The sequence below is a fragment of the Brassica napus genome, chromosome C5 (genome assembly GCF_020379485.1).
Source record: "Brassica napus cultivar Da-Ae chromosome C5, Da-Ae, whole genome shotgun sequence".
NCBI lineage: Eukaryota > Viridiplantae > Streptophyta > Magnoliopsida > Brassicales > Brassicaceae > Brassica > Brassica napus.
This window is the reverse complement of record NC_063448.1, coordinates 30,358,275-30,428,861: the sequence shown is the minus strand read 5'-3', so window position 1 is coordinate 30,428,861 and position 70,587 is coordinate 30,358,275. Positions and strand designations below refer to the sequence as shown.

General features: G+C 36.4%; 9 protein-coding genes and 1 non-coding gene across 11 annotated transcripts; 4 read left to right on the top strand and 6 right to left on the bottom strand.

Annotated features, from left to right (window-relative positions):
• Positions 1-1,299: 1,299 nt before the first annotated feature.
• Positions 1,300-6,100, top strand: LOC111198555 (gibberellin 2-beta-dioxygenase 4). Its single transcript, XM_022702773.2, has 3 exons — positions 1,300-3,457; positions 4,617-4,983; positions 5,089-6,100. The coding sequence occupies exons 1-3, from the start codon at positions 3,111-3,113 to the stop codon at positions 5,350-5,352; spliced, it is 978 nt and encodes a 325-aa protein (XP_022558494.1). The 5' UTR covers positions 1,300-3,110; the 3' UTR covers positions 5,353-6,100.
• A 7,176-nt stretch (positions 6,101-13,276) lies between these two features.
• Positions 13,277-14,969, bottom strand: LOC111206139. Its single transcript, XM_022702509.1, has 4 exons — positions 14,467-14,969; positions 14,291-14,387; positions 13,814-14,008; positions 13,277-13,372 (listed from the first exon to the last, which is right to left on the bottom strand). Exons 1-4 carry the CDS (start codon positions 14,967-14,969, stop codon positions 13,277-13,279), a joined length of 891 nt encoding a protein of 296 aa, XP_022558230.1.
• A 1,061-nt stretch (positions 14,970-16,030) lies between these two features.
• LOC111206140 lies at positions 16,031-18,795 on the top strand. Its single transcript, XM_048757398.1, has 3 exons — positions 16,031-17,125; positions 17,210-17,500; positions 17,641-18,795. The coding sequence occupies exons 1-3, from the start codon at positions 16,031-16,033 to the stop codon at positions 18,793-18,795; spliced, it is 2,541 nt and encodes an 846-aa protein (XP_048613355.1).
• Positions 18,796-22,278: 3,483 nt separating this feature from the next.
• LOC125588159 lies at positions 22,279-22,384 on the bottom strand. The gene has a single exon (XR_007324553.1). It is a non-coding gene; the product is annotated as a small nucleolar RNA R71 (small nucleolar RNA).
• Positions 22,385-33,082: 10,698 nt separating this feature from the next.
• On the bottom strand, positions 33,083-33,784 carry LOC106345170 (pectinesterase inhibitor 1). Its single transcript, XM_013784414.3, has one exon. It carries the CDS (start codon positions 33,729-33,731, stop codon positions 33,198-33,200), a length of 534 nt encoding a protein of 177 aa, XP_013639868.2. The 5' UTR covers positions 33,732-33,784; the 3' UTR covers positions 33,083-33,197.
• A 4,364-nt stretch (positions 33,785-38,148) lies between these two features.
• Positions 38,149-42,326, top strand: LOC125587201. Its single transcript, XM_048757396.1, has 8 exons — positions 38,149-38,178; positions 38,556-39,012; positions 39,198-40,051; positions 40,130-40,831; positions 41,112-41,386; positions 41,482-41,563; positions 41,641-41,822; positions 41,930-42,326. Exons 1-8 carry the CDS (start codon positions 38,149-38,151, stop codon positions 42,324-42,326), a joined length of 2,979 nt encoding a protein of 992 aa, XP_048613353.1.
• Positions 42,327-43,826: 1,500 nt separating this feature from the next.
• LOC106400091 lies at positions 43,827-45,221 on the bottom strand. The gene is made up of 3 exons (XM_022704330.1): positions 44,844-45,221; positions 44,140-44,766; positions 43,827-43,862 (listed from the first exon to the last, which is right to left on the bottom strand). The coding sequence occupies exons 1-3, from the start codon at positions 45,219-45,221 to the stop codon at positions 43,827-43,829; spliced, it is 1,041 nt and encodes a 346-aa protein (XP_022560051.1).
• Positions 45,222-47,735: 2,514 nt separating this feature from the next.
• LOC111207277 (nifU-like protein 4, mitochondrial) lies at positions 47,736-48,699 on the bottom strand. Its single transcript, XM_048757395.1, has 3 exons — positions 48,576-48,699; positions 47,865-48,023; positions 47,736-47,785 (listed from the first exon to the last, which is right to left on the bottom strand). The coding sequence occupies exons 1-3, from the start codon at positions 48,697-48,699 to the stop codon at positions 47,736-47,738; spliced, it is 333 nt and encodes a 110-aa protein (XP_048613352.1).
• Positions 48,700-56,641: 7,942 nt separating this feature from the next.
• On the top strand, positions 56,642-57,904 carry LOC125575621 (1-Cys peroxiredoxin PER1-like). The gene is made up of 4 exons (XM_048759121.1): positions 56,642-56,865; positions 56,990-57,138; positions 57,283-57,411; positions 57,489-57,904. Exons 1-4 carry the CDS (start codon positions 56,748-56,750, stop codon positions 57,741-57,743), a joined length of 651 nt encoding a protein of 216 aa, XP_048615078.1. The 5' UTR covers positions 56,642-56,747; the 3' UTR covers positions 57,744-57,904.
• Positions 57,905-57,952: 48 nt separating this feature from the next.
• LOC125575105 (signal recognition particle 19 kDa protein-like) lies at positions 57,953-59,905 on the bottom strand. 2 transcript variants are annotated; one of them, XM_048759122.1, is made up of 4 exons: positions 59,759-59,905; positions 59,375-59,551; positions 59,193-59,292; positions 57,953-58,307 (listed from the first exon to the last, which is right to left on the bottom strand). In XM_048759122.1, the coding sequence occupies exons 1-4, from the start codon at positions 59,888-59,890 to the stop codon at positions 58,147-58,149; spliced, it is 570 nt and encodes a 189-aa protein (XP_048615079.1). In that variant the 5' UTR covers positions 59,891-59,905; the 3' UTR covers positions 57,953-58,146. The 2 variants fall into 2 exon arrangements, with proteins under 2 accessions (XP_048615079.1, XP_048615080.1); XM_048759123.1 differs by having other exon boundaries at positions 59,656-59,791.
• Between the last annotated feature and the right edge of the window lie 10,682 nt (positions 59,906-70,587).

The window sequence follows — 70,587 nt, the reverse complement described above, 5'->3', positions numbered from 1 at the left end:
TATTTTAGAAGACTTTGGAAGACTTATGAGAAGTCTTCTCGGAAGTCTTCTAAAATATAATGTGTAAGAAGACTTCCAGGAAGTCTTTCAGAAGACTTCCGAGAACACTTCCAGAAGACTTCTGAGAAGACTTCCTATATAAATCTTCCAAAGTCTGCTCCAAATTTGAAAAACATGTATATCAACCTCAGATCTGAAAAACCTGTATATCAAACCCCAGATATGAAAAACCTGCATATCAAAAAACGTTCAAATGGTATAAAAACAAAGAAAATGTATGGAAGATTATATAGATATACTTTTATAGAACACACTGCCTACATATCCAAGTGGAAGATGAGAACTATCTGGTTAAAAACATGCAACAAAAAGATAGATTAGTGAGAAAGACATGAGACAAAAATGAAAAATTCATATAAAGTTTGGTGTTTTCAAGTCAAAGAGATTAGAGTGGGTTTGCAGAGTTTTTGTTTGGGGAAAATGTATGAACTTTATGCAACAGGAGGTTACCAAATGAAGAAAAATCAGATATAAGAACTTACCAAAACGCTCAGATATGTTATGAAAGGGGGACATGTGAGAAGACTCCGTTAGAAGACTTCCAAGAAGTCTTCTGGAAGTCTTCTAGCGCATTATATTTTAGAAGACTTCCAAGAAGACTTCCCCATAAGTCTACCAAAGTCTACTCCAGATCTGAAAAACATGTATATCAAACCCAGATCTGAAAAACATGCATATAAAAAAACGTTCAAATGGCTTAAAAACAGAGAAAATAAATGGAAGATTAGATAGATCTACTTTTATAGAACACACAAAAATACATATCTAAAATTAATAGATCTACCTTTAAATGAGTGGAAGATGAGAACCATGTGATGAAAAGCCTGCAAAACAAGATAAACTAGTGAGAAAGACATGAAATAAAAATAATAAATTGATATAAAATTTGGTGTTTATAAGTTTAAAGAGATTAGAGAGAGGTTGGAGAGGTTTAGAACGAGGAAGATATCATTTTTGTTGCAGCCATTTGAGAGGAGAAGAGAGAATGTGTAAATATTTCTTTATATATCGAGACAAAAATTCCAATAAGATTAAATATTTTCGATTGAGAGGACTTTTTAGTAAGTCTTCTAATCGCATCTAATCGCCAGAAGACTTACATGTTAGTCCTCTAGACCCTAAACATAACCCCTAAACTAAATTAACTAACTAAACACTTCATAAAATCAAAATAAACTTAAAAAGTGTTTACTATACACAGAAATAAACACATAGGTAAAATTTTATTTTTTCAAAAAAACATTTAAGCTTTCCAAAATCTAACCCTAAGAATACATACAATACTACAACATATGTTGTTAAACCCTAAGCCAAAGAATATCATGATTAACTACTTTCACTCATCTATGTTGAAAACTATTCAATTTTATTATATCTTAATATCCAGGACACGAACCTGGATAGAAAATCTACGCTTCTCTAACCGATGATAAGAATGATATACCTGGATTTTTTGTGATTTTAACCATGGTATAGTCCAGTTTTAGAGTTTTGATTACTTGTTCCGAGTTCGTTTTATAGTCTTTACAGGTTCATCTGCGTTTGAAACACTTTAGAGATTATGGAACCACTAAGAGCATCAAGAGGAGTTATGTTCAAAAGTTGAAGCCGGAGCCGATATTTGAAGACAGTGTTGATCGACACTCCTCTAGTGTCGGTCGACACCAATGCTGATTCAACAAAGCCGACCAATATTTCAAGAATTTCACTTTGGTCCAAAAGTTTCCATATTTGTAAGAAGACCCATGGCGAGTTTTAGACCTATTTTATGTTTTTAAGTTGTTAGCACACTTTTAGTGCCGGTCGACACCCATGCTGATTTGAAAAAGCTGACCCATATTTCAAGAAATGCACTTTGGCCCATAAGTTTCCATATTTTTAAGAAGACCCTTGGCGAGTTTTAGACATATTTTATGTTTTTGGGGCGTTGTTTAGGCTACGCTTTTATATTTTGATTGAGAGAAGGTCAGAGAACTCCTTCAAAGAGATCGATTATAACTCCAATACTTCTTACTCTATCTATTTTTTTTTCTTTATTTAGATTATTGTTATGTCTTGCATGATCATGTCTAAGTAAACCACTTAATTCATGTTCTCCGGTTGACCCGGCCTCCTTCTTTGCTGACCTTAATTCATGTCGTCCCCTTGAACTGGAAGACACAAATTTGTTCACTGACGTTTGAGTTATCTCTTCAGTATATGTCTCACCATTGCATGGAAAAGGATGCATCAGACAGAGTCACACGCCTTCACTGGCAAGGCTTCGTTGGAGATCTTAGAAGGAGAAAACTAGATCTGACTCATCCTTAGACCTAAAGGTCGATTCTTGCCTCTTCTGCCGTTTTGTGAGCCTCACCGTTACTCCAGTGAAAGCAAGAACATGATACCGTCACGACGCAAAAGGAATCTCCGGTAGAGTCCCATAGACCCAGAGTAACTTGCTTACTGGCATATATAAGGCATTGAAAAAGAGAGCAAAAAGAAAAAGAGGAGTAGAGAAAGGAGGAAGAGTTTCCGGCGTCCGAGTTAGGACTGATTGGAAATTCTAAAGAGAAGTTAGAGCTTTTTTATTTTAGAGAGAGAAGGAGTTAGTTGTACATGTATATAAATTCAGCTTGTTTAACGAGTGTTTTTGCATCAGGTACTAAATCATGTCGGGCAATTTTTTTCTGTAAATTGGTGAAAATCATCAAAACTTATTTGTGTACGAAAGTAAAAGCAAAAAATAATTAAAGTTACGGATAAGTTGCAAAATAACAACCAAAAAGCTACATGAAGTCTTACTTCTAATGTGTTAGCAAGTATAAAGGATGCGATAAAACTTCAACAAAGCATTAGTATTTCTCTTTTATCTTTAATTACCAACCTTAAATATTTATAAGATTCCACCAATAATAGTATTAACCCGTTGGTGCCTAATACATGCACGTGATAACCATTTTTGGTCGCGAAAATTCTCTCTCTCTCTTGTGTATATAAATATATCCACACATACAGACCTACACTAATTCTTCGTTATCATCTTCTCAATAAAATCTCTCTCTCTAAAGATGGTGAAAGGGTCCCAGAAAATCGTGGCCGCAGATAAAGGCATACCAATAATAGACATGTCGCAGGAGAGATCACGAGTGTCGATGCAGATAGTCAAAGCCTGCGAGACTCTCGGCTTTTTCAAGGTGGTCAACCACGGCTTTGACCGAACCATCATCTCAAGGATGGAGAAAGAGTCCATTAACTTCTTCGCTAAATCGGTTCACGAAAAGAAATCGGTTGAATCGGTTAACCAGCCATTTCGTTATGGCTTTAGGGACATCGGTCTCAACGGTGACTCTGGTGAGGTCGAGTACTTGCTGTTTCATACCAACGACCCCGCTTTTCGCTCTAAGGCATCCTTCCGGTACGTATATTGTGTAACCTTATTTATAAAGTTATACGATTCGAGAGTTTTGAGTCTCAAATAAACCTAAAATCATATGTACGACCATTAATATACGGTATCATATCGTATAGTTGAATCTTCACTTAAATATATAAATAATAAATGCATGTTTATCTATCAAGAACCTTTGAAAATATAAATGTGACAAATGCACTTATTTATTATGTTTTTTAAATATAACAAGTGTAGACAAGAAACATGTATATGTTAATTATGTTTAAATGCATATTGTATATACATAAATCTATGCATAAATTTGATTTAATACATTTATGTACATGCAGACAGTTACCTTATACTAACTTTATTGATACTATAAACTATAAACAAAAATCACATCTTTTTAGTTGAGTTAGGTATAGGTTTGTTTTTCATTTATTTTTGGGATTTAATCAATACTGGAGTTAGCTAGAGTAACAGAGTCTCAGTCTGTCTCAGTATTCAGTAACAGTGTATGGACAATAATTGGGTATCTACTAATATACATTGTACATGAAGCATATATGTATATATACCAAACTATTAGAGAATACATCTAATATTACCTCTTATTTTTGGTAATATGTAACATACATATAATTTTACCATGTTTGAAAAAGACTGTTGAATTTTCAAATAATGAAATATGTTCATGCACATTTTTCATCAGTTTTGTTCAAACATAACTCAACAGATTTTTATTACCATTCAATTTTTTTTTGGTAATCATATTAAATTCTTCATCACCATTCTTATTTATTTAATTTTTCTAATGTTTCTTTATAAATATTTTGTTCATCAATACCCAACAAAAAACATAACCTTTTTTCTGAAAGTAGAAACATTAAAACCGGGCCTCGTGGTCTGGTGGTATAGGAACCTCGGCTGAGGTGGCCCGCCATCACGAGTTCGAGACCCGGCCACGGAATGACTTAGGTCCCCTGGTGGGTACAGACGCAGACTGGTTCCGGGTTCAGGGGAGGATTAAGACCGAAGGTCCGAACCCATCCTGATTAACAAAAAAAAAAAAAAAAAAAGTAGAAACATTAAGGTTTCTGGTTATTTTTCTTATATTTCTATTATTAACAAAAAAATGATATCAACTAATGATATGTGACGTATAAATATGTTTGGACAGCTCGGCAGTGAATTGTTACATAGAAGCAGTTAGGCAGTTGGCTCATGAGATATTAGAACTGACGGCTGAGGGACTTGGGGTCCCACCTCACACCTTCAGTAGGTTGATCAGCTCCGTCGATAGTGACTCCATTTTGAGGGTGAATCACTATCCACCGTCCGATCAGTTTTTCGGTGGAGCCACACTCTCTGATAAATCTGTGTCACTGACCAGGGTTGGCTTCGGAGAACACACCGACCCGCAGATCTTAACAGTTCTTCGATCTAACGGTGTAGGAGGCCTCCAAGTGTCCAACCCAGACGGCATGTGGGTCCCTGTCTTCCCTGACCCCTCAGCTTTCTGCGTCAATGTAGGAGACTTGTTGCAGGTCGGTGTCTTTTAATTTTTCTCTAATTCCTTGTTTTTTTTTGGTCACAACATTTAATGTAAGATTGTAAAAGAAAATCTATACGGTCGTTGGTTCTTTTTATAGGTGATGACGAACGGGAGATTTATAAGTGTAAGGCACAGAGCATTGACTTACGGAAAGGAAAGCAGGCTCTCGACATCATTCTTTGCTGGACCGCCGCTCCAAGCAATGATTGGGCCACTACAGGCGATGGTTACGACAGCGAATCAACCACGATTATACCAAACGTTTACTTGGAGCGAATACAAAAAACTGGCATACTCTCTACGTCTTGAAGATAGTCGCTTAGACATGTTTCGTACAGGTAAGGGTCTGGAGGATCCTTAGAATTTTTAGTAATAACAATGTCTGTGTTGTGGGTTTTTTTTCTAAGTACCTTCCAAGTCTTAAGTAAAATGAGGCATGTTGGATTTGTGTAACTAGAACTAGGAGGTGATAAGTCTAATATGGTTTGTAATAACTGTGTTACGTTAACTCTAAGGAAGTACTAGACTATGTATTTTTATTATATTAACTGGATTACGTTGGAGATAGATTGCGTCTAGAGATAAGCAAAACGGAGGCTTACCCGCGGGCCTGGCTCATAAAGATCCAATGCGGGGCGGGATTGGGCACAGATTTTACTGTCCGTTTGTTAGCGGGCCTCGCGGGTTATACATACAATGGTATTGGGCCAAAGCGGGGTGCGGGACAATTGGGTGGCCCGCATGAATTTTCTCATTCCGTCTCTTTGGTAACATCGACAAGAGCTCAGAGCAAACAGGAGATGATGATGGAGATTCTCAATTCCTCCAACCGGTGACCTAAACTCATTTACTTCAGTTGTGACTCTTCCAGTTCGCTTTCAATCAAAGAATCATCTTTTCTCTTCAAGCTTTGCAATGTTGATCGGAACTCGTTCACTTTCTTTGTAACTCATTGTAGGAAAAAAGGTTTTTTTTTTGAAGCGAGTGTGAGTGGAGACAAGAAATTGTACACAAAACTTGTTTTTTATTGTTATTTTTCTGGAAACTTAATCATCGTTCTCGAATGTGAGTTGTCTAAACATTCCTGTTATATACACAAAACTTGAATTTACTTAGTGATGCGAAGACTAATCTTTTTTTTTTTTAACTTGTATATATATATATATATATATCAACAAGATTGTAGTAGGAGAAGTTGCTGTTTCTGGAAGACACCAATGGGTACAGTGTTTTATGCTACAAACGAGAGTCGAGACAATATTTGTAACTTAATGGATTTGATCAACCTGATAACTTATTGATGTCTCTTCTTCTTGCTGGTTCACAGGATTGGTCAAGCTTTGAAGTTATGGGCCCGCGGGCCGACCCGCATACCCGTTGCTATAGTGTGGGACGGGATTGGTCATAGGGTTTAGAGCTCGTGTCCCGCAGCGGTACGACCCGCAAAGATCCAACTGAAAATGGTACCACAGCGGGGCAGGACAAATGGGTTGCGGGTGAGCCCAATTGCCATCTCTAATTGCGTCTTTTGACAAGATTAACGGATCTCGGTCAAATTAAAAAGAGAAACGGTCGAGAAGAACCAAGTCAACTTGACATAAGAGAAAAAGGAAGAAGTCCGCGTGTTCATCTTCAAATAGAAGGGAACTCGAAAAGAAAAAGGACATTCACTATAACAAATCAGTCGGCATAAGAATTAGAGTAATTATAATTTTACTTTGTTCCTACCAAATTAATTACTCGTAACGATTTCATAGTTTTTTTATTTGTAATCGACCTTTGATATCTCAATAAACATTTTTCAAATAATTCACCATCAAATTCATATTTTCATCTTGAACACACTAAATTAAGATTAGACAATCGACACCATCTATGGAGAGACTTAGGTTGCACACCAAAAGAATCAACGATGACCAGAGAAAGAAATACTCAAACAGGGAGACAACACCTCTCAACTGGTGGCAGACCTAGCTGCCATGATGAGTATGATGCAACACCTAATGGAACGCTCTAAGATGATGCTTCGAACAAAGCAACCAATGAATGACTGGATACTCTAGCCGCATTCTATGGGTAACCACTTGCCAATGATCAAGATCCCAAAACCGCAAGAAGAGCTTTGTTCTGAAAGAACGCCAACCCGGTTGTTCATAGAGCTGCGATAAACCAAGTCGATCAAGCATCAACTAAAGAAATCGATATCCTTCGGAAATCGATACAATACATCTGGTCCAAAGTTCATCGACCAGCAAGTTCGACACATGAGATATAACATGTTCTCGCCGCAAAGCCGAAGATGGCCTTCATGACATAAATTATAAAGATACGGGTTTGACACTTACAAAAAAAATCAAGGTCCCTTCTTTCTCCAACGAGACGAATCCTAGTGATCATTTGACCGCGTTCAACATATGATATACCATGGATTTTACCCACTTTTAGCCATGGTATATAGGTGTTTTAGGAACTATCCATTATGTTTTGGAGTCTTTTTAGTACTTTTACAAGTTCGTGGATGATTTGGGGAAAAGTGATGATTTAGGTGCATTTTGGAGATAAAATGAGAGGAAGCTCGAAGCTAACCATCGAACAAGTTCGAGGTCGATATTCAGAATCCACTATTGATCGATGCACACTATGTGCCATCGATCGACAGCGAAGTGCGCAATGCCCAACCGGGTTAAAACCCAAGTCAAGACATATTTACAGAAATACCCTTGCCGACTTTTAACCTAATATTTATGTGCTATCCCATTGTTGTAGGCAACACGCGCTTTTTACTCTTTTCTAGTTTTACATAGCAAAGCTTTTTAGTAGTTTGAAGAGAAGATTCAAGACTCCTTCAGAGATTTGTATTGGAACTCCAATATTTCTAACCTTAGATTTATGAATTCCTTTATGTTATTTGCTATGAATTGATTTTCTATGTCTGAGTAGTTCATCTTATTAGGTTTAAGGTTCAAATAGGATTATGAAGGATTAGCCCCAAATATAGATTGTTGAGTTGTTTGTGATATCCATCAGTTGAATTGTACTTATTGCTTATGTTTTAGAGTAGCTAACTATAACCCTGATATTAGAATAATTAGGCACAAGCGGAAGCCTAGTTTGTAACCTGAATTGTGCTAGGATTGCTAGAAAGAAACGAAAGTCGATCTAGGAAACCTAGTGAACATAGTCAAACCCGCTCAGTAAAGCTTGCTAGAAGGAACATCGATCGACAAACCTATAGGTGTATCGATCGATGTTCTGAAAGGTGTATTGATCAACTATCCATTGATAGCATCGATCGACACTTTCTCCAAATCAACAAACGACAGTTGAGATCTAAGATCCAGACAATAGATATTCTAAACAAATGAAAGTTGATAGTTTATTACTTTGTTTGAGTTCTAGAATATCCACTATCCAACCTAACTTCTATACTATTATAATCCTGATTACCTGAATAGAAACCCTAAGTAATGCTTTCTAATAATTGTTTACAAAACCTTAAAACAAATCAACCGAACAACTGCCTTGTTCACCACTGAAATTTACTATTTCCATAACTAACCTAACTTAGTTATAAACTGTTTACGATCTTTTGTGTGCCCCAGCTCCTTGTGGATTCGATCCCTAAGCACTACAACTCCACCTCTTATTTGAGAGAGTATGAATTGATATACCATGGATTTTATCCACTTTTAGCCGTGCTCTATAAGTGTTTTAATATATATTTACTACTATATATAGTTTATTTATAGTATTTACAGGTTCAGGTACATTATGGAGAAATATTGTGATTTTGGAGCCTTTTGAGTGTAGAGCTGCACAGACGCGTCAGATGTCTAGCTATGGATATAGACCTTCCCACCGTTAGATTGAGCTCATCGTTTGACACTAGATACAGCTTTGAGTTAGCTTTCTAATGCCACCGGTTTGAGGTCACCCAGCATCCTATAGCAGACGTTATGCCCGTTTTACCGAAGAGTGGTCTGTCTACCTCGCGAGAGGAAGCTGTCGAGGAGATGAAGGACTGTCGATCGATGAAACAGCATTAGTGTTGATCAACAGTGATGCCAGAATATGGTCTGAGCATATTTTATGACCGACTGAAGCCCAGAATCAACCCCAAATTACCAGAATACCCTGGACGACTATAAACCCTATTTATGTTATTTATAAGCCATAGTTGACGGCTATGCTATCTAAGCTTTCTTTAATTCTTGTTCTTAGTTAGGAGAGAAAGCAAGAACTCGTTCAGAGTCCTCCTGGAACTTCTTTTTTTTCTTAATTGCTTTTATCAGTTTTATATTTATTCTTTCTATGATTTTTTGTGACAACTTCATGCTTGAATAGATCCATCTGCTAGGTTTAGGGTTCAGATAGGATGAGGGATTAGCCCCAAATATAGATTGCTTAGTTGTTAGGATGTCCATCAATTGAATTGCACTTATTGCTTGTGTTCTATAGTGGCGAACTAGAAACATGATGTTAGGATGATAGGCGCACGCGAGAGCATGGTTTATCTCCTGAATAATTCATATTGTGCTAGGATTCCTAGAGAAAGACGAGAGTTGATCTAGGAACCTAGTGGACATAGTTCATACCTGCTCGGTAAAGCTCGCTGGAAGGATTGGCGATCGACAACTTGGTAGTTGTATCGATTGACATTCCAATCGAATCGTCGATCGACACTTTCTACAGATCAACATGCGAGAGTTGAAATCTTAGATTTAGTGATAGATAGTCTAGACGTGCGAGAGCTGGTAGATTATTGTTATTGTTTGAGTTTTTTCGCATCCAACAAACATCTTATGCATCTATATCATTATAATCATGATTTCCTGAATATAAACCTTAGATCTAGCGAAACCTCTTTCCATCAAACCTCAGTCAATCAGCCGAGCAACTGTCTTGCTCAATTACTTGTTATATTTACTGCTTTATAAACTAGTAACCTAGCTTAATCAAACTTAATTAGATTTATTTGGTTCCCTATCTCTCCGTGAATTCAATCCCTAAGAACTACAACTCGACCTCTTATTTGAGAGAGTATAAATCACTTCTTAGAGTAATTTGACTAGTATCATAAATAACTTATGGTAATTTGATTGATAACAAATTTGGCGCCGTTGCCTGTGAGCTTTGATCGCCATTGGATCTTGTCTTGGCAGTTTTAAGTCTAGGTTTTTCTCTTACTCAAAAAACTGATAATTGTTTTTCTTAACTTCTTTCAAGTGCATGCCCAGAAGTACCAGAATCAACAAGGAAAAATCGTTGCTTTTCTTAGACCCTGTACTCTTGGAATGCACGATCCGCAAATAAAAGAGATCCGCATCGATCGGCAACAACATCCATTCGTCAACCAACATTTCTCGCAAACGTCGACCGATACTCCTAATCCGTCGACCGACAGTTGTGATCTACCGCCTTTCAACACTTCAGTCTGAACATCGATCGACATCCGTCCGCGAGACATGGTTGCGAAAATAATCCAAGATAGTGATGAGAATGGAGACTTGCATGACCAGGAAGGTCACATGCGTAATGCAGCAGGTCAGAGGTTAGATTATCAGAGGGCTGTAATTATTGATCAGGATGATGATATCGCTGCAGTTGCTCAAGCTGTAGACGATGCTGCTCGACCTAAAACGTTGGCTGACTACAATTGTCCAGGTCAATACAACGCCAACAAATCTGCTATTCGTCCTCCTACAATTTAGTGGACAAATTTTGGAGCTGAAACCCCAATAGTTTACACTCGTGGTGCAGACACCCTAATGTGGTTTGTCACACGAGCATCCTGTGGACCATCTGGAGCGGTTCGAGGATTTGGTTTTTGCCATTAAAGCTAATGGAGTCCCTGAGGACTATCCTTTCTGCAAGCTCTTCAAGTACTCACTAGCTGGAGAAGCTTCACGCTGGCTTAAGCAGTTACCATCAGGATCTCTCACATCCTGGGCAGACATCAAGAATGCGTTCCTGGGTAACTTCTTTGATGAGTCACGAGCAGAGGATTTAAGGAGCAAGATTGCTACATCACTCAGGAGCCTACATAGTCATTCAGAAGCTCCTTGATCAGATTCAAGTGCTATCAGAGAGACTGTCCACACCATGGATTCAATGAAGTGCAGCTGCTCAACACTTTCTTCAAAGGCATTGCGCTGGCATATCAAATGGCTCTGGACACAACTAGTGAAGAGAACTTCAACACTAGGAATCCATAAGAGGCTGTGAGACTGATTGATAACTTGGCGTCTAGCAATAGCACCAATAACACTGATTTTGAGAGGAGAAAATCGGCCACTCTGGGAAAGAAGGAGTTGGACGATGTTAAAGCTAAGCTGGACAGTGTTCACAAGCTTCTCAAGAAGTATGTTAGCTTTGTAGAGGATATGGAAGCTGTAGAAATCAACAGTGATGGAGAGTTAGAAGAGGATGTGAATTTCATTAGTGGTATTTGTTTTCAGAATAAGAAGCCTGAGAATCATAGTGGATACAAAAATTCCTATGGGAATGGACAGAGGAATAATTTCAACCAGAATTCGCAGTTCCAGAAACCCTACAACAACAACTTCAACAACAACAACAACATGAACTATGAAAATTCTTCCTACCATAACGTGCCACCACAAACTCGAGAAAGCAAGATGGAAGCAATGATTGATCAAGTTCTTGAGGGTCAGCAGAAGCTTATGGTGAATGTCAATGGGAAAATATATGCTGTCTACACTGAGCTAAATGCAAAGTTAAAGACTCTGAACACACATGTGAAGAAGCTGGAGACATAACTGTTTCAGACAGGAGAAGCTGTTAAGAAGCAAAAAACTTTTATCAAGGGCAATGAAGCACGGAAGTACCACGTGAATGCTATCATAGAGGATGATTTCTGGCAAGTGGTTAAGGAGGAGAAGCTTCAGGAGGGAGATTTCGATGTCGAAAGCTCCTTGAGTTTCACCGGTTCACATTGGTGTCAACCGACACCAAGAGATGAACATCGAACGATGGAATGGGATGAACACCGATCGACATCGGATGTTCGACTTCGATCGACGGAGTCAGTTGCATCATGCGAGGGGGTCATGATCATGACCCATGAAGAGTTCACAGCTACACACCCTCATCCACCCAAACCCTTTATTGCCAAGATCGATCGGCATAATAAGTATACCGACGATCGACATAGAGATTCAACCAGCGATCGACAGTCAACCTCATTCATCGATTGACGAGCACCTCTATGCTACCGAGTGAAACTACCCAAGATAGATGTAGCATGACTGAATGCACTCAGAAACCGCATCTCAACCTTTAGAGACACCAACATACAACATCAGTGAGCAATCTGAAGAAGAACTAGAGCCTATGCAAGTTGATCAGGCTACTGCAGAAAGAACCTTGAGGAAGAGGAAGGAAAAGGTTCCCAAGCATCTGAAGAGAGGTGCTAATGATAAGAAGATGGAGAGTTCAGAAAGATGATTCTAAGGATCCCATTAGATAAGCCATTTGAGGATGCTTACATTACTCACAGGCTGTGGATGTTCTTTAGAGATACCTAGGAAACTAAAGAGGACATTAGGAGAATGTTCCACCAGATCAGAGAGAAGATCAGACAGAGCATTACACTGAAAAAGAAGAGTGGTCCTGGAAAGTTTGTAGTACCCTGGTTGATAGGAAGCATTGACTACCTTAATGCGCTATCCGACACAAAATCTTCAGTAAGAATTTTACGTAAGGTGATGGCAGACCATCAAGGTCTGAAGATAGAACCTTCAAAGGATTCATTCACTGTTGTGGACTGTTCTTAGAGGAACTCATGATGATTCATCAGAAACCTTGAGGTGCAGATTGGTAATGCCCAAGTTCTTGTAGACTTCCTTGTCCTGGACATCAAGCTCAACGGAATTCTTCTCAATTACTTGGGAGAGCCGTCATGGCTACTGCAAGAGAAGTATGGGAAATGCAGACCATTAAGTTGTTCCTGACACTCATAGACCCTACCGTCTACTATGATTTGGTGAGAGTTGTCAAGCAACAGACGGGCTACATGGAGATTGGAGACAATCTTGGATTCAGTGCAGTTTGCCGCTGCGATCATGAAACTGATGAGGAATCAGAGATAGGAGCATTGATCGAACTCAACTGGAGATATCGTTGACGAAAAGTTTGTAGCAACGATCGACAATGAGTTGGAAACACCGATCGACAGTGACCATGCGAATGAGATAGACGATTTTACAGAAGGATCTATCAACAGTTGGGAGAATGATTACTATCAACAGTTGGGAGAATGATTACTACCAACCTAGCTTCGCTGTTAACACTGCTACACCTTCAAAGAAGAAGCAAGAGTTCTCCGGTGTTCCCATGAAAGGGTCCACACTTCTTGTTTCCTAAAGATGGTGTAGCATGCAAATCACATAGATCACTATGTATAAGTCCTAGCACTACAGAATTTCTTTCAAAGCTTTTAAATGGTCGCCTAATTATTTTTTGTTAACATACAAGTACTACATTTTTCTAAATTTATATCAAAAGTAGGAATTAACCCTTCTTTAGACATATTAATCATACGATTATAATGTACATGACCTAATGTAGCATGCCACAGAGATAAATCATTTGTACTAGAACTTGCCATATAAACAAAATTGACAATTTTATTAATATTAACTTATTAAGCATAAACATTCCATTACAGAAAATCCAAATCCAACAAATACACCACAGTTCGATAATATATACTTATCGGATTCATACACTTGTTTAAATCCACATTTATTTAAAACACTACCAGAAACTAAGTTTTTCCTAATTCCGGGTACATGAAGTACATCCTTGAGATCAAGGGTTTTTCCATAACTCAACTCTAACACCACTTTTCCACGACCTAGGATAGGGGCGGTTGACTCGTTTCCCATATGAAGTACCGATCCATCTTGAAGTTGCTCATATGTAGTGAACCATTCACTATCCTTGCAAACATGTGTTGTTGCACCTGAGTCAATCCACCGTGCCACTTCATCATCCTGCACATAAAATGTCTCATAAATCTTTGATACATAATTCACATTAGAATATATGTTAAAATCAGAGATTTGACCATGATGAGTGGATGGACCTTGGTCCTTAGACACTTTTCCCAAACGGTTTTGTCTCGTTTTATTTTTATCCTTCCCTGCTCGGCTATCACGACTTAAGTGACCCGGTTTGTTACAATTCCAACAAATGCTCTTAAACTTTTTGTTAGATCCACTGTAAGTGTTTTTATTAAAGGATCATTTCCTCTTATTCTTATTCTTAGAACTCACTTCTTCCTCCATCATATTGATGGAAGAAGTACTAGCCTCATTATTTTTGGGTTTTTCTCCTTCTTGCGCCTTTATAGTTTCCTCTATGCGCAAATGGCTGCCAAGTTATACAAGAGACAACTCTTCCTTTTTGTCTGTTTATTATGTGTTTAAAATCTTTCCATGAAGGTGGTAACTTATCGATGATACTCGATACTGAGATGGATTCGTCCATCTTCATGTTGTGTTGTGCAAATTGACCTAGTATACGAAGCAATTCATTGTATTGCTCCATAGCTGGCCTAGAATCAGCCATCTTGTAATTATGAAAATTACTAACAAGGAACTTCTTACTAGAAGCATCCTCGGCCATGTACTTTGATTCTAACGCATCCCACAACTCTTTTGCAAATTCGACATTCTGATAAACATCAAAGAGAGGATCTGACATACCGTTGAGAATATGGCCACAGCATATATAATTGTCGTTTTCCCATTTAAGTTGCTTCCTTGTCTCATCTAGAGACTCGTTCTCAGCATCATCCGGTACAGTAGGCATAGGCATGCTTAGAACATACACTACATTCAGATTTGTGAGGAGAATATGCATTTTCTTTTGCCATCTCCGAAAATCTACTCCTTCAAACTTATCTAACTTTCCAGATTTTGATGTCATCTCTCGCACCGATACACCAGCCATAATTCACAAGAAATTACTCTTTAAGATTGTTGGTTATTTTGGGTTGTAACCTGAAATTTATGAATTATATACTTGGATAATGATTGAATCGTTGTGCTTTCCTTGAAGAGTATTTTGACCCTATTCCAAGCCTTGGGTTACACGAAATCCCTTTGTAGGATAAGACAATCAAAGTCTCACTCTTGTTCTAAGCTAAGATACAAGAGAAACAAATAAAGCTTTAGTGCTTATATGTGTTTCTTCAAAGATCTTTTATGATCTTTGAAGTTGAACAATGAATCTATCTTTCTTTCTTTCTCTCTCTTTAACTACTGTTACTTTCTACTATTAGTTTCTGATTTTTCTATATCCATTTACCAATGCCTACACCTCCTTAGAGAGTGAAGAGTTGTAACCAATAGTTGCAATGGTTAAACCAAAGTTGCAAAGGTTAATGAAGAGATGAAATGGTTAGTGTAGTTACAATGGTTAATCACCAAAGGTTGCAATTAATTAATATGGTTATTACCAAAGGTTGCAATCATCAATAGTTGCAATGTTTTATTTATATAGTTGCAACTGTTCATACAAACAATTGAAATAGTTCACATGAAACATTACACCTATTCACTTAAATATATAACATATACCAAGATGTCATAAAAAATATTACGAAAATATAAATAAATACGGCTTGATGATATCACTCTTCACTGATGGGAATGTCTCTGGAGCGTTAGTGAGACCAAAATGCATCGCTAAGAACTTGTAGTGTGTCTTCTCAATAATGGATTCCTTAACTTCTATTTACTGATAATCAGACTTCAAGTTTAGAGAAGATTTCATCCGCCACAAGTTCATACAGTAATCAGACTTCAAGGGGTATCTGCATGGCACCATGTATTTGAAGAGAGCTTTATAGTCTACACAAAACCATTACATTCTATCTTTTTATTCTTGACTAGCAGCACCGAGCTGGAGAAAAGACTTATGGTTTGCCTAATGATACATGATTCCAATAGGAAAAACAACACCGTTTTGAGAGGCGACAAAAAGTGTGATTTTGACGACAAATCTCGCGAATGGATTCGGCGGAATCGCCGGGATCGCCGAAGGGTTTGACGGAGGTTACGGATGATTGGAAGAACCGGAGTGAGATCAACGATTCAGGAAACCTTCAAAGGGGGTCTGGATTGAAGATCAACGATGAGGTACAAGGAAAGGAACTTGGGTCTGGAAATGAGAATGAGAATCAAACTAGAAAGGGGGAGTCAGTGAGATTTACGAGAGGCTCAAAGTCGGCAGGGTCGTCATGGGTTGATGTTGCTCAGGAGAAGAAGGTTATGAAGAAGTATGATGTGGAAATCACAGAGAAGGAAGGACAAAAAAGTGTAGAGATTCCAGATGAAGTTATTGAGAAGGTGAATCATCTCTGGGAAGATTATCTGATTGGTAAATTTCTGGATAATGCTCCACACATTGCCAAAGTTCATGCTACAGTGAACAGGATATGGAATCAAGGAGACAAAAAGATGTTGATTGATGTTCATGTGGTAGACGAAACTACAATGAAGTTTAAAGTCACAGATCCAACAATGCGAGCAAGGGTTCTAAAAAGAGGAATGTGGAGTATTGGTAACATACCAATGGTGATCACAAAATGGGTTCCAGATGAAATGAAGGAGAAGCCTGAGATAACAGCTATACTGCTATGGGTTCATCTCAAGAATGTGCCAATGAATATGTATTCTTGGCAAGGATTGAGTTTCATCACAAGTGCAGCAGGATTCCCGGTTCGTCTACATCCAGAAACTGCTGCGTGTACAAACTTCAAGTTGGCAAAGGTTTTCGTCAATGCTGATCTTACAAAGGAGCTGCCAACCAAGATAAATTTTACAAAGAGTGGAGTTTCATCTTTGGTAGAATTAATCTACCCATGGTTGCCATTGCGATGTAATACATGTGGAAAATGGGGGCATACTGATAAAGTATGTATCATAAACAAGAAGGATGGGTCAGAAAAGTCAGTAAAACAAATAATAAAAGAGGGAGTTGTAGGGAAAGATGGAGAAAAGGTTAAAGATATGGAAGAAGAAGCAATGAACAAGTTAGAAGCAGAGGCTAAACAAGATATTGAATCATCACAAGAGGAGATTTCGGCTGATACTGATAAGGAGGTTGAATAAGGAGAATTAGTTGAGAGTGGGGAGGATATAACACCAGGTAGAGGTAGTAGAAGTCCTAATCTGAAATATGGTCAGGTGAAGATATTGACACCATCTAGATTCTCAGTTCTTCTTGAAGTAGATGAGAAAGGAGATGGGGTAAACCAAGTTGAGTACGAGGAGATTATAAGTGTAGAAGAAGAGATTGTGATAGAAGAAACAGAGGAGGAACTGAGTAAAGAAGAAAATAAAGAGGAGGAAGTGGAGGCAAAGAATGACATTATGGAAGATATTAAGGGAAGAGAAACATCAGTAGAGGGAAACAAGAGTGGTATAGGGCAGAGTGTAGCTGGTATAGAGCATTGGCCTGATCTAACAGCTAACTCTGTTCGACCATCCTTGCCAAGAAGATCAAAAATGATGCATAAAATTGTTCCGGATAAAAATCTGCAAGGAGGTATGCCGGGGAAAAAGGGGAGAGGAACAAAAAATTCATTCAAATGACAGGTTTTTTCTGGAATATGAAGGGGTTTAATCGGTATACAAAACAACAAGTGGTGAAGAATTGGATTCAGTCTAAGGGATTACTTTTTGGAGGGTTGTTGGAAACTAGAGTGAGGGAAAACAAGGCTCAAAGGATCATGTCAACAATGTTTCCTGAATGGTCTTTTATCAGTAACTACGAGTTCAGCAGGAAAGGGAGGATTTGGGTTATGTGGAATTCACAAGTTCGTATCACGCCGATTTTCAAGTCAGGTCAAATAATTACGGTTTCAGTTTTGGTGGAAGGAGAAGAAGAGGAGTTTCTGTGTTCGTTCGTCTATGCTGAGAATACAATGGAAGGAAGAAGAGATTTATGGGGAGATATTAAATCACATCAAGATTCACCACTTTTTAGAAATAAGCAGTGGATAATCATGGGAGATTTTAATGAAATACTAGAAGGGGGTGAGCATTCGATCTATCAGAATTCGGGGATAATAAATGCTGGTATGGGAGATTTTGATGATATTGTTCAGTACTGCAATCTAACTGACTTGGGGAGTCAAGGTCCTAAATTTACCTGGTGTAATCGAAGGGAGGAAGGATTGATCTGCAAGAAGCTAGACAGAGTTTTGGTAAATGACAAGTGGCTGAATCATCGCATGCAAGCTTATGGAGTTTTCGAAGTAGGAGGATGTTCTGATCATCTTCGTGGTCGGTTTCATCTAAAAACAGAGGCAGAGGGTAAGCGGCGTCCTTTTAAATTCACAAATGTGGTAGCAGAAATGCCGGAGTGTCTAAAAATGATGGAAGATTACTGGAGAGAAAATCAACCATTGTTCCAATCTACATCTGCCCTATTTAGATTTTCTAAATATCTTAAAGCTCTGAAGCCGCTGATAAGGAACCTGAGTAAAGAGAAGCTGGGACAATTATCTTTGAGAGTTAAGGAAGCATATAAGGATTTGTGTGAGAAGCAGGAGAGGTTGTTTAGTAATCCAACTCAGAATAATATACAGGAGGAGCTAAGAGCGGCGGAAAGATGGAACAGAATTTCTAGCATTGAAGAGAATGTTTTAAAACAAAGATCCGAGATGCACTGGTTGCAGTTGGGGGATAGGAATAGTAAAGTCTTCCACAATGCGGCAAAGATGAGAGTGATGAAGAATATGATCAGAGAGATCAAATGGAAGACATGAGTTATTGTTACTTCACAAGAGGAAATAAAGAACGAAGAAGAGAGATTTTTCGTGAGTTTCTCTCTTTCGTTCCTGAAGACGTTAGGAATGTTTCAGTTGAAGAGATACAAGAAATTCTAAGTTTCAGATGTAGTGAAATGGAGCGAGCTCAGTTGATTAAGACAGAAACTGAAGAGGAGATTAAAGATGTACTGTTCAAGATGCCTAGTAACAAAGCACCTTGGCCAGATGAGTACACTACGGAGTTCTTCAAAGCGTCTTGGGGAGTTATTGGGAAAGATCTTACTACAGCAGTGCAGTCATTTTTTAGCAGAGGCTTCTTACCAATAGGATTGAATTCTACAATTCTGGCTCTTATCCCAAAACGAGATGCAGCTGTAGAGATGAAGGATTACAGGCAAATCTCTTGCTGTAATGTTCTATACAAGGTGATCTCTAAAGTCATTGCCAACCGGCTTAAAGGTACTCTACCATAATGCATCTCCCGTAATCAGTCTGCTTTTGTAAAGGATAGATTGCTAGTGGAAAATCTATTGCTGGCAACTGAGATAGTAAAAGATTACCATAAGGAAGAAGTCTCTCCTAGATGTGCCATGATGATTGATATTGCAAAGGCGTTTGAGTCGGTGAATTGGGGCTTTCTTCTTAACACCTTGAGAGCCTTAAATATGCCGGATCAATTTATTCACTCGATTGAGCTCTGTGTATGTACTCCTTCTTTTTCTGTTCAAGTCAACGGGGAGCTAGCGGGGTTTTTTCAAAGCAAGAGGGGTTTGAGACAGGGTTGTGCGCTCTCGCCTTACTTATTTGTCATCTGTATGAACGTATTGTCACATATGATTGATAAGGCAGCCGCTGGAAACCGTATTGGTTATCACCCTAGATGCAAAAATATTTTGTTAACCCATCTGTGTTTTGCGGATGATCTACTGATATTTACAGATGGGTCGAAAATTTCTATTGAAGGAGTCTTACAAATCTTTCAAGAATTCAAAAATTTCTATTGAAGGAGTCTTACAAACCATGGTCCGAAAGTGCTACTTGACGGGCTAGGGACGATCCGCTCAGAGTCACAAACTTTACTCTTCGACCTATACCAGTTCATCCGCTAACTCATCCCGCTGCGTCAAGGCAACCCGTACCAAGACTTAGCGTTTTCCGTTAGATCGAGGCCAAAGGCTTTTCAACCCGTACTACGACCTAACGTTGTGTTAGACCGGACTAGTCAAATATCAGAGTACTCATGAAGCGCATATAAAACAATTACTTTATTAATTCAAAAAATATCCATACATTGATATATTTCGAGACCGGTCCTGGCCTAATGCCAAATCGAGTCAACTAAACACAAATCCACAATACCGTTTACAAAAGGCATGAAAATCTACACCAGCGGTCCTAACGTCCAACACCCAGCTATCCGATCATCCTTACCTAAGCTACCTGCAAAAAGGACAACATAGTCGGATGAGTAACCTAATGTTACTCAGTGAATTATGATCCCCAATTAACAAATACAACCCCTCGCTATCCCACCCCAAACAATCTAAAGCGAGAGGTTCACCTAACAACACAATTCAATAAATAAGCAATAAGCAATATCCGAAATACCCAGGAAATAATAATAGCTAGATAATTAACGGTATGAAATCATAACCGCTAATGACTAGCTGATATAACTTGGATTTGACCCATTTTTATCCATGGTATATTATTATTTTACTAGACCTAGTTTTGTTACAAGTTTCATTTGGAGAGAAGATCACTTGTGATTGGAACTCCTTGTTTCATTTTCTTATCATCTATTCTATGAGTTTCTATTTATCTATTGATATGAATTGCTTTGCTATGTCTGAGTAGTTCAACTGTTAGATCCAGGGTTCAAATAGGTTTGTGGGATTAGCCCCAAACTATAGATCTGCCTTGTTGTGATATTCATGATAGATTTGTATTCATTGCTTGTTTTAGCCTAGCTAACTAGAACTTGATCATAGGATTGCATATTCAAGCACCCTTGTTATCCCATCCTAAAATATATCTATCATATTAGGATTGCTAGAGAGGGCTAACCGCCAATTTAGAATCTTAGTAGAGCATTTTCATACTCGCGCATAGGCCTGGCTAGAACCCGTCGATCGATGTCCTCAACTGACAATCGATCGATGTTGGCAAAAGTGTATCGGTCGACGTCTTAATAGACTATCGATCGACACAAACACTCTCTTGTGTCTGCATCTAACCGGTGAGACACAAGATCTAGTCTGTTAACCAGTGGTACATGCGACAGCTGATCACTGAGTTAAGCGAATGAGCTCTAATATATCATGCATGCAACAGTTAGGCATCTATAGGAATTATAATCTCCAACACCTGAATAGTGGCCCTGCATCTAATATCATTTCCAACCTAAGTTACATTTATAATTTACTCGCTAGTTACTATTGCTATTTTATTTAAAACATTACAACCTTTAGAATTAATAAACACTAGATTTAATTGTTCCCTAGCTCCTTGTGGATTCGATCCCTAAGTACTACATCTGAACCTCTTTTGATGAGAGTAACACTCCTTAAGGTAATTTGAGTGGTATCAAATTTGGCGCCGTTGCCGGGGAGCTTTGATCGACATTAGATTTAGTTTTATTAATTCTTATTCTTTTCTTTACCCCCTTTTCTAATAATCTTTCTTTTTCTTGTCTTTTCAGGTGCATGTCCAGCGGTACCAGAAGCAACAAGGAGAAAGACTTGCTGTTCTCAGACGATCCTGCTCATTTGGAACGCACCATCCGTAGAGGTCAACGTTCCACATCGCTCCACGCAACCACTTCGTCGTCGATCGATACGCACAACCAACAGTCGATCGACACCAGACCGTCATCGTCGATCGATCCCAATCGTTCGACAACGATCGATACTACACCGCGTACGTCGATCGATACCGTGTCGTCAAAAATGGTAAACATAATTGTTCTAACTCAGGATGAGAACGGAAACCTGTATGACCAGGCCGGTCATTTGCGTAATGCAACAGGTCAGAAAATAGATGCTCAGGGAACTGTAATCCCTGATGCTGATGCTACAGGAGCTGCTCAACCTGTAGATGAGGACGCTCGATCGAAACCACTGGCCGACTACAATCGCCCAGATGAGTACTATTCCAACAGATCAGCGATTCGACTTCCGGAGATCCAGAAGCAGAATTTCGAGCTGAAGCCTCAATACTACACTCTCGTGTCGCAGATACCCTACTCTGGGTTACCGCACGAGCATCCTATGGACCATTTGGAATGGTTCGAGGATCTAATCGCTGCCATTCGGATGGAAGGAGTCCCCGAAGATTACCTGCTGTGCAAGCTCTTCAGATACACGCTGAATGGAGAAGCGATGCACTGGCTTAGGCAGCAACCCACAGGATCTTTAACATCCTGGAGCGACATCAAGAATGCTTTCTTACGAAACTTCTTCGATGAGGCGCGCGCTGAAGAACTTCGGAACAAAATTTCCACATTCTCGCAGAAGGCTGGAGAGTCTTTCAAAGATGCGTGGATTAGATTTAGGTTTTTCCAGCGAGACTGTCCACACCACGGATTTAATGAAGTGCAGCTGCTAAGCACTTTCTTCCGAGGTCTCGCCTTACAGTATCAAATGGCTCTTGGTACGGCGAGTGAAGGAAACTTCACTACTCGGAATCCGTTGGAAGCTATGAGACTTATCGAAAACCTTGCTAACAGCAGCAGCACCAAAAACATTGACTCTGAACGGAAGAAGTCTGTAGCCTCTATCGGGAAGGAACAGATGGACGAAGTAAGAGCTAAGTTAGATGTGGTGCACGAACTTCTTAGGAAGCAAGTCTGTTCAGCTGAAGGAGAAGTAGCAGATATAGAAGGAGAAGAAGATGTGAACTACATCGGAGGTACCGGATTCCAAAAATTTGGAAACCAGGGCGGGAACAGAAACTTCTTTGGAAATGGCCAAAGAAGTAACCAAAGTTCACAATTTCAAAAACCCCTCAACAACAGCAATAGCTACTCGAACTCTAACTATCAAAATCCACCACCCCAGACTCAGGAAAGCAAGATCGAAGAAATGCTTGATCGAGTAATGTTGGGACAACAACAAATCACCGGGGATTTTAACGATAAGATAGACTCTGCCTACAACAATCTGAACACCAAAATCGAGACCTTAGGGACTCAGGTAGAAAACTTGAAACCCAAGTAATTCAGACGGGCGAGACTATTAAGAGGCAAGAAGCTTTCGCTAGAGAGGCAGGAGCCGACAAAGGGAAACACCACGTAAATGCCATCATAGATGATGAATTCTGGCAAGTGGTGAGAAATGAAAACCTTGAGGAAGGAGATTTCGAAATCGAAAGCTCCATGAGTCTCGGCGGATCCCAATGGTGTCGACCATGTCGATGAACTCGCATCGATCGACAGACCATGATGAAGATTGATGGACGGATTACTCCAGTCATCGATCGACGTCGTCTAACAATTCGACTGAATGCAATGCGGTTCGAATTCTAACTCATGAAGAATTCGCAGCTAAGCATCCTCACCCACCCTCCCCTTTCTATGAAAAAATCGATCGATCGGTTAACTCAACCATCGATCGACAGAGTGAGTACGACGTCGATCGTCACAACACACCCCCCATCGATCGACAGGCACCTCTGACATACCGAGTGCGGTTACCCTCAATCGATAATGATTACATCAATGCACTCAGACCACCACCTAAGCCATTAGCAAACCCACCCGAACCAAAACCCAACCCTTTAAATAGTTAAACAGAATTTGAAGGGAGAAGGTTAAGGAAAAGGAAGGAGAAGATTCCTAAAAACCTTAAGAGGGAAGCTAACAATAAGGAGATTGATGGTTTCACTAAACGAGTCCTCAGAATCCCAATCGAAAAACCTTTTGATGTAGCCTACTTCATACACCGGTTGTGGATGTTCTTCAGAGAAACAAAGGTAACTGAGGAGGACATTAGGAGAATGTTTCATCAAGTCAGAGGAAAGATGAAACACAGGATCACATTGACGAAGAAGAGTGATCGTGGAAAGTTTGCAATACCATGCATAGTTAAGGGTGTTGAATTTCCCCATTCAATGTGTGACACAGGAGCATCGGTTCGTATCCTCCCTAGGATCATGGCAGACCAGCTTGGTTTGACCATCGAACCCTCAACAAAATCCTTCACCTTCATAGATCTTTCAGAGAAACGATCCGGAGGCATCATAAGAGATCTGGAGGTACTGATTGGTAATGCCCTTGTCCCTGTAGATTTTCATGTCTTAGACATCGAGCTTAACTGGAACTATTCACTTATGCTTGGAAGATCCTTCCTAGCTACAGTAGGAGCTGTATGTGACATGAACAAAAACAAATTGTGTCTAACGCTCATAGACCCAAACATCCACTACGATCCCTTCCGACCTAAGAGAAAGGTAATTAATTCTGTGGGTTATGGGAAAGAACTTGGCTTCATTGGCGCATGCCATTGTGGAGCAGAGTATGAATCGGAGTACGAAACAGAGTACTCGGAATCGATCGACACCCCAACCTTTCCATCGATCGATTCCAATGTGTCAATGGTGACCGATGACCACAACAACACGTCACTCGACGTAAGGCACCCACTTGACCATTTCGCTTCACCTAATCATTGCTACCAACATTTTGCCTTCCAACCTCCAACCAGGAGAGGACATGATGATTATTCCATAGGCAGTTGGGCAGACAGTGGTTTCCATGAAAGTTTTGCAGTTGACACTGTAATTACTTCACCTCATGAGGAACATACCGAGGAATACGATGAGGATTACTGGAAAGAACGTGCAATAGAAATGTCTTTGCAGGATGAAAGACTTGAAACACATAAGTTCACCAACACGTTTCCAACATCGTTCGATGTTGTGCACTCCACATCGGTCGATACCCACCCTCGTCCAGCAAAACAACCGCTCACATCGATCGACACACCGAAAGGAACATCGATCGATATTCAGCGAAAATTCAGGAGCAGGAGAATATTCTCTCCCTAACTAGGTTTACAGATACCTATATAAATCGTTTTGCACCTCCGAAACCACCTACACACATCAGAGCAAACACACAAGCAAATAAGATGAACAATCTTCCTTCTACATCAACAGAAAAATCCATGAAGAGCAATCATCTCAAGAACACAAGTTCTGCAGAAATTACTCTGCCATCGATCAATGTAACTGTATCTACATCGATCGATACTACTCTAAACCCTAATCTCTCTAAAAAGAATAATTATGCAAACATTGATTACGGTTTTCTAACACCTGATGAATTTGGTATTTTCAGGGATCCAGATGGCAACGCACGTGCAATGGATGGAAGGATTTTACAAGTGTCCAGAGAGGACATAGCAGACATCCTTCAAGTAGCCAATGGACCTGACAACCTGTTCTCACAGCAACGTGGCACTCCAGACGTCATTCTAACAAATCCTAACAACCACGCAGGAGTCACCACAACAGAGATCAACACAGATCTATCACGCCAACCAAAAGGGCAAGCATCGATCGACGATACAACGGGGACATCGATCGCCAGGGTAACACCAACGTCGATCGATATGTATGATCCGACGTTGATCGACAGACGCTATGAATGTGGGAGCCGCGCTTTTGACATGTATGGAGCCAGAAAGTTCACTTGGGAACAAAGGGACGAATATGGAGTCTACAGGGATGAGCGTGGACACGCACGAAGCGCAGCTGGTGAGATGATACCTGTCACAAAGGACAACATCAGGAAAATACTGGAAAGAGCATCTCTTTTTGAAGAGAGCCACATCTGTCTTCCAGAACATGCCACTTCCTTCACACTCACAAGACTGGCACCAGAACTCTACACCAAAGAAGAAATCGATGAAATGGTGTTTGGTATTTGTGGAGCTCAGGAGAAACTGGGAGAGGAGCTCAAAACACTGGTAGATGAAACACATCAGCCTTTGGATAGAGGCTACAATGAGCTTTTCAGATGTATGGCAGAAATGAGGACAGAAATTGAAAGTTTACGTCAGCAACTTGAGAAGGAAGCTACGACCTCAGCATCGATCGACGCACCACGTGCAACATCGATCGACGTCAGTCTTCCTACAGCTCAGATCCTTGCAGAACCGCGATGTTCAACACAACACAGGGATGAATGGGAAGTCTCATACATCGACACGAGGATAAACGACGTTTACTGCCCTCTCAACAACAACGTGGACTGGCTAAGCACTAAAATCGAGCTACTACAGCAAGATCTGGACACCATTCGCAAGAAGGACCAACATCCAGCCACATCGATCGACATGTGCACCTTCACATCGCTCGACGCCAAAGTCTCAGCAATGAATGAGAGGCTGAGGACTTACGAGGATATGCATGACCGTTTTATATCACCAGTCATGATAGATTTAAACAAATTGTCTAGTCAATTACTTGATGCCCAAAAGGATATTGAGAACATTACTAATCAAAGTTTTTTGCAGGAAAAATCAGCATCGATCGACAGGCTAAGAGGACCCTGGATCGATGGCAAGAAACCTGTGGAGTTACTTCCTTACACAGCAGCAGAGGTTGACAAGATCACATCCAAGATCTACACTGCTCTAGACACCATGGAGGAACGACTTGACAAACGCTGCGATGACATCTACTTTCCATTCGACAACAAAATCAGTGGACTAGACAACCACGCAGAATGGCTACAGAAAGAAGTCAAAGCCATTCAGAGGCAACTCGCAGCTCAACATCAGATATCAGCATCGATCGACAGGACAAAATCAAAATCGATCGACGGCAACTCACCGAGATCGACCAACGAACACATAGTCGCATCGATCGACGCCGAGCCTATACCAATCGGCGAGCAGCTGATACACAAGACAGTGGAGTCAATGCAAAAGAAACTGACAGATCTTTCAGCATACGCCTATGACAACATAGGCTAGCACCAGGTCAGCATTGACAACATTCAAGAAAGGCTACAGAACATCTCAAATGTACTTGGGAAGATGGATGACAAATGGACAAGAAATGATGAGGCCACAAGAAGTTTCATTGCATCTTGGTCCAGGATGCGCAGAGATGACGTGGATGCTTGCTTTCCAACAAGCAGCTGCTTCTCCACCCAATAGCCAATCACTACCACAGCCAAGCTAAATGACTATAACCAAGCGCGGAATGGGAGACAACCACTATTAGGTATTTTACTTTGGTTTTATTAGCTAGCATTTAATTTCTTTCGTTTTATCTCTTTCAGATTTAGGAGAACCAAGTAGGAGGACTTGAATATCGACCGACGACGAGACGTCGACATCGTTCGACATAGGCAACCACACGACGATCGATGTAACACTTACCCATCAATCGATATTTAATCTGGTCAGATGTATCTTACCTACTTGTTACATTTCGTACATCATACACTTTTCATCATAACTCCGGCTGAGTTACACTGGGACAGTGTAATTTAAGTCTGGGGGGAGATTTACTGATATAATTTATTTTATTCTTACGTAAAAAGGAATTTCAAATAAATTATGCTTAGCTATCGAAAATAGGGACTATAATCTTATATTGATTTAAACATGAATATCTAACCAATCTTTAGCACCATTTTAGATTTACTGATTCCAGATAGCACTAAAGATGCTAAAGAAGATCACCCTATCAACTACACACTTGCCTTGAACCGTATGAAGTAACCAAAGCTGATTTCCAACACTAAACCTGACATAACCGCTGGTCTTGGGGCTTGGTATACATGGGATCGGATTCTTCAGATAGGTCTGGAAGGTAACGCCTGGTTTAGATTATTTATCACATTTTCTCTCTCTAGATTTCGACCCTAGATTAGTCATAGAGTATTTAAAAAAAAAAAAGTAAGATCTATCGTTTAATTAGGATGAGTCTGAACAGGACTTGGTGGCTAAAACCATTAAGGCTTGATTCATAAAGACTCAAATAAAAGAGTTCGAAACGGGACTTGGAGGCGGCAATCTTCAAGGCTCGCTTTCGCAAAGAACTCTTGGATATAGGTCAAAAAGAAGTGAACAGAACTTGGTGGCAACCACCATTAAGTTTTGATTCATGGAAGCCTGTCCAATCTTGGTCACTGATCCTGCAATTGAATCAGACTTTGACTCAAGAGAGAAATTTAGAGAGAGAGAAACTAGGAACTAACTTTTACCTGCAGCTCCAGATACCTGTCTGAAATCCTTGCATCATGTGATCGATACTCCCAAGGTAAAGCATTCACTTTATATTTATGCTAAGAAATGAAATCAGTAGAGGGGATGTCAGACGTGAATTGATGAGTTGTGTTATGTTAGAAATGGTTGCTAAGCTAGGATATTGCATAGTGTGCTTTTGTGATTAGGACTTTTTAAATGTGGTTGCAAAATTGTTGAGGAAAGATTTCTATGTTTTTAAAATCTTAAGTTCCCAAATATTTTCAAACCTCTTTCAGAGAGACTGCCTGTATGTTTTGCTTGAGGACAAGCAAAAGGGTAAGTCTGGGGGAGTTGATATACCTTGGATTTGACCCATTTTTATCCATGGTATATTATTATTTTACTATATATATATCTATGTTTTCTACTCTTCTAGGTATGTTTTCAGGTTCAGGTGCATTTCGGAGTAAAGCTATGACTTTGGAGCATTTTGGAGCATAAAGGACATTTCACCCGAGCTGACCACTTAGAGGTCGACGAGAGGAAGAATAATCGATCGATGCGCATCAGTGCTGACGATCGATATCAGGAAATGCCTCGACAGATGAAGATTAATATCGATCGATGTACACAAGTACCGTCGATCGATGTCGAGACACCAGACGCGACATTTTGGATTCAGCAGACTTAAAAACCAAGGCCAAGCCAAATTACCAAAATGCCCTGACGAGTTTTTAACCTAGTAGAATATATACTGCCTAAGTGTTTGACGGCAGGGAGAGCTTTTCTTTTCTAGACCTAGTTTTGTTACAAGTTTCATTTGGAGAGAAGATCACTTGTGATTGGAACTCCTTGTTTCATTTTCTTATCATCTATTCTATGAGTTTCTATTTATCTATTGATATGAATTGCTTTGCTATGTCTGAGTAGTTCAACTGTTAGATCCAGGGTTCAGATAGGTTTGTGGGATTAGCCCCAAACTATAGATCTGCCTTGTTGTGATATTCATGATAGATTTGTATTCATTGCTTGTTTTAGCCTAGCTAACTAGAACTTGATCATAGGATTGCATATTCAAGCACCCTTGTTATCCCATCCTGAAATCTATCTATCATATTAGGATTGCTAGAGAGGGCTAACCGCCAATTTAGAATCTTAGTAGAGCATTTTCATACTCGCGCATAGGCCTGGCTAGAACCCGTCGATCGATGTCCTCAACTGACAATCGATCGATGTTGGCAAAAGTGTATCGGTCGACGTCTTAATAGACTATCGATCGACACTCTCTTGTGTCTGCATCTAACCGGTGAGACACAAGATCTAGTCTGTTAACCAGTGGTACATGCGACAGCTGATCACTGAGTTAAGCGAATGAGCTCTAATATATCATGCATGCAACAGTTAGACATCTATAGGAATTATAATCTCCAACACCTGAATAGTGGCCCTGCATCTAATATCATTTCCAACCTAAGTTACATTTATAATTTACTCGCTAGTTACTATTGCTATTTTATTTAAAACATTACAACCTTTAGAATTAATAAACACTAGATTTAATTGTTTCCTAGCTCCTTGTGGATTCGATCCCTAAGTACTACATCTGAACCTCTTTTGATGAGAGTAACACTCCTTAGGGTAATTTGAGTGGTATCACTAGCTAACCACTTAAACTCAAACTCAAATCAATCTAGGGCTAACCACTTACACCCTCTACATCAATCTAGGTGCCTGTCGATCAATTTGAGTGGTATCACTAGCTAACCACTTACACCCTCTACATTATAACTAGGGCCCTTTGTGACTTAGTGTTCCTCCTCTATCCTCGGCAATATCCTATCTTCCTACCACAAAGGACAGAAAAAGGAACTTTCAACCGAACGCGGCCCACAATACGTTCGGGTCACCGCGCGACAACCCCAATATGTTTGGGCCACTGGCGGTTGTCACACGACGATTGCGGCCCACAGTACGTTCGGGTCACCGCAAGACAGCCCACAGTACGTTCGGGTCTCTGCCGGCCACTACCCCACCGTGCAACCACTCAGCCATAGGCCATGACCCCGTCTCTCTGAGTGTTCTCGATCCAGCGAATAAGGGGTTTCCTTAAACCCACTGGGTACTAGCTCGAGGAAACACTAATCCACATCAAACATGCCTAGCATTGTGGGTTACACAAATGCTATATGGCATCACACTCTAACTCTACAACATTAACAACAATATCATTACTAAACAAATCAACCAGTTAGTCACTCCATTACCAAGAGCTGACTAACCTCAAACAACAAGCAAGCATTCAGCATTCGCTAACTAACCAATCAACTTAACCATTAGCATGCTACTATGATTCCCAAGCAATAACTAAGCATGCTATCAACTCAATCAACTAATACTCAACTATTAACTAATCAAACCGTTACTCAGTTAGACATGGCCTCCTGCCATGATACAACTTCCAAGTAACGGGAACCTGCATGAAAACAAGTCAGCAATCAATTGATCATAACTCACAGTGTTCTTTGCCGATAAGCAGCTGGTTGATAGAAGAAGACTTGGTTAAAACCCAATGGACGACTTGACTGGACTAGACTGAATTGATCTTGGCTTGGACATAACCTTGGCTTCACCATGTAGAAACTGACAGGCTTCGACAGACTTATCTGGACAGAACCTCCATTAGCTCCTGGACAGTTCTTCGGACTTCCCGGCGGAGTATCGAGCAGAATTTCGACTGATCTGAACCCGTGGATCTGAACTAACTGCGGACAGCACCTCCACTTGACCATCACAGAATATGACTGGCCTGTATGGATTGATATGGACAGAGCTTCTGCCTCACAATCGTATAGAATCATCGATTGGACGGAACTGGACTTCTCGGTGGAGTATCGGTCTTAAGAATCTACCATACTCTTAAATCAACCACTTTCTTTTTGTCTCTCTCTCTCTCTAGCCACGTTTTGAACTTTCTTTTGTGTGTTCTGGATGTCTTAGAGCTCTGCTAAGAACGATACTTTGTTCTGAAATGTTACCATAAAATAGTCCTTCAAGTAAATAGACTATTTCTTCTCTCTCAATTTCTCCATATACCTTAAAGATATTTTGTTTCACATCAGGGTATGGTCTCTGACAATTCTCACTCTCTGTTGATCATTCTGATAACTTAAGGTGTAAAGCCCCCAACTTATATGTGTTTCACCCAAGGTCTTGAGCCATGAATAACCAAGAACCACACCACCAGTTGTTTCCAATTCGAACAACAAAAATTCCTCGACAATCTCCATGCCTTGTATGGAAAATAAACTATGTTACACTTCTCGGATCCTGCAATGACTTGTCCATTACTGATGGCTAACCTGAACCTTGTAGTACTGGTCACTTGCAATATCTTCTTGTTCACCAATTGCGTAGATTTTAAGTTGGACGTACCACATGAATCAATAAGTACCACCATCCTTGTAACTCTTTTGGTTCCCATCATTGTCATGGTCTTGTTTGGTCAGAGACTCGCCGTAGATTTGAGGGATAGTGATAGCAACCCTGCGTTACTGGGTTTTAACTATTTTTCTCTTTCTTGTAGGTTTAGATCTTAGAAACTATGCAGGGTTATAATGGAAACAGAAGATTTTGCAGGGTTAAAATCATAAAAGTGATTACATGTTTATTGTTTTTGGTCCTAAAGAGATGATTGTAATTTCACAACCTTTTTATATTAGTTTTACATTTGATTGTATATTTGGGGTATATTTTAGCAATTAAAATCAAGTGTTAGGTAATTTTTGGCAAATTCCCCTTAATTATTTGTATCATAACATATTTTGTATTTTGTGTTTAATTTTATATTATGTTATTTTGTAACATGATGCTAATTCAAATTCTTATCAGATAGTGATATGTGTTTAACATGATTGTATTTGAGGTATACTTTATCAATTAAAATCAAGTTTTACGTAATTTTTGGCAAATCCCCCTTAATTATTTGTATTATAACATATGTTTTATTTTATGTTTAGTTTTATATTATGTTATTTTGTAACATGATGCTAATTCAAATTCTTATCAGTTAGTGATATGCGTTTTACATGTACGCTGTTGTTTGAGTATCCAAAGAAAGTGTTAGATTTTCTAATCTAATGATGCATCGTCTTTTGTATGTTATGCTCGATTTGTTTGTGTGCAAGAATACATGGATAATGGTTTGTAATATTTTCTTGTCACAGGATCTAAGATCTAAATTGTTGATAATATATTATATTTATTCGTTATTGTTGGTTTTTTGATGTTTTAGAAGTTATGATGTTACTAAAGCTTTTGATGCCGACGAGATTTTTTTCAATCCACAGCTACAAAAATTCTTAATTTCAAACTCAAGTTGCTTAATGATTGCTATTACTAGTGAGAAGATTTTGATCTAAAACTACACCCCCAAAATGAAATAGTAAAAAAAAAAAAACAGAATTTAATATATCAATTATCATGGATACTGAAATTAGATAATTTTATATTATTTTAAAATTATATCTAATTTAATAATTTAGATTTAAATATCAAATAAAATTAATTTAGGTAATAGACAAAGTTCCACACAAGGTGAAGATTCTCATCTAGTGCATATATATACATGTATTGAAAAGATCATATATAACATATATATATATATATATATATATATATATATACTACATGATTATAATCTTTGATGGAAAATGTTCTTAAAAAATCTTTAAAATAGTTGTTTAGTTATTAGAGTTTTTGAAAGGTAATTTTTTTTTTTACTTTTGTAATACAGTATTATTATTGTTTTATATTACTTTTGGATTTTTATTTTTTCTTTTTAATATTTTATTTATAAGGTTTGAAGTGGATATCCGACTAAAAATATTTATTTCTGTATATCTGAATGGCTAAGTATCGAATAAGATCACAAAATTGATAAATATGAACGAAACAAATCGGATCAAATATAGTTTCAAAAACTAGGATAATCAATGTTACCCACCCTATCTAGTTGTAGTCACCATTTATGCTAAGATGGGTCTTTATTGATCCAATCAGCGATGGACGAAATGATAATGTTGAAAATAAAAAAACATTTGCTTACTTTATTATAATATATACAGTATATAATAATGTAATTATCATCTTACCAATAATACAACTTAATCAGTCAAAACACATGATGATGGTTTCAAATTAATATCTACGTGGTAGGATGTTAGAGATGACAAGAGTAATACCACAAAGATTCTTAATTCCCTTACTATTATTCAAAACAGAATCATCCACAGATCTCAATCTCTTCACATAATCTAGACATGTATCAGCTCCATCCAATGCAGCAGAAACTTTAGTTTTCAGCCCCTCACCCTCTCCAGAAGCTAAATGCTCAAAAGCTTCCTCGAGGTTTCCAATGGTGTTCTCGTATTCATCTAAGCATGATCTGTAAGCTAGTTTGGATCGGGGGTCGACACCTCCATCGATAATAGATTGGAGTCTTTTAAATGTTTGTGTTGCTTTTGCTTGTGTAGCATCAAGTGTGGCTTTCGCCAAGGCTTCAAGATTAGGAGATGAAAATTCTGAATTGAGAAAGTCAAGACAGAAAGATGGATCCAAAGTTTTGTCACAGATGGTGCTCATCTCTGAACTTGTGATGGCGTACGAGGAACCGATTAAGAAAAGAAACATAAAAGAAGACAAGAATGCATTGTTCTTTAAATTTGCAACCATTCTTGTTTTCTCTGCTTTTTATTTTATTTTCTAGTTTATGATAGGAAATAACATCCGAAACAATGTGTATTTATATAGAGAGTAGTTAACGTACAAGGCTTTAGTCAAAACGATTCAAGAATAGAAGTTGTTATGAGCGATGAAGATTTTTTCTGCATTGTTAGAAGAATTACAAATATAGTAAATAGTTATGCATAAAGCCACCTCCAACAACAGGCTCTTATAGGAGTTTGTGTCAGAATCTCATATATATTAATAGAGAATTATTTAAAAATGTATAATTTTAAATTTGTATTAATTAAAAAAAAATTGTTTAAGTGTTACTTAATTATGATATCAATTTGGCTTACGTGACAGTATAATAATTAATTAAAAAATTAATAAGTCCAAAATTCAATTGATAGGAAAACTAATACTAACAGAAACATAAATGCATATAATAAACTTAATATTCGGCGATCTTATTATTAACTTAGTACTCCGTGTAACCACTTAATAAATATTTAAACTATTTTATTTATGGTATTATAATAACCACTTTTTTTTTGTTTAACCTGGAGATATCCTAAGCCTATGGAAGGGCCCAAACTAATCCCCAAGAGGAAGTGCAGCCCACGGATAGACCCTCTGTCCGGGTATGCAAAAGAGCCCTAAAGCATAGGTCCATATCCGTATGGGTTGTTCAGAAACATCATGAAATAGTTTCCTCCGACAGGATTCGAACTCGCAATCTGGGTGCTGGGCCATGATGTCCCGGATTATAATAACCACTTGAGCGTTTGCTAACTGTTAAATATAAAATTCTTGACGTTTGTTTATTATTTTGTTCACCTAAACCATATAGAAAAATAGCACAAATTAACAAAGCGTATAATGAATTAAAAAAATAAAAGACAGAGCAACACCGGATAACACTATTATCGAGAAGAATGCAAAGCAACACAATTGAAAGTTTTGTTTCGTCGTCAGTACATTGTCTGCAACATTTCACAACCTTGGAGTTTAACAAAATTGTAATTTTCATAACAAAAAAAAGCAATAATTCACAAATGAGCGGTAACCAAAATTGTATTTCAAATGTTCATTGTTAGTAGGTTCAAAACTTTGTTGATGTGAGAATCTCTAATTCATTTGTGTAATTGTTATTCTGTGTTGCTGCAGACAATTATATGCTTCGAAGAGACACAATATATACTCAGAAGAGACATAGTCTATTATACTATCAAGAATCAATTTCTAATATATACTCTAGTTTTGTAAGCTATATAATTAGAAAACAACCACTTATTTTGGACTATCTATAAATTAGGTCGCTTAAATGTTCTTTTTAATTAATTAAGCCGAAAGAGATCGTAAACGGCTGATATTATTAACGTTAGAAGACAATAATCCTATCGCTTAAATGTTCTTTTTAATTAATTAAGCCGAAAGAGATCGTAAACGGCTGATATTATTAACGTTAGAAGACAATAATCCTAAAATTTGAACCAAATTTTTGTGATAAACAATTTTAGAATCAAACTCTTTTGGTAAATTTAAATTAATTTTTTTTATACCAGGATGTTTAAATAAATAAAAAACTTTTTCACCAAGTTAATGCTTCCACCAAATTTTTAAGCTTGATAAATTTTTTTGAAGAAGCTCTATATGGTAAGTTTAATTTAAGATAATAATATACTTTGTCATCAAGTCTATAATTCCGACCATTGAAAAAAAACTTGCCAAATATGTTTGTGGTAGTTATTGAAAATTTACATTAATATTGCCTCAATGTATCACGCTAAAATATGATTTCTAGGTAATCCCCTATACATTAATTGAGAAGCATTTGAAAAATTAGAACCTTAATTTTGTATTAATTAAAAAAAACCCCAAATCCTAGGTGGCACTCTAAATGCCTTCTAAATTCTATTTCAAAGAATTCTAGAGCATCTAATATAAAGTGTAGTTTAATCTAATGGTGTCACATTATTCCATAATTATATAACACTAGAGAACATTATATTAACCTAAAATATAGGAAGTGTGTATTATTTCCTTAAATAAAAGCTACGGAATTACCTAATATGATTTACATATATATGACAATTAATGATTATGAATAATAAAGATTTGATAACAATTTTTGCATCCTTCTTCATTTTTCTTTAAATTTATATTATTAAAAAAAATTAAACAATCACATTAGCCATATAATACAAAAATTAGATTTTTTCTTATATGTTATATTTCGAAATTTTTAAAATGATTTTAAATTACAAAAATGAAGAAACCTTATATGTTATATATTTTTTAAAATGATTTTAAAATACACAAATGATGACACCTTATATGTTATATTTTTCTTATATGTTAGAATTTTCTTATATGTTATATTTTGAATTTTTTTAAAACGATTTTAAATTACAAAAATGTAAGTTTTCCTTAAGTATACGACTAAAAACATTAAAATGACATGCATTAATTCGATGGTTGATTTGAAAACTTTCAAAACCATATGGAAGATAGAAATCAAAATAATTTAACTGTGGAAACAATACTGTTCACTTTTTTCAAGAATGTGTTCGATGGAAAAAAAAAAGTTTTTATGTCATAATTTGTTTAATGTCCACTAGAAAACATTATATTAACCTAAAATATAAGAAGTGTGTATTCTTTCCTTAAATAAAAGCTACATAATTACCTAATATGATTTACATATATATGACAATTAATGATTATGAATAATAAAGATTTGATAACAATTTTTTGCATCTTTCTTCTTTTTTGTTTAAATTTATATTATTAATAAAAAGAAACAATCACATCAACCATATAATAAAAAAATAGATTTTTTCTTATATATTATATTTTGAATTTCTTAAAATGACTTTAAATTACAAAAATGAGGAAACCTTATATGTTATAATTTTTTCTTAAAACGACTTTAAAATACAAAAATGAGGACACCTTATATGTTATATTTTTCTTATATGTTAGATTTTTTCTTATATGTTGTATTTTGAATTTTTTTAAACGACTTTAAATTACAAAAATGTAAGTTTTCCTTAAGTATACGACTAAAAACATTAAAATGACATGTATCAGTTCGATGGTTGATTTGAAAGCTTTCAAAACCATATGTAAGATAAAAGTCAAAATAATTCAACTGTGAAAACAATACTGTTCACTTTTTCAAGAATGTGTTCGAGGGAAAAATAAGGTTTTTATGTCATAATTTGTTTAATGTCCACTACAGAACATTATATTAACCTAAAATATAAGAAGTGTGTATTCTTTCCATAAATAAAAGCAACGAAATTACCTAATATGATTTACATATATAAGGCAATTAATGATTATGAATAATATAGATTTGATAACAATTTTTGCATCCTTCTTCGTTTTGTTTAATTTTATAGTATTAAAAAAAATAAACAATCACATTAACCATATAATAAAAAAAATAGATTTTTTCTTATATGTTATATTTTGAATTTTTTAAAAAGACTTTAAATTACAAAAATGAGAAAACCTTATATGCTATATATATTTTTTTAAATGACTTTAAAATACAAAAATGATGACACCTTATATGTTATATTTTTCTTATATGTTAGATTTTTTCTTATATGTTATATTTTGAATTTTTTAAAACGACTTTAAATTACAAAAATGTAACTTTTTCTTAAGTATACGACTAAAAACATTAAAATGACATGTATCAATTTGATGGTTGATTTGAAAGCTTTCAAAACCATATGGAATATAAAAGTCAAAATAATTCAACTGTGAAAACAATACTGTTCACTTTTTTCAAGAATGTGTTCGATGGAAAAAATAAGGTTTTTATGTCATAATTTGTTTAATGTTCAATCCGATCAACCCATGATGTATTAATTATAGTTTTGTTCCATTATTTTTAATAAAAATTGATCCGATCCATCGGAAAGAAATTATATAATAACAACAAAAAATATTTTATATATATAAATAAAATGATCAAATATATAAAAGAAACTATCGATAATATATACAAATAAACTCACCCTGCGCAAGGCGCAGGTCTTATCCTAGTTAATACTAATTATTTTAACTTTTCAAACAATCCGAAAACCTACTTATGTATACTATATATATACTGTTGAATTTTCCCTTAGAAATACCATCAAATTTCTTCACAGCTCTTAATCTATCTTATTAAAACAGAAACATTATAACTTCTTCTAGGTGGATTTTTAAGTTAGACATCACATTATTATTATTCATAGCTTAACCTTTCTTTTAAATATATTTCCTTAAAGAGTTAAATATCCATCATCTATCATTTAATTCCAACTCCCCTGTAAGATCTATGTTTTAAATTATACATCTATATTATACATGTATTAAACAAAGGTTCATCAGACTATAGTCGCATTATCATTATCATATTACTATGGGTGTAGCTCCGCGCAAGTGCGGAGATGTTTGACAAATAATTGTAATTTAAAAATGTTATAAGAGGTGAAGTCTAAGTGTTTTGTTTAGTATAGTTGTAGTGGTTTATAGTACAAATTAAAAGTTTCATGTCTTGTTGATCAAGGGAAAATCATATGACCTGTAGTTGTAGTGGATAAAGTAGAAGGTATAATAAAATGTGAGCAAATTGGTTGTGAATATAAATTGGGAAAATTGCCAAAAGAGAACAAGAAAACACAATAGTTGTCCCTATGGTATAAATCCAAAATCAAGTTGTCTCTATAGTATAATGTTTTCCATAATACCAAAAGTAACCTTTAATTAATCTTATTAAACATAATTAATTGTATTGCAAAAAAATGATTCAATGTTGGTTAAATAAAGTTGCCGGAAGGGGGAAAAAAAAACAGAACAAAAGGTGTAGAAACATTTGATTTTCCTAACCCTAACAACATCTTTGGTCTCTCCGCTTCTCTCCACCTCTCTCCGCTTCTCGCTACCTCTTCGCTTTTCTCCGCCTCTCTCTGCGTCTCTCCTCCTCTCGCCGCCTCGTCGCTTCTCTCCACCTCTCTCCGCCTCTCCGCTTCTCTCCGCCTCTCCGCTTCTCTCCGCCTCTCTCTGTGTCTCTCCTCCTCTCGCCGCCTCGTCGCTTCTCTCCACCTCTCTCCGCTTCTCGCCGCCTCTCCGCTTCTCGCCACCTCTCCGCTTCTCTCCGCCTCTCTCCGCGTCTCTTCTCCTATTGCCGCCTCGTCGCTTCTCTCGGCCTCTCTCCGTGTATCTCCTCCTCTTGCCGCTGTGTCGCTAAGGTATTACGTCCGAACTTTATCTTTCTTTATTTCATGTTCCTCGATTCGGTTATTGTTTGATGTGTGTATGTGTTTGTTGAATTGCTTTCGTTTTATATGGTTTGGTTAATTAATTTTGTTTGTAACCAAGAAGATAGTCTTTCTGTTTCTGAGTTTTATATTTGGTTTTGTTCTTGTGTTTGTCTCTGTTTCACTAAAATCATTTTGTGGTCTTTTGTAGATATGGAGTTAGAGCTACCTAAACGACTTTATGGAGAGGGTTTGGAACCTCATGTCAAGAAGATCAACAATTGCTGCCGCATGGAACTTATCAGAGATCTGAGTAAAGCCATGTCTGCAGAGTACAATGATGTGAAGATAGATCCTGTTTTCAAACATATCATGGCTATTGCGGATAACAAGCTCGGGTTTTCAGAGAAATTGGTGGATAGTTTCTTGTGTAAGCAGCTGATTACCTCGAAGATGCATGAGAAGTGGTTTGTCTTTGCGAGGACGCCTCTCCGGTTTTCACTCCAGGAGTACCATGATGTGACAGGCCTCAAAGTTTCTCGGGAAAGCAACAGTGACGTAGTAACATGGAAAAATGACAGGGGGTTTTGGAGTAACCTACTAAGGACTGGTGATAAGATCACCTTGAAGTCGATCCGAAAGGTGCATCTAAAAGAAGTTCACAAGTGGACTCGGATTGATAGGATGACGTTGATCAACCTGTGTGTGATAATGGGTGTGGTGATGGGGAGAGATGAGAAGGTGAACATCCCAGATATGTACATCAAGTTGGTGATGGATCTTGACAAGCTCCGGAAGTTCCATTGGGGTCTTCACTCGTATGACTTCCTGCTATGTTCGATTGAGAAGGCTAGGAAGAAGTTGGGTAAGAAGGACAGCTACATTTTTGAGGGTTTCTCATATGCTCTCCAGATTTTGATTATGGAAGCAATTCCTGATTTTGGAGAAATATGTGGGAGACACGTCTCTGGCAGTTTCGTCGGTCCAAGGTGTGGCAATTGGAAAAGAGTTGCAAACGTTTCTTATGAAGACATCATTGAGCTTGAGGACTCCTTAACTAAGAAGGTAACTATCTCACATTGTTTTCTTATATATGGTTGTTGTAAAATTTGTATTGATTTTAATGTTTGAACTGTTTTACAGGGTGATTTGTTCTCGGTTATTTCAGTGACTGGTAATGGTGATATGTTTCAGCATGTTGACTATACAAGGAAGGGTGAGATGGAAGATGAACGAGTGGACCTTCTTCTAGATAGGATCAGACAGAAGTTTGATTGGACCTCCACAGAATGGCTAGTTTTAGAGCCTGAAGAGACTGAAATGGAGGAAGCCGACAGCCCGGATAGAGGGTCAGCAGCTGATAAGACTGTGGCTGATACTGATGTTTTAGTAGAGGAGGAGACCTCTTCGGTCACGATTGTAAGAAAAAGCAAGAGAAAGATTCTTGATGAAGGAGCAGTGACCAGAAAGAAGAAGTTGTTGTGTAAGCGATCTGTAGGAAAAAATCTTGCTTTTGGTTCTGAAACTAAGAGTTTCATTGAGGGTCTCATCCAGACGTCACTCACTTCCTTGGGGGATAAGCTCAGTACGCAAATGGCTAATATGGAGAGGATGTCTACAGAGAGGATGGGGAAGATGGAGATTGAGGTTTCACAGCTCAGGGACGCAATCAGTTTGACCGGTGAAGGAAGCTATCCTAGCAAGAAAGCAGCTGAAGAAGCTCCACTGCACAGCAAAGCCAAGCAAGCTCCATCTAAGAGAAAAGCCAATGAAGATCCACCTAAGAGCAAAGGCGCTCAAGCTCCACCTAAGCGCAAAGGTGATCAACCTACACCAATAAAAAATGTACTACCTAAGAGAAAGTGTAGAACTTGATGAACTTGGAACTAGGCTGCTTGAGTTAGGGTGCTGGATCTAGGCTTTTGGAACTTCATTTCGACTGTGTAATATTCTGTATCAGTTTAGTACATTGAAATATGGAATGTGAAACTTTTGTGTAATAGGTTTCTAATGTGAAAAATGTTTGAATGTACTGCTTTGTTTGTGTTATAAATGTAATCTTTTTGTTTGTGTTATGAATAAATGACTTCTTCTTATATGCATTGTTTTAAATTTTAATGAATAGGATGGGAAAAAGATTGCTACAGAAACTAATGATTTTGATTTTGGATTGAGTACACAAGACTTGCGGGACCTGTCGCAAGCTACATTTGTTGACGGTTTTGATCTATCTCAAGTGAAAGTTGAGACCTCAAGTAAATCAAAACCATTTAACATGGCTCCACTGCAGTGGAATGATGAGCAAATAGATCGAACCAAAGAAGACTCGCCAGATGCCGCGTTGGTGTTTTTCCGTGAAAAGGATTGGGAAAAAGTTAGAACTTTGTCAACTTCCTCCACGTAATTACTCTATTCTCATTCATCTGTCATGTATTGATACATTTTAAATAAAATGTATAAATGTTTTACAATTTTATCATTGTATTTGGTTTCAGGCGTCTACGGATTGGACCTGCCACTTTAGATTTTGAGATTGCTAATCGTCTTATGGATAAATCTGAGTGGGTTAATAGCTTGGTAAAACTGAGAGACTATTAGCTTCCATTTGTGTCTTTTAAATACATTGTGTGTGTTAAGATTTTCGAAATATGCAGGAGATTGACGCCGCAATGTACGTATTCCGGGAGAGAACATCTTTGAAACGATGGAGACCTCATCGTGTCGCCTTCATGACTGTTGTCTTCAGCAATATGATTAAAAAAGAGTATGGTCATTTAGAAGCTCAGGGTAGAAAGAGCTACATGCTTTATAATTTGCTACTGCAGTTCGGTAAAGGGTCCTTCCACCACATGGCAGGACACATGAGATATGAAATATAGATGTGGATCGGATGTATGTCCCTGTTCATGTCAGTGGGAATCATTGAATCGCCTTGTGCATCAGTTTCGTGACGAGGAGCATTGATAAGTTCGACTGCTCGGGTAGGAAAAGGTACAAGGAGGTGGATGGGTTCACAAACCTTATTCCGCGTATTGTGAAGGCAGTTCAGCTTATGAGACACCAGAAGGATTTCGCAATCGGTGCATATACTGTTTCCTATGTCCCCGTTGGGAATCTGAATAAAAGTGCATGTGATTGTGGCGTCTATGCAGTGAAGTTCATTGAGTGCCATGCGCTTGGATTGGAGTTGTCGTTGTTGCATGATGGTAACATTATCGAAGCTCGCCACAGGATTTTATGGGATCTTTGGGAAGCAGCTAATGATCCGAAATTGATTGACATGATGTCAAAGTATCAATCCCCAGAGTGTCTCTCTTCGACTGGTGAGGAGATTCTGTGAGACTGCTTGGTTTCAAGTTCTAATGTAATGAACAAGATTGCTTAATCTGATGTAGAACTTCTAGTGTTTTATTATCATTTTTTTAGGAACAAGACTGCTTAGTCTATTGTACAACTTCTAGTGTTTTATTATGATTTTTAGGATCGACTCTTCTAATCAAATGTACATCTTGTGGTTTTATTATTAAGAGTTTTTAGCTGAAGAATGCTAGAATTTAATTCTGTTTTAAATTAGAACCCTAACCTAAACCCTAAACATACCCTAAATGAAACCAAAACCCGGAACAAGACCACAGTCAAACCTAACCTACACCCTAAACATACCCTAAACGAAACCAAAACACGGAACAAGACCACAAGAACATTTATCAAAACTGTTTTACTAGATCATCCTGTAGGAGTAAATAAATCGAATCAAATGTAATACACTTAACTTGGCTTCTTGTAAAACAGACTTTTGATCCAACTCAGCAATCAAACCTGACCAGAACTAGATCCACAATAAACCTAAAACCCGACATATTTAAGACCACCTCAGCAATCAAACCCGACTTTTCACATTTTTCAGATCTTATTTTCCTTCAATCTCCTTTTTCTCTCTGAATCAGTTTCTCACACCCATGAATACTTCAAGGCGACATTCGTACGGGGTGCCATCTAGGTGCTGGTGCGGGAAAGGGGTTGTGATATTCTATTCGAGAACTGATGACAATCCTTACCGATGGTTCTATAGATGTGAAATAGGGACACAGGTTCATAGTCTGATTCGATTTTTGATTTTTTATGTTCTTTTTTTGTCTGATTCGATTTTCGATTGTATAGGACAAACATGCTGTTTTTTCATTCCATTTTGTTTCTCCTAACTTGATTTTCGTTTCTATGTAGCGAAAGAAGGAAAATCATTTATTTAAGTGGGTTGATGAGGCCCTGCTTGATCAGATTCGAAGGGTAGAGGCTGAGCAAGGGAGAATTGTAGAAGAGATTGAAGATCTGAAAAGTAGTATGACACAGAGAATAGAAGAAGAAGTTAGGAAGCAGAAAAATTCACTCGAATTAGGTTTCTTAGGAAGCATTCTATGGCTTTTTGGAAGATTAAGAAGCCAAGAATGAGTGAAATCAGTCTACTGGTTCAAAGTATCTTCTTCTTAGTGTTTTCTTGTCGTATTTACCAGTCTACTGGTTTTTAGTATTGGCTTCAATTTGTGTTTTGTTGTTACATTGTTTGTGTCGACTTAACCAGTCTAGTGGTTCTTTATATTTTGTGCTCAGTGTTCTGTTCTTACAATCCACCTTCCTTGTTGAAAAATCGGGCATCAACAATTGTCAAACAAACTAAACAAACAGAGAGATGGAGAAGTGAGGAGAAAATAATGCCAATGTATAACAATGAAACTGAGAAAATAACCATACGAGAATTATCCAAAGTATAACAATCAAAATGAAAACAAAGTTGATTGTTTTTAGAAGAAAAAATCATACGAGACAAGGCAATACTGCACTTTCAAACACCACAACTTGCATACTTGAACAAACCAACCTGTAACAAAAACATCAATACATGAAACACAATTAAATCGAGATTGAAAAACATATAAACGAACTGGCTATATAGGCTGACCCTTACCATATGTGACTGGCTATATTGGTATTTTACAAGTTGCTCTGTTGTGCCAACTAATACCACATCTACTACACTTGCGAGGCTGCCTCTTTTGTGATGTTTGCGATGACCGAATTTTATCTTCAACAGTTTCATATCTGCGTTTTCTATTCCTTCCAACTGATTTTTTTGACTCTGGTGGTAGCACGTTGACCATGACAACATCTTCTGGCATGGACCAAGCATCCTCAGGAACAGCAATAGGATTGATGCTTTCATGATAAGCTTCTCGCCAAGCTTCTGTAGTGTAAAATAAATCACTCAATGTGTGTGGCTGTCTGCCAACATGAAAACCAGCTTTAATTGCATGCCGACAAGGTATCTTCATCAGGTTGTACTTCCCACATGAGCAAGTACGTCTATCCAAATCAACTAAGCAGTCGATTTTATCACCTCTAACAAGCAATCGACCATCGCTGACAGGGTAAACTGCAAATCTTTTGCCTTTCTCGGTTCTCCTTTCAATCTTTTTCTCCACATCTTCGGTAAGAGGATGATTATGCTTTGAAATCTTTTTCTTACGGTTATAAAACCACCGAGTCAGCATTTCCCTGATACTGTCCAACAAGAGAATGATTGGATACTCTCTCGGCGAACCCAAAGCAGAGTTGATTGATTCGGCAGGGTTTGTTGTCCTTATGTCATATCTATATCCAGAGAATTGACATCTTGCCCACTTTTGGACTTCAGCATCCCTTAGGTATTTTCCAATTGCCGGACTAATATTACACACATTAGCAAATATCTTTTCAAACTCAGCAACTCTATAAACCTTGGACGCCTTTGCAACCAACCCAACAAGTCCTTTCCCATGGTAATATGTTACCACATTATTCAACAAATGATGAATGCAAATACCATGTTTGCTGTTGGATACACAGTCTCAAGCGCCTTAGCAATGGCCGCATGTCTGTCCGAAATAAAAGCCAAATGATGATCATCAGCAATGAAAATATTTAGTTGTCTCATAAACCATTCCCAAGAATTTTCATTCTCTGAGTCGACTACTGCGAATGCAAGAGGATACAAATTAGAATTTCCGTCTACAACAATTGCAACCAATAGAACTCCTTTGTATTTGTTCTTCAGAAAAGTGCCATCAACCACAATAACCCTCCTTATGACTCTGTTAAATCCTCGTATCGATTGCCCAAATGCAATAAACAGGTACCGAAATATCCCTTTGCTGTCAATCTCATACGATGAATGTGTACCCAGATTAGCCTCTCTGAGCATGTGCAAGTATTTCGGTATTTTTCCATAACTTCTCTCCGGTCACTAGTAAAAAAAACGGTCATAGCCACGGTGCATTTTCGTAGCTGTAGGACACATTTCATAGCTATATGAGTTCTTGCTACGAAAATGCTACGAAAATAAAATAGTAGCTATACGATCGTAGCAGAAAAAAATCGTAGCAAAAGTCGAAGCAAAAAGCTACGCTTTTGAGACAATGAATTCGTAGCAAATAAGCCATGTTTTTCCACGAAATATTACGTATCTGTTTTTGCTACGAAACAAACTGTAGCTAAAACCGTGGGTTTCTAAAAAAATATATTAAAAAAAAATATCAAATTAGAAGGAAAAAAAAAAAAATTTGTAAATGTAAAAATATTAAATTAGAATTGATATAAAAATTAAATCGATTTACATTTACAAATTAAAGTGGTTTAAGAAACTAAACCAAAAAGGCTAAAACCAAATTAAACCTAATGTCCGTCTAATCCTCTTCGTTTCTCTTCTCTCCGGCCAGCTCCTCAACCATATCCGGCGTAGCTCCTGTCGTCTTCTCCTCGGTCTTCACCAGCGTGGCTCCTCAGTCTTTTCCGACGCCACTTTTTTCTGTCTTCTCTAAGCTTTCCCAGATTCTCCTGCACGAAACATTCTATTAAGGGCCCGCTAACAAAATCAGATTCAAAATCCAACTTTGACCATATGAAGAAAGACGTTACAAATGAGAGGAAGCTTACGGGGCGGAGACTTCACGGAGAGCGACAGAGGAAGAAAAGAGGCGTCATGAAGAAGAGATGTCATGGAGGAAAGAGGCGTCACGGTGACTTCACGGAGGATAGAGATAGAGGAGGAGATGAGGCCTCACGGTTCTTGGTGACTTCACGGATGAGAGAGGCAGAGGAGGAGACGAATAGAAGAAAGAGATGAAGACATTGTAATGGCGTAGAGAAAAGAAGAACAGAAGATGTGCACAAAGAGAGATGGTTGGGACTTGGGATAATGAATATGTCTCAGATCTGAAACGAAAAGAGAAGAAAAGAAAATGAAAGCAATAGTGAATTGTGGCCATTGATTTAAATTTATCAATGGTTGAGATGATGATCCTTGCCATAACATTTGGACCAATAAGAAGAAAGTTAGAAGATAAGATAAGTTAAAGAAATTTATATTATTAAATTGTCCGGTTTTGAATAAGGCAGTACATTAATATGTTAATCCAAAAACCTTTAGCCATCGCCATATTTAACAAGACTTGGAATATAAAGTTTTTGGTTTTATATTTAGTTAAAAATAAAAATATAATGGTTAATAGTTATTTTTATGATTAGTGTTTATAGTTTAGTGAATGGAGTTTACAGTTTAGATAGATAGAGCTTAGAATTAAAATTTAACATTATGGTTCATAGTAAATGTTAAAGTTATTAAATGTAAATGGTAAGATTAGACTATTTTAACTATACAAGTATGATTCAATGATTTGTAATTTAGAATTTGAAAATTTTAGATTAGTAGTTTACTAGTTTATGTTTAAGTTTTGATGTTTAAATTTGAAATGTTAAAATTAGTATTTGGGTTTTATGATTTGGGGTATTAGGTTTAGGGTTAGAGTATAAGGTTTGGAGTGTAGTGTTTGAAGTTTAGATTTAAATTTTGGAATTAATTTTTTTTTTTTTAAAGATTAACTTTTTAGTTTTAGTTTTAGATTTGTTGTTTAACTTTGAAAAAGTATATTTGGTGTTTAGATTCATGATTTGGAATATAGAGTAATATATAGAGTTTGGATTTTGAAATATAGTGTTTGAGTTTTGATTTGAAAATTGATATTAGATTTTTAAAATAATTAAATTTGAGTTTAGGTTTAAGATTTAGAGATATAATATGAGGATTAGAATTTAAGATTTACTTTTAGATTTTATGGGGTTAAAAACATGTTTAGGGTCTAGGGTTTTAAATAGCTATGAATTTTTTAGTGGCAAAAATCGTAGCTAAAAGATATTTTTTTTGTAGTTAGCCACGATTTTTGCTACGGTTTGTTTCGTATCAATTTTGCCACGAAATCTTCGTAGCAAAATCATAGCTATATCTTGCTACGTTTTTTTCCGTAGCAATTTCGTAGCTTTTTTTGCTACGATTTACACATCGTAGCTTTTTCGTAGCTTTTTAGAATTTGCTACGAAAATTTCGTAGCTATGTCATAGCTATAGCCAATATTTCTACTAGTGGGTATACCTCTAACAACATTAACCGCATATTCACGAGCATCCCATGCTAAAGATTTCGTGATCTCACAGCCATGATCCATAAGCATATTCTGTAGTGTTCTTCCTGAAAAATCTCACTGTAGGCCAACCAACAATCTGTGCCTTTAAGAAAAAATATAAAAATCCAAAAGTCCTTTGATTCGTCGCTGCGTCCTTGGCCGCAGCAGCTTGCGAGTCCAGAAAGAAAGGCTGGCCAGAAGAGTAGAAATCCATGACAGCTGCAAATATCTCAGGCTTTAGTATATCCCACGATACATCATCAGACTGTCACAGTGACGAAATCTGACCCAAAGAAAACTCGAACCACACCTGCAAATCAAAGAAACAATCACATCACATTGAAAGACAGTCTTTCTACCTGACAAAGGAACATATGAAATAACAATACCATCGATGAAGTAAATCGACTTGGTTAATGGAGAACCTAAAGCTGAACAAACGTTAGAAAAATCAGCACTTTCGATCTCTACTGGTTTTCCAGGATAAAACATTAGAGAAGAAGGATTCTGAGTAGATTGCGTTTGGATAAACATCGTTCTTCTCTGCCCTGCTCATGAGGTATACCCTTTTTAACTTATCAGAGATAAATTATATTAAAAATAATAATTTAAAACCATAATGCATATTTAATAACCATTAGGTCTGGGAGTTCGGATCTTCGGATCGGGTTCGGGCCGGTTCCTTTCGGGTCCGGATCTTTCGGATCCTAAATATTTAAACCCAATAGGTACTTAGAAATTTTCGGTTCGGGTTCGGATCGGTTCTTCTCGGATTCAGGTCGGTTCGGGTCTATAATTAAAATATCCATAAAATATCCATAATTTTTCGGGTCCATATCGGGTCTCGATAACTTCATCAATGGTTGTTTGGGGATGAACCGGATCACGAAAGGGTGGTCCATAACTCTCACCACTGAATCCACTGGCAAAGAATGACAGTAATAAGGGGCGCGACCAGTAGGAATGAACCCATGTATCACCGAATTGTGCAATTAAAGATTAAAGATTTAGATCATCGGCTTTTTACAAAATAAAAGAAAAAGCTTATGGTTACAATACCTTCTCATCAAGGAGGAGTAGAGTGATTCCCATGATTTCACCTTGCTTTTTGATGTTTTTCGAGTCCCAAAAACGGAGTAGACGACCAACAATGATCTGGACAGAACTACCGAGTCGGAAAGTGTTGAAGGCGGATTGTGCAACAACAGCATCGGAGGAAGACATTTTTTCAGAATATCTCTACGCTCGATAAAGTATATAGACTGAATGTGATTGCGAAGGTTATCAAACTCTCAACCATCGCGTATTTATAGATTTGACGCTGAAGAAACGAAGAGGTCGGAATCGTTACAAAATTTCAATGTGAATAACAATTATTGCTAAATTAAACGAAGACATTGAACTTTAGGGAAGGTGAAGAGATGAGAAGAGACACTTTGAAGATTAACAAAAATGGAGACGGCGAGTTAAACTCTCCCGTGGAAGAAGAAAAGCGATGAAGCCCTAATCAACCAAAGCAAAAACGCGGCGTTTATATGATTTACTTTTTAATCAGACCAAACAGGGAGAGTCAGACCAAACCATTATTTTCTTATTTCTCGAACCAAACGCAGAGAATCAGACCAAAGTTCAAATCACTCGACAGGTAAACCAAAATTTAAGTGGGCTCCACTATCATTCAATAAACGCATACGTGGACACTCTCAAAAGAGAGAAAAGTGTCTCATTGCATCACGAGTTAGTTGTTAGCGAGTCAGTCGTTCACGAGTCATTTGCATCACGAGTAAGTTGTTAGTGAGTCATTTGCAAGTCAAGAAAGCGAGTCATTAGCCAGTCGAGTTGGTGAGTGATTAGCGAGTCGAGACAGCGAGTCACTAGCGAGTCATTAGCGAGTTATTAGCGACTCGGTCCTTAGCCAATCATTATACAATTCTTACTAATGAAACAAGTTTTTGGGGTACAAATATTTTTTACTAATTATGTTAGATATCTATTAAAAAAATATGACATGTATAGGAATAAAGTTTAAAAATACGATATGTATAGGAATAAAGTTAAAAATATTTTCTGAAATGCGTATGACACAAATGTATAGTTATGCAACTTGGCATATTTAATATAGTTACCAAAAATTATATTAAATTAGATTAATATTAAACACAAATATGATTACAAAAAAACACAAATATAAAAGTTAGATTTAAAAAATAATATAATTATTGCATACACATCGCACTTGTGGATATAAAAAGTACCCATTTAAAACAAAAACAATTATATGATTGCACGTAATTTTTTAACCAAACACATTTTGTTTCTTTATTTATTATAATTCTTGCATACACATTGAAAATACTATTCTATTAATAAAAACAAATTAAAACTATTATTTTTTCGATTAGTACACTTTTATTTAAATTACTTAAACAAAAAAAATGTTACATCTATCAATTTAAACATTTATATATCCGCATGGGGTTAATCTATTAATTAATTTTTTTAAATAATTTACACTTTTGTCGGTTTATCTATTTTATTATTATAATTATTTTATTATAATAATAATGATGACTTCAGAGATGTTAGTCTATATCGTTTTCGTTAATATTAGATTAGTATTTTCACCTTATGTCTATGTTTATAATACACTGATATGTTAATCCAAATCGTATTGGTTACTATTAGGTTAGTGTTTCAGAAAAAAACATCTATAGTACACAGTTATTTCGATCCAAATTGTATTACTTAATATTATGTTAGTATTTTGACTGCACGGTTATATCTCTAATACACCGATGAAAAACTACTAATACAAAACACAGTTTAAATATTATTCTTTAAACAAAAAAAATGAATTGGACAAACTCAAAATGTATAAAAACAAAAATAAAACCCGCACGGACGCGCGGATCATGATCTAGTTTATGATTATAGGAGTATCAATGATATCACATTTAAATTGTTTGATTTGAGCTTCTATACTTTTTCTATGTGTGTCAAATATTTATAATTAGTTAATTATTCTATATTGAGAAAAAAAAACATAAATACCAAATATATTTTGACCACAAAACACACTTGTATTCAGAAATAATCAGATTATGCAATATGAAAACATACGTCTTTTAATAAATAATTCATCCTGCAGTGCAAGGCGCAAGCCTTATCCTAGTTTAAATTATAAAAAAAAAAGTGGAAACAGAAGAAAAAAAGTATCTGATTTATGGATTTATTAGAAATCTATTTAAAACTTTTTTTGCCATGTGTTACTATCTTGCGGAGATTAACTTGAAATATCCATCTCTTTCTTGAAATTTTTTTTCTCTCCTTATTAACCTGCATGTGGAGAAGATGAGGGTGGGAATTGTCATTTTTGCCCTTCATTTAAGTTAAAATACAAAAATAAAAAAATTTCCCTAAGTGGGGATTCAAATTGGTGACCTGTTTTTTTATCATTAACCCATTTAACCACTGAACCACGTGATATGTTTGGACAATAATTGGAAGTAAATTAAATATATAGATTAATAAATGTAAGTATAATAGTACTATAATTATTCCCTGATTAATCTCCGTCTCCGAATAATTGATTCGGCGCTAGGGTCAGGTCAACCGAACGCGTAAAGCCTAGCGAATTTTTTAACATGGCTAATAGATAATATATGTGTTCTATATGTTAACTATATGCACTACTTGCAATATATAGGGTTTCAAATTACAGTGTTATCTAAAACTCACGAGAAAAAAAAACTCTCTGATGGTGACGTTGACGGCGATCTCGAACTAGGGTTCGATGGGCTATCGGTGGTGGGATCGGGGGAATCAAAGGATTAGGAAGGATCGACATGAGAATCTGGAAGATCTTCATTGGTATAAAGGTTAAGGGAAGTTACGATATCCAAAGGAGGATTCTTTCATGTCGTTGAGGAATTTTTGGACAAATGGAAATATCAGAACTAAAAGGTGGTGGGATTCGTGGAGATCCTTGAATCGAATCGGCTCACGATTGTATTGGTCATCCCTCATTCAATCTCAGGATCCCCTAGGTATGATTTACGATCTCTTCACAGCGAGATCCGACCTAATTAATAAGCAGTTTCGAGAGGATAATCTGAAGATTATGGATCAATCCGTACAAGAAGTGAAGGCATTTGAGCTTTTGGTTTTTTCTGGTTTGGTTGTTTTTGATGTTTTGATAAGCGCTGTGAGCATTCTTATTTACTTTATTTCTGGAGTTTACTGGTTTACTAGTATGCTTTTGATGTCTCTTAAGTCTCATTATAAGCTCAGACTATGGATTAAATTGTTCTCATATCGGGAGGCTTCTCTTTCTTTGAAATGAGACAAATGTTTGTATCATTTAAACTCTCACTCATTACACCATTGAAAAGTAATTTACTAACCATATAGGTTAAATCTGTCTTCACTATATCCAAAAACTTCTGATAGAAAAGATATGTCATCCCATCAAGTCATTTAGTGTTTTCTAGATGTATCGCAAATAAGGCAAATTTGAGTCTCCATTCTATATCAGGAACGATAAGATCTTTGTTAATCGAATATGTGATGGTTATAGTTACATTGACTAAAGCTTCATCGATATCATCCAGATTGGAAGATTCAAAACTTGCGCCTTAAATAACTAGTAACAGTTGTTACAAGTCTCTTTTCGTTTTTAACCATATTGCGTGAATCACATCCATTAATCTTGTAATTCGGTTTTTGACTTGTCATTGCTTTGTCAAGCCATAAAAAAGATTGAATTTGTATCCCCTTTTCGCAACCAAAAATCTATACTTTTTGTTTCTAAACATTTTTCATGTCTTAAAAGATTTAGATAATAATCTATAATATAATGAGGCAGTTGCCTCATTCCTAAGCTGTCACGTCAGCAGGTAAGTGGGTCCCACTTTTAAAAAATGTGAAAAAGTGTCAAGCATGTGGCTCGAACCGGGGTTATTGAGATATAAACACCAATATTTATACCACTAAACTAAAGGATACTTTGTACATTGATGGTCGAAACTAATATATTTTATGAAGGTCGGAAACCTTTGCTTCTTCGGCTTTCTCTGTGGGCCGGGCCTACGAGTGTATTATGAGTTTCATTTTTAAATGAGGCTCATCACGTTATATGAAAAAAATCACAATTATAGTTTTTCCATATTGTAAATTGTCTTCGTTTACATGAGTTAGGGTTTTTTTCATCATTGTCTTAGACAAGTCTGAGTTACAAAGTTACGATGTGTGTCTACTCGTGATCTATTTAGATAATACTCTATAATATAATGAGGCAGTTGCCTCATTCCTAAGCTGCCTCGTCAGCAGGTAAGTGGGTCCCACTTTTAAAAAGTGTGAAAAAAATGTCAAGCCTGTGGCTCGAACCGGGGCTATTGAGATATAAATACCAATATTTATACCACTAAACTAAAGGATACTTTGTATATTGATGGCCGAAACTAATATATATTTATGAAGGTCGGAAACCTTTGCTTCTTCGGTTTTCTCTGTGGGTCAGGCCTACGAGTGTATTATGAGTTTCATTTTTAAATGAGGTTCATCACGTTATATGAAAAAAACAACAATTATAGTTTTTCTATATTGTAAACTGTCTTCGTTTACATGAGTTAGGGTTTTTTTCATCATTGTCTTAGACAAGTCTGAGTTACAAAGTTGCGATGTATGTCTGTTCGTAATCTATTTTTTCACCGGTGAACTCTTCATTTCCCCATCTTAAATGTTCCTGATTTGTAGTTTCTGTAAACCATATATTTATGATTCTCATCTTTGATGAACCCAATCTACATCTCCACCAAACTCATTGATTCATCTTAGCTTTAACGATCTTCTAGAAAATGTCTCCCTTCTTCTCTAGTTTCTCAAACCGGCGTTCCCAACATACGTCACTCAACCTTCGAGTCTTTCTGTGTTAGTCGTAGTAGGCAGAGCATAACCTCTAACCTCCTCGCTTATGGGATTCCCTGAACTTCAAGAAAGACAGTGAGTTTATGGGAATCACGGTTCTCTTCCTTGATGAAAAGGTAAGTTAATCTTTGATTTATCACACTTATTTAATATAATTGTTTTTAATTGATTTTCTGATTCTTTGTTAAATAATATTATTTGCAGATTCCGTGATTCATGGGTTTATTCCCGCCGGACGAGCTAATCATTACATGGCATCTTTGATTCATGGGTTCCATTGTGAAAGTCAATCGTTTTGAGGTTGCTAGGTGCTCAAGCATGTACAAGATAATTGATCATCCATTCCTCATTCGTTTCATCTCACCAACTATTATTGATGAAGTCATCACGGGTGCTCCTGAGATCAATCTCCAATCATAATTAGATTGTTTGACAATTTCCAAGTGATTGTGAACACAAATCTAGAACTCCCAGGTATATTATCATATTGCATCTGGGTTTATAATATGTTTTGTTATCATAACTAATATTAAAACTCGCAGATGCGGTTGGGAAAATCCGTTCTGTCCAAGGCTCTGACCTTTAACAAAGAAACAACTCGAGTCGTTATTTGTCTTCTCATTGATCTGTAAGAAACAATCAACACACAATTATATTATTATCTATATTGTGCTAACATCAATAATCAAAAATATTTCCTACCCAAATTTTGTGGTCGTCTATTTATTTCCCTTACTTATCAAACTAATTTTACATAAGCCTTAATTTTACAGATTAAAAGAAACCACAACAACCCAAACAATCAAAACACCAAAAACTAGAATTCCAAAAAAAAACAAATCATTAATGATCACCTCTCTTTTTTGCCCAGTCTTAGAAATATATTTCAAAACAAATATACCAAACAAATCACCTCAACTAAAACTCAACGTCACATACATCGAGTCAGCTAAACAAATACAAACTACACGACCAACTATTTAACAATTAATTTACAAACTTACTTTCGCATCAACACATACATCGAGTCAGCTAAATAAATACAAACTACATGGCTAGCTATTTAACAATTTAAAAACTTACTTTCGCAACGAAGAAGACGAAGACGACAACCAAGATCAGTAAAATTGCTTAAACAAAAAAAAAGCAGAGTAAGTTATGAACTCTGATAAATATAACTAATAATGATTTTTGTTTACATATTATCCATCAAATAAAAGATAAACAAACACAGTCACAACAGAAGATACAAGAGACAATCCCGACAGACACAGAGGCAGCAACAACAGTTTCACCTGCTCACTCCTCTTGTCTTATTAAAATAGCTTACATGTCCAATGCAACAGGCCAATGCTATTGTCTTCTTATGAGAAATACATATTCGATTAAAAATCATTAAATCCCAAATACTCAGAACTATCACTCATTTTATAGTTATTTCTACAAGTCTTCATGTATTTATTTTAAAGGTCCGGTAAGAGCAACAAGTTTTAAAAAAAAACATATAACAAACATAATAATGATAATACACACAACTTACACAACTAAACTGGAGAAAAAATATCTAGAAACAAAAGATACTCTTAACAATTTAAAATAATTTATGTACTCTCAACAGTACAAGAAACAAATTAAAAAGACAAATAAACAATAAGTCTCAGTGATACAGTAAACAACACGAACTATATCAATTACATTACTAACGGGAAAATCGCATAAAAACCTTAAAAGTGTCACTTACTAGCACTTTAAACCTTGAAGTATTTTCACTAACACTTTTACCCTTCAAAGTGACATTTTTATCATAAAAAACCTCCAAAGAAGAAAAATGACCGGCTGAACAGATTAAAAACAGTTTTTTTCAAAAAATAATTATTTAATTAATAAATAAACAAAAAAATTAATAAAAATCGAAAAATTTAACAAAAAACTCATAAATTAAAACAAAAGTAAGAAAAATAAATAAAGATTTAGAAAATTAAATTCAAAAATAACTAAAAATTCAAAAATAAATAAGATCAAATTAAAATATAGAAAAAAAAATTCAAAAAATTGAAAATTCAAAAAAGTTTTTTTTTCATTTTCAAATATAATGTCCGAAATTATCATTGGAGATATGCCAAAAACCGTCATTGGAGATACGTCGGAAATGACGGTTTTTGGCATATCTCCAATGATACGGTTTTTGGCATATCTCCAATGATAATTTCTGACATTATATTTGAAAATGAATGTTGATCAAAAAAATATTTGAAAATGAATTTTTTTTTTTGATTTTTGATATTTTTTTTTTGGAAATTAATGATTTTTCTTTTTTTTTATCTATTTTAATTTGATCTTATTTATTTTTTGAATTTTTTGTTATTTTTATTTAATTTTTTAAATCTTTATTTATTTTTCTCATTTTTTTTTAATTTATGAGTTTTTGCTAAATTTTTTGATTTTTATTAAATTTTTTGTTTATTTATTAATTAAACAATTATTTTTTGAAAAAAAACTTTTTAAGCTGTTCAGCCGGTCATTTTTCTTCTTTGAAGGTTTTTATGATAAAAATGTCACTTTAAAGGTTAAAAGTGTTTGTGAAAAAGTTTCAAGATTTAAAGTGGTAGTAAGTGACACTTTCAAGGTTTTTTATGTGATTTTCTCCATTACTAACACGGTTTAGTTCTTCATAAGTGGTGAACAATACATACACAGTTCATCATTACAACTTTAACCTTATAATAATAATAAAAACTTGAAAAATAACTGAAAATGTAAAATTCACAACTATAATAACCATAGCAAATATTGAGATGAAACAAGAACTTTGTCTATAACTCTCGCGCCGCGAAGGCAATATCCCTAGTTCTTTTAAAGCCGCTGCTATCTATTGTCATTATTTGAATACGCTTCAGCACTTGTAATTCTTCTAAGTCGAAGGATCTTATCTTTTCCATCTAACGACGCCGTTTTTCAGAACTTTGTCCATGGGTCCACTAACTTTGATCTCGACCCAAATGGGACTGTAAACTCAAACTTTTGTCGGTTATATAAGATCGAGTACAAATGATACTAATATTTGAGTCTCTAGAAATGAATCGTCCGCTTTTGAAATTTTCTCGAAATGTAGAGTTGTTTTATTCGAAGATCATACAAGACACGTCCATACGTGGCGCAAAGCCAAGTTTTAAGAACGCCACGTGACATTTTTTTGCATGCATCCCCTTTGAATATCAAGATTCTCTTTCTCGGACTTTGATTTCTGCACCTATAAGTTTGTATGATCTCTATTTAACCGAACATCGATCAGCTCAGCTTTATCCATCCATCAATACATACATTTTCATTTCGATAACAAGAAAATAATGCCAGGGATCACACTAGGAGACACGGTGCCAAACCTAGAGGTGGAGACGACACACAAGAACTTCAAGCTCCATGACTACTTCGCCGATTCTTGGACCGTCCTCTTCTCTCACCCTGGTATATAAGAACATCCTTATATCTTGACTAACCCAGTCAAGTTTCGTTTTTTTCCTTAAATTGATCAAAATATATGAAGCATCTCCAATTTATTTACTCTCCTTATTGACCAATGGACTCAAAGGGGATTTCACACCCGTTTGCACAACCGAGCTTGGTGCGATGGGAAAATACGCTCATGAGTTCGAGCAGAGAGGTGTGCAGCTCCTTGGTTTGTCTTGTGACGACATACAGTCGCACAAAGATTGGATCCCCGACATTGAGGCATTTACTGTAAGATTTAATTTCATGCATGCATGCATGATGCATATAATATAAAACTAGTTAACATTTTGACATACCTGTTACGTTCTCGTTTTGATTAATTGCAACTAACATTGTGTTCTTCTTTTATTGTGACTTATAAAATTGATATAGCCTGGAAGCAAAGTGACATACCCAATAATCGCTGATCCGAACAAAGAGATCATCCCTCAGCTTAACATGATTGATCCTATTGAGAACGGTCCCTCTCGTGCTCTTCATATAGTTGGTCCTGATTGCAAGGTAAATGATCATATGTCATAATTTCATTCTCATTTATTTTTGCATGTATATATGATTAATTATGAATTTTTTTATAGATAAAGTTGAGTTTCCTGTATCCGTCCACCACGGGACGTAACATGGACGAAGTGCTGAGGGCTTTCGACTCGTTGTTGATGGCGGCCAAACATAAGAACAAGATTGCCACTCCGGTTAACTGGAAACCAGATGAACCGGTTGTTATCTCACCAGCTGTGTCAGACGAAGAGGCTAAGAAGTTGTTTCCTCAGGGTTTCAAGACTGCCGAACTTCCGTCCAAGAAAGGCTACCTACGTGTCGCCGATGTCTCTTGAAAGACCGAAAAGAAAGAAACTAATTATGTTGTATGAGTGTATTGTATAATAATGCTCACAATGGGTTGATAAAAATATGAAAAACTACGTTTGTAACGTATCGTGTGTGTACTCTGGAGGATATAGCCTTATATTAATAGAAATAATGTATGTTTTATAAAGTGGTGTACTAGGACGTCTCACCGATCTTAAACGTGCTGTTTGACTAGTTAAACTAAACAGTGTTCCCTGACTTAAACAAACGTCCATGATGCAAAAACCAACAGCTGACGATGTTTTCCGTCTCTTTTGTTGTCATCCGTCATTGATAAAATGAACAAAATCTTTTACATCTGACGAGTTGGAAATTAAAAACCATAGAATCTGATGACATGGAGAAGATGAATGATAGAGAGGACTTGTTTTATCTCTTCTTCTTGCCACCTTTGCCTGACTTTGAAGAAGTTCCAGCAGTTAAAGTTGTGGCTTGAAGTTCCTGCTTCTTCACTTTCTGAGATTCCTGCTTCTTCACTCTCTCTGGATGCCTAGGTACCAAATCTGCAATTTTCTGCATCAGTTGCTTCCCTGCAAACATATATCAAAACAATGACCACATCATATGTCTGAAAGAACACCTTGGAGTGTCGAGTCATTTTTTGCAAAAGCTGGAAAGCAAGATGGATATCAAATATTCACTCTTTCATGTGCATGATGATAGGATTGAAGCAGGAAACACCTGAAGAAGAATAGATCTGGACAAATAGTTTTATGTCCCTCATTTCTGCGTGTTAAGATCTAGCTAGCTATATAGATCCAACAGTATTAATCCCAAACACATCAATATTGTTGCAAAGTGCCAAATAAAAAAATGAAATAAACAAGTATTTCTGAGTCTACCGACATCATATGAAATGGCATCACAGAAAAGAAAAACAAGAACCTATAAAAGGATGAACTGGACAGATAATTAGAGAAGATAGAAATAGATAAACATATATCAAATTACAGTAACAAACATAGAAGTCTAAACAGTCAGACAAATGCTACAACTTGAAAAATAACGTGAACTTCCTTATTCATAAGCTCGCTATGTAAAAACCATATGACAACTTGTGTAATTACGCTGACCATGAATGAAAATCTTGGGGGATCACTGACAGGATAGCTTATAGAGCCTCCGGATCAAAGGTTGAAAATGGTGCTGACATTGACATAGTTTGAACAGATAAAGAAGTTTAAATCAAGTAATATGATGAGATTATAACATTGTTCAAAAGTTCATATTAGAAACTAGTGTTGAACAGCAAACTACTTTATAGATAACAAGCAAGCTGGAGACGTACAACATTCGCAGGAAGGCTGGACACATCCACACATGATTCACAGGAACAGACGTTTAACTATTGTAATACTACAAAAAAAAAAAAAAAAAAAAGCAAAGCAAGAATACAGATGCTGAGGTGGTCTTACTTGAAGTAATAGCAGGATTGAGTAAAGTCCCATCCTCCCTTTTCAACTGCACTCTCACTCTTCCTACTTGCATGAAATCACGGGGGTACGCTTTGTCAATCTGAGAATAATAATACCCATAAAAAAATAAAATCAAAGACACAGACACAAACACATGGAGACTAGTGGATGAAGGGATGTACCTCGACAGCACTAGGGAGCTTCAAATGCTTGCAACAATCAGTAATCTCAATGCAGTTAGGGTTCTCACATGCTTTACTCAAACTGATTCTCCTTCCTTCAGCAACACTTTTCTTTGAGTTAATGTAGACTGGATACATCACTACCCATTTCTTGATGTTGAGCGTTCCACCATCCATCTACACAATGAACTGACTGGAACTTAACAACTTGAATCATTCACAATGTCGATTTGTTACGATGCAACAAACATTATACAAAAAATATGAACCCAACATTATACAGATCTGCTTAAATTCCCCAGCATCGTTACACATGCGCGAGCGAGAAATACGAACACAAATTTTTTGTTCAACGTTCTGACACAAAGAGGAAGAGAAACGAACCAGATATTGGATTCCGAACTCAAGCTTTTGGGACGGAGATTGCTGCTGATCAGAATATCGTTGAGGCAGAGCAACGAAGGAGAAAAATTCTGATACGTTTGACCTTCGATTGATTTTGACTAATACGGCCATCTAAATTTAACCGTACCAAACCAGATTAAACCTGAAAACGTGAATTCTACTTAACCGGTGTAAACCCCTTCGAACATTCTTCTCGTCAGTTTGGTGCCCTACTATCTCCCCTATCCCCTATATATTAATGATAAACATTAAAAAAATTATAACCTTAAATTTGTACTAATTAAAAAAAAATATTATTTAGATCTCAATTAATTATGGTATCAATTAAACTTACATGGCGGCAGCATAAAAATCAATTGAAAAATTAATAAGTCTAAAATTTAATTGATCGAAAAACTTATATTAACCAAAAAATAAATGTATATGATAAATTTAATACTTGGCGATATCATTAATTTAATACTCGGACTAATATATATATTGTATATGAGACACAGTGAAACACATTTTTAGATTATGTCGTTCGAATATGATCATATCATTCATTCTACAAATCATTCGAATATGGTTTCGTTTGGAATTTTGATCATAACATGAGTTATACAAATCACAAAATTAATTAGCAGTCCAATGTGGTTTTTTTGTACAATAACATTATACATTTTCTACAATCAGTCTAAATTCATTATAAAGCCGTGGAGTAGAGTGTGATCTTTGTATAATATTCAAGCAGTGGTTGTATCAGAGTATATAGAACGATGGAATATATTTCAGACCAATATCAATGAAAAATATAATGGATATTATACTATTTTGATGTTGGTTAAGATTTGTTTAAATTTCAATTTAACCGAATTGTAGTCAATAAATAATATCATCGTATCAAATTTATGGACCATGTAACACATTCATATAATTAGGGGAATTTAGGTAATTATATATTATGTCTTTAGTCATTAAAGAAATAAATAAATACACAAAGCTAGATCCACAATCTATTATATAAATCGAAAATATATGCTTGATCGTCATTTAACCTTGAGCAAAAAAATGGTAATTTATATTCAATTCTAATAAACCTTTGGCACCAAGTAATGTCATTGCCCAAAAAAACTCGGAAGCTAAGGAAAAATATATATTCGATGTACGAAATAGTTAATGCTCTTATAGATGAACTTAAACCTAACAAGAAATCCTATATAAACTAGTGGTTCTTCTCAAACGAAACCATCTTTTCCGAGCTATTTATTCAGCTTCAGATTTAAAGCAAAAAAAAATATCATCTCCAAATATCAATTTAAAAATCGGGTTTGTCAATTGTTTGTTGTCTTAATATGGCCCATAAGTATCTTATTTACTAATTATATGTTAACCCGATCTGTATTTTTTATATAGGGGATTTTCCATTTTATGTTTTTAAATAAAAAATTAACGTTAACATTCCAAATTCTTACACTAATTTTCAATCATATTCAAATCTTAATCATCGATAAGTTAATATAAGAAAGTAGAAAATACTTTTATTAGTATGACTTTAAAATATCTAAATAAATTGGCCCCATAAGAAATTCTAATGTTTGATATACAATTCCAATTATAATTGTTCTCCGTCCAATGTATAGATGATTACACAAACAATCCAAAGTTTTATATATATATATATATATATATATATAAATAAAAAATTCATATACAAATCTTAAATTTGTCAAAACTATGTGTTGTATATTTTAATTTCATAAACTCATCTTCCTAGTTTATTCTATACTAGGAACATGTCCGCGGTTTGCGCGGAATATTGTTTTATTGTTGTTAAATATGATATTTGGATGTTATGTGGTTGTCTTTATTTGTTAAGAACATTATTTAATACTTTTATTGTGTTATATAGTAGTTGGTGATATGTCAATAAATTATGTTTTTTTCCAGTAATGTGTTGTTGTGTGTATTATAGTACTTGTTAGTGTGAGCTTCTCATGTAAATCATATTGAATTTCAATAAATTTGCATTTAGCCATTTGTTGATTTTATGATTAACGGTTTCTGTGTCAAAATTGTATTTTACTTTTTCATATTTTTGAACATTATTCGTGATCCGGTTCATCCCCAAAATTTTGACCTTGGGCCGTCACGATCTACGTATGTCGTTTATCTTTCTGGTGTATTGTGCTCCTCAACATCACCGGAAAAAAAAAATCATCTTCTTCCTTATATTTCGGCTGATGTTAGTAGCTACATTTTCTTGGGTTGTGTCAGAGTTTAGTTGTCCTTGATGTTGTCTTCCTCGTCATTGGCTTGCCATCGATCGTCCATGCTTGTCTTGGTTTTCAAAATATAGTTTTTTGTGATCTAACTCATACGCTCTTTTTCATAGCTCAAGGACAGCTCAACGGTTTGTTGATTTCTTTTCTTCTACCATTCCCTTTCTGTTCTCTCATCTCGTTGCAGATTTCATCACTGCTCGCGTCTCTGGTGGATGTCTCTTTCGCCATCTTTGCCACTACATGTTAGGATAGTATTTTCCTCCTATGCTATGTGGTCTTGGAAGGTTGTTTCTAGTCTCAAGTTGGGCTCTTGTTTTTCAGTGGTTAGCTTCCATTCTCCCTTCCTCAGGTTGTTTCTCTTCTTCCCATGCTTCCCTTGGTATTGGTGACGTAGTTAGTCTCTTGGAGCTTTGGTTGCTTCTATCCAGAGCTTTGTGGTTCTTCTCCGCCAAGGATGCCTTGTATGTGCTTGTTTAGTTTGTGAGGTCATTCTTACCTCTTAACTGGTTGTTGTGCTTCCGATGTTTTAGGAATGTGTCTTTCTGCTTGGTATGACTTTGGGTTTCTTCATGGTTCTTTGCATTGGTGTTTGATCACGCTCATTTGTGTTCGGGAAATTTCTTTGTTTCAGATTGATATTTTTTTATGCTTTTCTGACCTCTACATACTCTATGTCAGGTCAGGTAAGTTAGTCTTTGGTTTTCGATATCCTTTCATCTCCGAACTTTTATTTAGTGAGTGTTACCATGATATTTTACTTTTTTTTCTGTGATTGTTGAGGTTTTAGATTTAAATTATGTTGTGTGCTCTAATTTCTTCTTTTCAGTTTGGTTGTTTTATACTTTTTAATAGTAAAATCTATATATATTTTGTAAATGAAATAATAGAAAATTGTAAAAATAACAAATACTGAAATTTTATGTTATTTTTAGCTGTGAATAAATAAAATAAATATATTTTAAATATTTAATAACCGATAAAATAGATTATCAAACTCCATATGATGATGGTTAGTGCGAGAAGAATTTGATAATGCACTAAGTGTTGGGTCAAATTGCAGTAATCTTAAAGAACAAGAACCTAAAATGTAAAAAGATATAAAACATGGGGATACGTGTCAACTGAAATTTTGGAGACTAAAACTTCGAAATGTTTGGTTTTAAGTTTATGTAAACTGAAATTTTGGTTTCGGTTTTGAGATTAGTGTAGTGATGATTGTCGATTATGACCATAATTTAGGGATTTCCATAATTTTGACTAACTGTTGGATCCCTAACTGTTTTGGCAATATAATGTTTGATTTGTGAAACCGAATTGGTGATTGAGTGATTGAATGTTTGTGCTATGGATTTGTGTAAGATAATTATTTAATGATTGAATGGTTTTGAGATAACAAACTAATGACTTTGACGATTGTGTTTGAATGTTTGATGATTTATTTCGGTATAGACTGAATGTTTGTTGTTTTTGGATAATCAGAGGATCGAGATAATGACCGGCCGTAGAAAGCGTGGAGGGAAGAAGCAGAATAATAACAACAAGGAGAAGTCCACAAGAGAAGAAGATGTCCCAAGAAACGTTTCTCTTGTAGTAGAAGAGCATGTCGAAGAGCTTTCAGATGGGAATTATAGTGATGGTGTCTACAACATCTCAGGTAAAATACTTCTTCAGTTGTAGTTGACAAAATTGCCGTAATTAGGCGGGTATCACTGCTGTGACTATTTCTGTTAGCTGGATGTATTACTAGTTTAACTAGTTATACTAGGACAATTATTGTATGACTAGTAAATAAGTTTTAATATAATGTTATCTGGTTTGCAGGAATGCCAACCACTGCCACTTGGTGCGCTAGATTTCAAGAACACAGAGTTCACTAAGACGTGTAAGATACATGGCAGGTGCTATGTGAACAACATGGTGGAGATCATGAAGAAGCCTAAGCTTAAGCCTGAGCTGGAGTGATTTGAAAACCACCCTCACTTTTTCCATTTTGTCCAGATGCCCGATGAACCAAACTTGAAGCTCCTGGATATGTGGATGCGTCTACTGCGCATTATTCCTTCACACGAGGGAGAGGACAATGCTTGGTCTGAGGTTAATTGTGTGCCTGTCCAGTATTCAATGAGAGAGCATTGAGTAAACTTCTCAAGAAGTTTTCTGGCATAAGATTTTATTCTTTAGAAAAAACTTCAAAAGGTTATAATCGTAAAAGTGACTCAATTTTTTTGTTTGGTCATATGGGGATAGTTATTGTTTACTATAATTTTAAGTTAGTTTTCATTTAATTAAATTTGAGATATAAATTTGCATTTGAATTCAAGTTTTGGGTCATTTTTTAGTCAACGCCCCTTAATTCTTTTGCTTGTGCTTCAATGCAAGGAGAAATATTACGAAGTTATTTTTTATTAATATAAACCAATTAGTTTTCTCAATTCATTTTTTAGTTTTGGGTATTTCCATAATATAGATTGTTTAAAAGAATATAAGAAGAAAGATATTGCTTATCATAAAGTTGCTTTTTGATAAAAAAAAAAATAGTGTTTTTCTCCATTCATTTTCAAAATTCAAATTATCTAAAAATATTTTAATTTGGTATTTTGAGAATTCAAATATATTTCTCCATCATTTTAATAGAATTGGATAATATATAAATAAAATCAATACATCTCTAGTGCATGAACCAAAAATAAAATCCAAACAAAATAAATTATTTCTTATCACATTTTATTTGAATATGGAGCCAAAATGGAATTAGCCGGAAACTTTGTTGTCGCACTAGTGATGTTTAGTTCTGATTGTTTTTATTAATTGCTAACGAATAATTAGACATAGTATAACCCAAAAGTATTTACTTCCATAATAACTGAAAACAAAATATCCGTAGATTATATGAATTTTGACAATAATGAAAATCAGGAATGGATTGATTGGGAAATAAATAATATAAAAACTAATATCATATATTTTATATAAGTAAATATTTTAGTTGTAGATATGTATTTTAAATGATTCTGGCATATGTTTAAAATTTAATTTATTTCAAAAAAGAAAATTGATAAAAATTTCAACATAGTCTTTTTAAATATCAATATAGTATTTTAATGGAATTAATTTGTTGAAATTTAGTTCAATTTTATAATTTGATATATTTTTTGTCTGAAAGCATATCATTTATCCATACTATAAAACAGTGTCACGATAACTATCTTTCAACATCTTTTGTAATAGTATATTCTAAAACTTAAAATTTGGCGAAAACAATGAAGTTAGCTTTTGTTCTTTTCATAGTTCTTGTATCCGGTAAATTATTATTATCTTTTTCCTTCTGAAAGCTGGTATCATATCCGGTAAACTCATATTTGATATGTATGAACGAACAAAAAAGAAGAAGAAGAAAATGTAGAGAAAATTACATCTGACATGCTCCAATCTGCGTTATTCTCAAATTTTCATTATATAGTGATTGTTATATTATCTCACATTGATTGTTTAATAACACCTTTTGTGTTTGTAGCGATGACAATGGCAACAACTAAAAATGTTGAAGCAGAACGTCAATTATCTAAACAAGCTCATCAATTTATGTTGCAACATGAAGTTTCGCTGCACGCTGAACAACCACAAGGTCTTGGTAATCGTAAGAAAGAGTGTATAAAATGTAACGTCACTGAAGTTAGCATTAATTGTTTTTGTGTGTGCTAACTTTAACATCATCATATAATCGAATAAAATAAAATTTCTTTGTTAACTACTGTTAAGATCCAAGTACTATCCGTTTCAATCGTCCGCGATCTATTTTCGCTTTAATCTGGGTTGGATCTATTTTTGAAAACCTAATCGATTAGCAAGCAAGAACAAACACAATTTGTTAACTTGGACTTGTTTAAGTGTCCGCGGAGTGAACAAAACATTCATGCAATCCACTTTCAATAACAATGGTATTGTCTTCGGTGGCCGATCTATAAACTATTTGTACGAGAGATTGATATATGGTGTTTTTGACATAATTGTATATATGTTTTCAAAAGTTTTTTTGTCTTTTATCGAGTTTGTCTAATTTTTTTCGAGTTCTTTCAGGTCTGGAGTAGGTAGCAGAGTCGGAGATGGATACATGAAAAAAAAATACCATATTTGGAGGATTTCCCGCAGAACAGCAAGGCGGAGCAGTTTGACGATAGTTTCCCCCAAAGAACAGTCCGAGCGAATGTTCCCGACATTTAAGGAAACATCCAATTTATTTCGGGAGTTTGTCCTAGCCGCCCCACTTCTTCTCTAACCTAATGCCGCCTCCATATCAAAAGCGTTTCTATCCTTATTTTACTTTTTATGCTAGTTTGTAAGAAAACCTAAATTTGTTTTTTGGTGATTTGCAACTTGTAAGGGAGACGGCTCTATCTCTCATCTAGAGAAGATCATCCTGAATGCTCTTGTTTCTATTGAAGTCATTTCTTTGGCATCTTGTATGTTGACTGAGTAGTCGGCTAGCTTGTCTAGGGTTCTAGGGTGTTGATCGCATGAGCTAAACATAGATAAGCAATTCATTAAATTTTCGTCATCCATACCAACTCTTATTTCTTGCATTAATCTGATCATTCTTGCATTAATCTGATCATTTAATGTTTGAACCTTGGTCTGATCAGCTCGCTAACCGCGTAGAAGATGATTTGACACTGTATGAATGAGCTTAGCAACCTAATCAGCGAAAGTATATATTAGGGTGTTTAATGAATCTATCGGACTTGATCTCTAATGATTGCCATCACATCTTGTTTCAAGCGAGAGCTTAGATATCAAGATCGACTCGCATAGTGAGCAGTTCCACGACAGTAGGCTGTTTTATCTGAGTGATCTGAGTTCTAGATTCTACTTAATTATGTTTGAATCATTTTTGGCTCAGTATTAACACCCGATAAAGTGACCTTAGGCTGGCTTCCTATTAAGTTTTCATTCTTTGATTAATCTTGTTATTTGTTTATTACGAAAATACAAATTCAAACTCCACTAGTGTTTTAGCTTACGGTGAAACCAATAGAATAAAGTTTAAAGTGGTCCTTTGGAATTGAATCTAAACATATTACAACAACACTGTTAACTTGACAGTAGCAAAAGTTCATTTTTAGTGTATCAAGTTTTGGCATTGTAGCGACGGGGACCAGCTTTTTAACTCTATTTTATGGTTATACATTAAGTCTAAGACCTCTAACTTGCTTATTCCTTTTTGTTGCAGCTAATGTTCCAGGTGCATGACCAGTAGACATACTTGGAGAAACGCACAAGGAGACCTAGTCACTCTTTCAAATCAGGAACTTGCAAGATTAGAACGAACAAACAGACAACAACCAAAGCCAACTAACACCACAATGGATGATCACGACAACCAAGATGATCTCGCTGCTGCAATGGCACTCATGCAGCAGCAGATGCTGCAGATGCAGCGAACCATGCAAGCGCACGAACATGCCGCTCAGCAAGCAGCCGAACACGCCACACAGCAGCAAGGTGTTCCGCGTAACTTTCCTGCTACTCGTTCTGCCATCAACCCTCTCTTTCATGTCACAGACATGACTTTGAGATCAAACCCGCTTTCATCAACATATTGCAGAGGAAGATGTTCAATGGTCTCCCGACATAAATACCGATGGATCACATCGAGAACTTCGAGAAAGTTTGCGGATTTACTCGTGCAAGTAGTGTGTCACCAAACTACATCAAGTGCTCATTGTTCCCATTCTCTCTTGATGGGAAAGCCGCCAGATGGTTAAATTCTCTTCCAACCGGCGCTCTCAAAACATGGGAGCAGGTCCGATCAACATTTTTGAGCAACTTCTTCGAGAAGGCAAAAACTGCAGCCTTGAGGAACAAGATCTCCACATTCTGTCAGATCCATGATGAGCCCTTCTGCCCCCACCATGGGTTCGATAACGAATATCTCTTGGGAGTGTTCTATGATGGATTTGGCTTAGAAGCGTGAAACTAGCTTAACTCCTCGAGTAATGGAAATTTCATGACTCAAACGACTGAAGGAGCCTTTGCACTGATCGAGACCATGGCGTCCAGTTCTGCTAATAAGAACCCATAGACTGACCGCTCCATGAAGGTCAACAGTGTTGACACATCAAAAATAGATGAGTTGCCAGCTAAGGTGGATCAGTTGATTGTAAACAATCAGAATCAGGTATTCATCATGGAGGAGTCGACTTCAGAACAGAACGCTAAGGACGCTGCACCAGAGATAGACAAGCCGGCGGAAGATCATCAAGAGGTTAGCTATGTCCATGGGCAAGGATGGCAGTTAAACAACTATCACCGAACCCTAACATGAGGAACAATCCACATCTATTCAATCACAATAACGGAGCAGACAACTCTGCTGACAAGGCACAAAACACGGGTTATTAGAAGTCTTACCCTCATAACTTTTCAGGACGAACCTTTTTTCTCAGCAATGCTGGGAACCAATGCCATAACCTAAAACTGCAGAACAACCAGCAGACTGCTCCGATCATTACCACTGCTCCGCATGATGAGCTGAAAAGCCTAGCCATGATGATGCAGCAGTTGCTGCAAGGTCAACAGGTTCAAGGCAAGGCACTGAATCAGGTCACTACGAACATAAACGCCAGAATGAATAACATGTTCAAGGACCTGAGCACCAAGTACGGAAATGTCGCCAGCCACATGAGGCAGATGGATATTCAAATTGCTCAGACAGCCGAGAGCGTGAAGAAGCAGCAAGGTGCACTTCTTGGGAAAACTGAGACAAACCTAAAGGAGGGTAATGCAGTTGGGTTGAGAAGTGGAAGACAATTGACAAAACCGGCCCCCAAACGGTTCACTGTGGCATAAAAGGGAAAGCAGAAAGAGGTGGGATAATCATCATTGGATGTTTCAGTAACTGAAAACGAAGGGGAACAGCCTGTTGAGGTTGATCCGTATGTCCATGATTCACCTGCTGGACCTGTTCCTGTTTGAGAATACATGTATGGGGGAACTGATATATGGTGTTTGATATCATTGTATATATGTTTTCAAAGGTTTTTTAGTACTTTATCGAGTCTGTCTAATCCTTTTTGAGTCCTTTCAGGTCTGGAGTAGGTAGTAGAGTCGGAGATGGGTTCATGAAGAAAAGATGCCATATTTGGAGGATTTCCCGCAGAACAGCAAGGCATAGCAGTTTGACGATTGTTCCCCCCTCCAAGGAACAGTACGAGCGATTGTTCTCGACATTTAAGGAAACATCCAAGTTATTTCAGGAGTTTTCCCTAGCCGCCCCACTTCTTCTCTAACCTAATGGCGCCTCCATCTAAAAGCACCTCTATCCTTATTTTACTTTTGACGCTAGTTTTGTAAGAAAACATATACTTGTTTTTTTTTCGATTTGCAACTTGTAAGGCAGACGGCTCCATCTCTTATCTACAGAAGATCATCTTGAATCCTCTTGTTTATATTTCAATTTATATGCAGTATTATTCAAAAATCATGTTTTTGGTATCTTGTATGCTGACTGAGTAGTCGGCTAGCTTGTCTAGGGGTGTTGATCGCATGAGCTAAAAATAGATAAGCAAGACATTAATTTATCTTCATCCATACCAACTCTTATTGCTTCCATTAATATGATCATTTAATATTTGAACCTAGGTCTAATCAGCTCGCTAACCTCGTAGAACATGACTTGACACTGTATGAATAAGCTTAGCAACCCTAATCAGCAAAAATAGATATTAGGGTGTTTAGTAAACCTATCGGACTTGATCTCTAATGCTTGTCGCTTCTTGTTCCAAGCGAGAGCTTAGGTATCAAGATCGATTCGCATAGTGGGCTGTTCATTCTGAGTGATCTAAGTTCTAGATTGTGCTTAATCGTGCTTGAATAATTGTTTGGCTCAGTATTGACACCCGATGAAGTGACCCTAGGCTGGCTTCTTTTTAAATTTGCATTCTGTAATAAATCTTGCTACTTGTTTATCACGAAACTACAAATTCAAACCTCATTATTGTTTTAGCCTATAGTCAAACCAATAGAATAAAGTGTAAACTGGTCCTCTGGAATTGAATCTAAACTTATTACAACAACACTATTAACTTGACCCTTGACAGTAGCAAATGTTCATTTTTAGTCTATCAGAGGCAGAAATAAAATTCACTAGATAGAATACCAAAAATAGTCATGAAACCGTACAAACAAATTAAAAAATTTCAGTGTCTTAAACTTTTTTCAAATTTTAAACTATTAGGGGGGCATAAAAAAATATAACAACAAGGGCATATTTTCAATCTGTTATAAAATCAGACTAGTTTTAAAATTTCCATGGTGGGCAACTGTCCTACCCTAAGCCTATGTGCCTCCGCCATTGATTGTCTTCTCTTATGCATTGATATACCATGGATTTTGCCCACTTTCAGCCATGGTATATAAGTGTTTTAAGATATAATTATTATTTTTTGGAGTCTTCTTAAAGTATTTACATGTTCAGGTACGTTCTGGAGAAATATGGTGATTTTAGAGCCTTTTGAGGTGCAGAACTATATAGACGCGTCAGATGTT

Coding starts and splice junctions, on each gene's coding strand:
- LOC111198555 (XM_022702773.2), top strand. CDS start 3,111: ATGGTGAAAGGGTCCCAGAAAATCGTGGCCGCAGATAAAGGCATACCA. Junction 3,458..4,616: donor CGCTCTAAGGCATCCTTCCG/GTACGTATATTG, acceptor ATGTTTGGACAG/CTCGGCAGTGAATTGTTACA. Junction 4,984..5,088: donor ATGTAGGAGACTTGTTGCAG/GTCGGTGTCTTT, acceptor TTCTTTTTATAG/GTGATGACGAACGGGAGATT.
- LOC111206139 (XM_022702509.1), bottom strand. CDS start 14,969: ATGGCTGGTGTATCGGTGCGAGAGATGACATCAAAATCTGGAAAGTTA. Junction 14,388..14,466: donor GTATCGAGTATCATCGATAA/GTTACCACCTTC, acceptor ATAACTTGGCAG/CCATTTGCGCATAGAGGAAA. Junction 13,373..13,813: donor AAACCCTTGATCTCAAGGAT/GTACTTCATGTA, acceptor CACCATCTTTAG/GAAACAAGAAGTGTGGACCC.
- LOC111206140 (XM_048757398.1), top strand. CDS start 16,031: ATGGATTCGGCGGAATCGCCGGGATCGCCGAAGGGTTTGACGGAGGTT. Junction 17,126..17,209: donor CGGCTGATACTGATAAGGAG/GTTGAATAAGGA, acceptor AAATATGGTCAG/GTGAAGATATTGACACCATC. Junction 17,501..17,640: donor CTGATCTAACAGCTAACTCT/GTTCGACCATCC, acceptor TGGAATATGAAG/GGGTTTAATCGGTATACAAA.
- LOC106345170 (XM_013784414.3), bottom strand. CDS start 33,731: ATGGTTGCAAATTTAAAGAACAATGCATTCTTGTCTTCTTTTATGTTT.
- LOC125587201 (XM_048757396.1), top strand. CDS start 38,149: ATGGGTGTAGCTCCGCGCAAGTGCGGAGAT. Junction 38,179..38,555: donor CTCCGCGCAAGTGCGGAGAT/GTTTGACAAATA, acceptor GGTTAAATAAAG/TTGCCGGAAGGGGGAAAAAA. Junction 39,013..39,197: donor TTTATCTTTCTTTATTTCAT/GTTCCTCGATTC, acceptor GGTCTTTTGTAG/ATATGGAGTTAGAGCTACCT.
- LOC106400091 (XM_022704330.1), bottom strand. CDS start 45,221: ATGCTCAGAGAGGCTAATCTGGGTACACATTCATCGTATGAGATTGAC. Junction 44,767..44,843: donor TGTATCCAACAGCAAACATG/GTATTTGCATTC, acceptor TTGGTTGCAAAG/GCGTCCAAGGTTTATAGAGT. Junction 43,863..44,139: donor TGCCAGAAGATGTTGTCATG/GTCAACGTGCTA, acceptor TTTTTGTTACAG/GTTGGTTTGTTCAAGTATGC.
- LOC111207277 (XM_048757395.1), bottom strand. CDS start 48,699: ATGTCTTCCTCCGATGCTGTTGTTGCACAATCCGCCTTCAACACTTTC. Junction 48,024..48,575: donor GAAAAACATCAAAAAGCAAG/GTGAAATCATGG, acceptor CCTCATGAGCAG/GGCAGAGAAGAACGATGTTT. Junction 47,786..47,864: donor GTCGATTTACTTCATCGATG/GTATTGTTATTT, acceptor TTTGATTTGCAG/GTGTGGTTCGAGTTTTCTTT.
- LOC125575621 (XM_048759121.1), top strand. CDS start 56,748: ATGCCAGGGATCACACTAGGAGACACGGTGCCAAACCTAGAGGTGGAG. Junction 57,139..57,282: donor CCGACATTGAGGCATTTACT/GTAAGATTTAAT, acceptor AAATTGATATAG/CCTGGAAGCAAAGTGACATA. Junction 57,412..57,488: donor TAGTTGGTCCTGATTGCAAG/GTAAATGATCAT, acceptor ATTTTTTTATAG/ATAAAGTTGAGTTTCCTGTA.
- LOC125575105 (XM_048759122.1), bottom strand. CDS start 59,890: ATGGCCGTATTAGTCAAAATCAATCGAAGGTCAAACGTATCAGAATTT. Junction 59,552..59,758: donor AGTTCGGAATCCAATATCTG/GTTCGTTTCTCT, acceptor TTCATTGTGTAG/ATGGATGGTGGAACGCTCAA. Junction 58,308..59,192: donor CAATCCTGCTATTACTTCAA/GTAAGACCACCT, acceptor ATATGTTTGCAG/GGAAGCAACTGATGCAGAAA.